We start from the raw sequence: 71,442 nt of genomic DNA on the forward strand, positions 1-71,442 counted from the left end.
TAGCAGGGAATGTCCTGGTGCCAACAGCTGTGCAGCACTGCTGGGAGCTGGTCCCCAAGCTCCCCGGCAAAGGACAAGTCAGAGGCTGTCAGCAGCATCCTTCTGACAGGGAGATGCACATCAAGCTGTGAATTTCAGGTAGATGTAAAGCCGGCAAGATTACAGTTTAGCACCTAGAAAAAAGGCGCATTGTGAAGCCTGGAGGCTGAGCACCCCGGGCTTGCAGCTGGACTTTTGATGAGCAGACCCTGCATCCATCAGGGAGATGTTTGCATTCACAAGGACAGGTGTGAGCCTGCAATGAGCACAGCTAATGTGGTGTGCGAACACACAACTTGGCAATCTCTCTGAGAACACCAGTGTGCTGAAGGCTGCCTGCAGAATAAAGCAGCTGAAATTTCACAGCTCTATTATCACGCTCTGAAAGGCAAGCAGGTCTCCACCCTCTGAATGAGGACTGCTGGCCAGCCCTGCGTGCTTTGATGGCCCAGAAAATCACACCTGTAAGCCCAGGTGCAGCAGGAGCAGCTGAGTGATGATGCCACCAGATGCTTGTGACCACCTTGAAGGAAAGACAATAGGACATTGCACTCCGTAAATTGCATCGGGAAAGACCTGCTTAGAGAAAATTCCCACCATTCCTGGAGGCAGCCTGGGGGTGAGCAAGGAAGAGCTTGTGCCCACACTGCAGGGGTTATGGCCTGCATGGGTCCCTGCACAGGGTCAGTATTAGATGAGGGCTTTTGCTATCTCCCCAGTGTAAAAACCCCTCTCTGTGTGCTCCTGAGGGCTGTGAAAGCTGCCCTCTGGCCATGCTCTGCACTCAGCATCCCGCGCGGCTTTCTCCTTGGAGAGTGTTCCGGTTAACAAGTCTTTAAGGAAGGAAACAGTTCATATCCCCTTGATCTTGAAAAGCTGTGATTAATGCTGCTAGCACCTTCCCCAGCCCTCCGGAGTAGGCTGAGAAAGCAGCTTGTGCTGGAAATGCTGCTGGCTGTAGCAGGACCAGGGGGATTTTCTGGTCAGCTGGCTGGTGGGAGCAAGGAGAGAAGTTCTTTGATGCTTCTACACCATCAGGAGATCCCTGGGGATGATGCTGCTGCAGCAGAACTCCAGGAACCTCCAAACTGGTAGTTCTCTCAGTGTCTTTGCACAGGGACACATCTTTTGAAAATGCCTAAGTATTTCAGGAGCCTGCATGTCTCTGACAGTCCTTGTGATACCCACAGTTGTGCAAACACCCCACAGTGCTGGTGACAGACCCAAGGACCCAAGCAAGCTCTAGAGCCCACCATTGCTCCTTCTCCTCACAAGGAAGGCAAGGCAGTAGGCACTACAGCTGCAGCAGCTCCATTAGGCTGTGAGATGCCAGGGACCCATCTATCTGTATTTTCTTTATCATTGTGACCTATATCCTCCAACTGTTTTCCAGCACGTTTCCAGCTCTGGCAATTAGTTGCCTGTGAAAGAAGCAATGCTCCTGCCCAGGATGACTTGCTTAGTAGAGAAAAATTGGTTCATGCTGGCATGAATCATGCTAGATTGCTTCATGCTGACAAATCTTTGCAAAGCCCTGCTGCAGAACACAGGATCATCATCTGTCCAGCTAAGGTGGGCTCCAGACAGCTCCCAGATGTGTTTTGTTCCTTGACACAAGAGGAGACCCACCACAGCCTGGGGGAGTGGGAGGCTGCTCACCAGCCCATGGGCTCATCCGGTATCTGAGCATCATAGCCCTGCAGCAATCCATCAGCTTGCACTTGCATGGCTCCTGGAGCAAATGCAGTATCCAGATTGCTCCAGAGCTGAGAGCTGCTTTGGGGACACAGCTGCCCAGGTAGAAAATAGGATCTGGGCAGCTCTTATGCCTTTGTGTACACAACTGCTGCCTTTACACACCTAATGTGGGGACAATCTGGGAAATTCTGATGATCTGGCTGTGAGCAAAAATGCAGCATTTTGTTTTCCACAAAAATTGGTAGTTTGCCAAGAAGACACATATCTGAGAAATACCTGCCCTCTCCTACACCTCCAACCTGAACCCTTTTTACCAGTGCTCTTGATCCAGCCCTGTGCTGTCCCTGCTTCCCTCCTCTTGCCTGCTTGCTATGAGGAAGAGGAGGAAGATTGGGGCTGGATTCTGTGTTTCCACTGCCTGCTTTCCCCTGGCTTTGTAGAAACATGAGCCCCTGAAAAACCCAGGAGACAGAACAGTGTAATTAAAGAAAAAAGGAGTTCCAGATGACACTGTCTCTGAAGAACAGTGCTTTCCCCTCCTTGGTGTTTTCTCATTGCATTGGTCTCTTGCTGGGGGCATGAATCACATTGGTTCTGGTGATGGATGAAATTAGCTCCAATGTGAAACAGGAAATAAAAAGCCATTCACGGACAAGACAGCCATGCAGGCATGGGGCTCAGGGCAATGATCCTCTCTGCCTTTTTCTGCTCTTGCGCTTTCTGCAAGCAGCTTCTTTTTAATTAGATGGGATGCAGCTCCATGTCAACTATAAATGATATTATCAAACTAATAGAGTGTGATCATATCCTGGCTTTTATTGGTCTGGGAGCTGCTGCTGGCTGCCATGGGAACTGCGTATTTCACGTAGCTCCTCAGCTCTGGTTTGTAGGCATCAAAAGAAGTGAAGGGAAGAGGTTAGGAATGTCCAGATGTCCTTGTTTCACAAAGAGCTGATGAGCTGTTCTCCCCAGAGACTCACCGACTGGGACTTTTAATCCCCTCTTTCTTGGCCAAGGCTGTGCTTCAGCTTTGCCCTTCTTCTCCCCACTGTTCGCCAGCCCCCTTGCTGCAGCTGGGCTGGGCAGAGCCAAGAATGACAGAGAAGGGAAGCAGAGGGAAAAGGAAGGACTCTTCTGCTAAGCTGCACAGCCTGCATGTGGGTGCTGAATGGAACAGTGTTTGCCCCGTGGTGGGGCTGTTCACAGAAACAAACCCCCTTTTGTCCCCAGCCCTGCAGGAAGCTGCCCTGCTGCAATGTGCCTCTGCGGCACGTGGAAAACAGGCTTCCTGAAAGTTATCTGAGGGCAGTTAGAGAAGTAGGACAGAGGAGGCATTCCCTGGGTCCCACAGCCACCACATTCCCAAAATGCTGGGTGGTGATGTGGGCAGTGGTGGGAAAGGAGAACAGGGTCAGCAGCCTGCACACCCCCTCAGACTGCATGCTCAGTGAGTAGCACTGAGGGTGCAGTGTAGGATGTATTCACAACTGCAATCAAATGCAAAGGAAGAAGAGAAGGAACGAGAGAAAACTGACTCAGTCCTGACTATGTTAAGTGTTTCAAGCTTGGCAGGCGGTTGCAGGCTCCAGGTACATCCATACTGCCCTAGGCTGGAGCACATCTCAGCTGGCTCCAGCTCAGAAAGCTGGCTGTTATACTGAGCCCAGGTGAGCTGACATTAGCCATGTCCCTGGCTCACACCCTCTGTGACACAGGGAGAAATAATCAGCCTCCCCTGTGCCTTGTCAGATGCTTTTCAGACCATCAGCATCTCTGAAGGTCAGAATGTGGCATGGTGGGTTTGCATGTGCATTTGCTGGGCTGAGCAAGGGGGCAACCGCAGAGACATGGGCTGCTGCAGGGGTCTTATGGGACCTAGGAGAAAGGAAGGCTTCTCTGCTAAGTGTATTACTTGAGCCCAGCCTCAAAGCAGGGGTTGTGATGATGCACTGCTGTCGGTGATACAGGGGACAGGGGGCAGCCTTGTCTGCATCCCATTGGATTCTCTGCTGGGTCCTGCCTGCATCCCTGCTCCTGCTGCCCCATAATGCTGCAGCTCCGACTGCTGGCGTGGCCTCACTTGCTTGGCTAGTCACTCTCTTCTTCTGAGATTCGGGTTCCCCTAAAGGAAAAACACCTTAAGCAGGAAAGATTTGTTATATCTGTTCAGCTGAAAGGCTTCTTCCCTGCTGCCTGACCCTGCTTCGTGATGTCCCTTAGAAAAGATCTGTCCATGCTCTGTGAGTGAAGGCATTGAGCACGCAATCCCAGGCCCCCGTTCACATCTCAAACACCCCAGCTACATTGATTTTTTTTTTTTTTTGCATAGGACTAATTTTTAATCAGAGTGATGTAGGACATGATCAGAAGCAATTAAAGGCTGGCAGACTAATTAATGTCAATCAGCATGGCTTATAGGTATTGGCCTTGTCAATCAAACTTGATACTGTGTGTTGGTGAGATTGCATTCGGTTCTCAATGCTGATGCTCCACAGAGAGATTTTCTTTCCTGAGATGCTTATTAAAATAGTAGAAGTCCTCCAGGAACCAGTTAAAGGACATATTTAAAAGTCCTTCAGGCACTGACAATTGCAGGTAGATGCTTTGCTAAATCCTACTTGGTGCTGCAGCAGATAAATGCCAAGCTTGCTACACTGCTTCTAAGAACTGCTCCAGGGTGCAACTCACCCTCCTGGGGTCATTGTGCTGGTGGCAACATGCTCTGTAAAGGCTAAGGCTGATGAAGATATATATAGCAAGCTGCTCAGCCTAGTAAATGAGTGATTAAATGGCACCATAGCAAGGCTTAAGCCTTGCTATAATCCTTGCTTAAGGATTTCTTCCAGGGACAGACTGGAAATCTGATATGGGCCATTGGGTGGTTTGCAGTGGGATATTTGGGAAAACGAAATAAGCAGAAACCTATTGTAAGCTTGATCCTGAAGAAAGCAAATGCGCAGGGTGCTTTGGAAAGGTTGGGCTTGTAAGAAAGGAGACCTTCTGCAGCCAGGACATTCCTGGCAGCACCACTGTTCCCTCCACAAGGCCCCAGATATTAGCTCACTGCAGGCATAGGCAACCTTTCCAGCATTGTGAACCCATGGAAGAAAAATAGAGCCAGATATTAAAGCATATTTCTTCCCTTGTAAGTCTGTGTGCCCTGAACCTTAAGGGTTACTCATGTTGAAACAAAAATCAAAGAGCCTTTATAGTGCTCGTGTTAGGATGTCACAGACACAGATGCTATGAGCACTTTTAAATCCTGAATCCTGCAGCACTCATGTTCTTTGCACATAATAGTATGGATGTAATTTTGTACTTTTAACAAAAATGAATAAAACAAGAACTCCATCAGGCAGAGTCCCTGGAAAGTGCCTGGCAGAGGTGTGAGGCAGCCAACAGAGGATCTTGCAGGGCACAGCCAGTCATGGGAAGGGATGCTCAGAAGTCTCAAGAGCCTTCTGAGAAGAAGCCTCAAGAAGCAGTAGAAGGGGCTGCAGAGTACCACTGGACTGGTGGCACTGCACTCCTAGCAGAAAACATCTGCCCCACTGGCAACATTGTGCTTGGGAGATGTAAGACTCGTGGCCCTCCACACTTAGTGACAGCTCCTTCCTACGCAGAGCTGTAGAGAGCTGAAATCTCCATCCTTCTGCCTTTTATAGGCCTCCCTGGGTCTGAGAAAGACTGGCTTATTATTCAGCAACCTTGTCAAATATTACAGTCCAGCCATCAGGTCTCTAAGTGGTCACCATTAAATTTATCTATGTGATTTCTGGGGCTCATATTATTAAACTTTGGAGCTGTATAATTTTATCCTTTCTGAATGGCTTACAGTCCTTTGCTACAGCTGTCACCTAAGTCTGAGTTACCATAGAATCATAGAATAGTTAGGGTTGGAAAGGACCTTAAGATCATGGCAGGCTGTGTTCAACTCTGGATTACCAGTGAGCTGGGAAGTTGAGCCACAGGCTCCATAGCTCTAGCATGCAGAGAGCCACTCTGACATGCTGAGAACAGGAAAAAGGTAGCCATTATAGAGGAGCAGAGGGATTTTTTATGACACAATTATTTCCATAGTACAAAATCTTATATTGACATTATGGTGGAAGATTCTTTGCCCAGTTATCACTGAAGACATACATTTTACCTAAGCAAATGCTTAATTGCTTCTCACTGGACACTGGTAATGGGACATTAGGTATCAATAAAAGACAACTCTTAAAATACAGGCTTACTACTCTTCCCAGCACAGTGTAGTGGTTATGGCTGCAGAACAGATTTGCTTCACTGCAGTTTTAGTTTTCCATTTGTTTCCCATTTGTGCAAAGTAGCTGACACCTCTGCCATAGACACATCCTTGCTTCCCAGACCCAGGCTTTGCCCTGCAGCTTTCCTGATGCAAAATACTCCATCCTTGAGGGGGTCACTGTGGACAGAGCCACACATTTTAATTCCTAACTGATGTGGGAAGGGCATGGCCCTTAGTCAGAAGATGAAGCTGCATGATGCTCTGCAAGAGCACAGAGATGCCAGTTGCTCTGAGGACATGGATCCTGAAGGGAAGTATTAATATTCTGGGGCCACCACATCTCCCTGCCATCTGTTGCACTAAAGCAAAGGACACCAAAATAAACTTCAGAATCTCCTATGAGGGAGAAAACTGGATGCTATTTCTACGGCAAGCTGTTCAAGGCTTGCTCACATCATCTTTCCACTTACAAATGTAGCATTTTTCAGAGATGTCCTGCTGCGGGGAGATGGGTTTGGTAACTGTGAGACTTGTAGGAGTGTGATTGTACATGCTGAAGGTGCATGGTGTGCTCCAGCACAGCAAGCCCAGCTTATTGCTGTGGATAAGGACAAAGAAGAAAGCATACAGTTTCCAAAGCAGCCAGTCAGGATGAGGCAGGGAGCTGCAAGCTGGCAGTCCTTGTGGAATGATTTAGTTCTGAGCAGGCAGCACCATTTAAAACCTTTGGACATTTCCTGAAATGTCTGATAGAAAAGAGGTTTCCTCCAAAACACGTGCAAAATGCTCAAGGCCCTTGTGCTGCCCTATCTCCTGCTGAAAGCCCTTCCCACCAAGGATCCATCTCCTCCAAGTGCTGATCTTCTCTTCGCAGGGGGAGATCAGCAGGAAAATTTTACAAGGATTTATTCTTTATTTGGCATTTGGGATTCTCCCAGTATAACATGCTTACTGCCAATGGCCCATTCCCCTGTCTCCTAGTAGGTGCAGGTAAAGATTTATGCTATTCCAGGTGCCAGCCTCACCATAGAGATTAATGAGAGATAATTTCTTACAAAGAGGTTTATTGAGTTCTCCGAGTTCATTCCCCAGCTGTGAAGTAAAACATCTGAAAACAGTTTTTGAATACTAAGTTCTCCCTGGCGCTAGTGCAAAAAAGGGAAACAGTGCCTTTTTCTGCTTAAGGTATTTATTCTGCTGGGCAGAACAGGCTTCATGTGCAAATCCCTGGGAGCTGACATACTGGTTATTAGATGCCTTTTGGCGTGGCCCACTCAGGGTATGAGAGGATGTGCCTCACATTCTCAAGGCACCACACTCTGCTTCTCAGCATGCTCATTCCCAAGAGCTCCTGTAAGTGATGGGTACTTATTTCATGGCAGATTGGAGAACTGAAGGAGCCCTGGAGACAAAGGCAAGAGTGATCATCAGCGATGGCAGTGTGAAGGCACTAGGAAATGGGTCTGTGGCTGTGGCACCCTGCAGACCTTATGTCTGCTCACCTTATGACCTGAAATGTTATTTTGGTGACAGTAATATCTCTTCTGCCACGTTATACTTTAAGGGTGAAAAAGGAAGGTCCTTCCTGGGACCTCAATCTGTGCCGGTCTCCTCATTACATGTGTTTTGTTGACTTGCTTCTTTGGACACCCTCCTTCCCTCTGCTCTACCCAAAAGCCAAGCAGGAGCCCAGCCGCTGCACCTGCACACTGAGCTGGTGCAGAGGGCAGAGCCTGCACCAGCATCGCCCAGCAGAGCAATACTTGGCTGTGCAGTTAGAGATGCTGCTGGTTTACTGCAGCTGGTTTTCTTCCTTGGTGCATGGTGCCTTTGAACAGAAGTCACCACGGCTTGGGTTGGAGGAAATGATTTGCAATCAGTAAACTGTGTTTTAAAATAATCCTCCCATTAGCAATTGAGTAGGTGGCTGCACAGAGGCCTGTGGGGTGTATCTTTGTATGCAAATACTGGCCATGAGGCATTAATTACACTCCTTTCCCATCTCAAGCATATTCCTACACCTGCTAATGGATCATTCTACTAATTTTTATCTCTGGTCCACTTAGCGTACCATGCCCATAAGGCACCTGCATATTCACACAAATGATGAGGTACATTAGCTGGGAAGGGTCACCGAGGAAACTTACAGCTGTAAGGGCAAATTTCAGAAGATGATTTACCCTGTCCCTCAACATGCTACAGCACGTCTCCAGTGAGCCACAGTCAGCCTGTGGGCTTTTCCTCGGGGATACACCACTGGGAAGGACCTGGGCATCTTCTTCACTCTTTATTTATTTACACTTCAACGCCCCTTCCTTGGAGGTGACTTTTCTGTTATCTGCAGCATTTTTCCTTTAAAATTTGCCTCCTGACAGCATCCCAGCAACAGGACCACCACTTCTTCACATCCCAATGAAGAACTTGCAGAGATACGTTTGCAAATGCTTTTTTTTTGTGCAGGTGAAATGCTGTAGCATCAGGGAGTTCACATAAAACCAAACTATGGTACTCACTCTTCCCTATGACTGGTCTTTGTCTTCAAACTACTGTAATAGAGGGCAATCAATATACCTTGCCAGTGTCTTTTTAATGCTGACCATTATGGTCGTAATACTTCTTCAGGCAGCTGTGTCAATACACTTGAGACACCGAACATGTCAAAACCACATAAAATCTTTATTAAGGTGAAATTAAATGAGCAAGCCTGACTCAGTAACTCAAATAGATATTATCCTTCAAGGACGCCAGACCTAAAACGCAAATGCAGTTTACAAATCCAGGGCATACAAAGTTAGGATTCAATTACTGAGAAACTCAGACTTTTGCCACAGATCCTGGGCAGGAGGAATTAGGAGAACAGGAGTTGCTGTTAGGGTGCTCTGGACACCTGCTCTTTGTTTTTTATTGCAGTATTGACCTGAGCTAAAAAAGTGCATTGAATCTGGGACAGGCAGGAGGAAGTTATTGGCATAAGCATTCAGTCTCCCTCTGCTCAAGAAACCAACCTGGATCGAACAAAGGAAAACATAAAATAAATTACTTATTTGCATATGGTGTGAGTTGACAGTGCATGGGGCTGCCCTGGGTGGCACCAGATGCGTGGCACTGCAGAGGGAATGCATATGGGTTTTGCCAATGAGGGAATGGAAAACCTTTTCACCCTGCCCAGTTAAATACAACCTGACAGCTTTGATCCCTCCTGCCATACAGTGCGGTGCCTGCTACAGTGAGGCTGTGCATGCAAGCACATGGAGAGCTTGAGGAGGAAACCAGAGTGGTGCAAGTTTGGAGGCTGCTACTTCACTACCTGTGGGACAGCATCTCCTTGCACCCTTCCATAGGTTCCCTTCAGTTCAAGCAGCTTCTGCCCCCCTCACCTTCCTGTGGATTACTGTAGGAGGTGATGGTCTCAGGAACCTCCAAAGCAGCAGCACGTGTTTGGTTGGAGCTGGGGTTCACTGCTGCCCAGACACCTGTGAGCAGCCAGGCCCCAGGGCTGTGAGGGAGCCTGTGTTCTGGGAAGTACCAGCATGAGAGTGGAATCAAACCTCAGGAAAAAAAAGCAGATGCTGGGCTGGAGAGCAGCCTGTCCCCAGGCACCCTGCTCTTGGTGTGTGGTTTGCAAAGTCTCACACTACAGAGAGCCGACCTGACCACAGGTTCATCCTTGTGCTGCATCGTCCTGCTGGGTGTCCTTCTTCTTCCAAATCCTCCCAAGCACTTTCAGATCCTGCAAAGACATCAGTGCTGTGCTCACGTGGAGAATCTGGCTGCAAGACTGCAAGGTACTCCCACCTTGGTGCCTGCCCCCAGCCTTGCACAGGGGCTGCAGCATCGCGTATTTTCACCTGCCAAAAGGAGACCATCAGAGGACAAGTAGGACTTGTGAGAGCTGCCATGGACCTGGGAAAGAAGAGCTACAGCTCACACCCCTCTCACCTTGCCAGTGCCCTTGTCTGTGGAGAACACCAGCACACAGGTCAAAGTGGCAGAAAGGTGTTTGTGCTGCTGAGAGCTGTATACAAGCTCCCAGGTGGGTAAAATAGCTGGTGATTCAGCCCAAGGCAGCAAGAAGGGTGCAGGTACTGTTGGGACACAAAAGCTGGGTCCGGGCTCTTCTCGCAGTTGGTGTCAGGCATGCAGCAGCACAAGTCTGTTGCTGCCTCTTCATCCAAATGTTTGGCAGGGGAACAGGACCCAGATGGATTCTTCTGTGCTTGATGCTTTGCAACAGCCTGGTATGGCTTGCTTTGCTCCACCTACTTGTGAGCTCCCGTTTTTCAGTTCTGCAATGGGAAGTGGATGTGTTCAGACCACGCCATCTCTGAGGCTAGGAAGTGATTGCAGATCATCCATGGCTGTACAGGACTGGAACAATTTGCTGTCTTTCAGGACCAGCCTAGCAGGAAGGCTCAGAGAGGCTGGGGTTTTGCATCTCCATAGGGTGCCACCACTCCAGTGTCTCTACAAGTTACAGAGTTGACCTGGCTACTTCAGGGGCTGTCTCTTGGCTTGGAAGAAACATTCACCTCAGCACTTCCCAGCAGATCAGTAACTGAAAGGACAGCATCAGTTTGGCCCCTGAAGCACTGCCAGCTTCTCCCCTCCAAGGGCATGGGCTTCCTTGTGCCTGTGGCCTGTTTTCCAATGTTAGTGAGGGATGACATCCATGTGGTTCTTCCAGTGGAGGGCTGGGAAATTTTGTCCTTTCTTCTGCATTATTGTTGTGCTGCTTTCACTTCAGCAGGTGGGAGTCTATAGCTTGCCAGGAGGATTTTGTGTTTCACAAAGGAGCTCTTTTACAAGCACACCTTCTCAACAGAAAGCTGAAAAATTGCTCAGTTCCAGCCTATTTAGTTTTAATTGTTTCCTTTTGTTCTCATTGCCCCTGGCAAAATATCACCTTCCCCTAACAAACTGCCAGGCTGAGAGCCAGTCACCCTGCGCAGCCACCACCACCATGCTGTTCCTTCTCAAGTCCCATGGCTCCCAAAGGTCTTGTCTCTGCTGGGCAGGGGTAGATTTTGGGGAGGAGGCAGCAGTGCTTGCATTGCCCTCAGCAAGCACTGGGCAAGGAACAGGTGAAGTGCTCCCATTGCTGTGCTGTCTTCATGTCTCCAAGGTCTTTGCTGGCTGCTTGGCTCAACAGACACCACCACACTGCCCTTCCCAGCTAGCATTCCTCTATCCTGCTTCCCAGCCTTCCTCCAGCCATTTCTATGGAGGGGACAGCCCGTAACACTTGTTTCTGAGATGGCTTTGAAAAGAAAGAGTTGTATTGCTGGGTAAGAAACATGATGCAGAGCCCCTGGGGAATGTTGAACAGCAGAAGACAAAAAAAGCCTCTCCTCCCTCCCTTTGCCACAGAGCGGTCTTCAAGCACCAGTGAGCTCATGTGCCTTTATGTGAACGATGCAGTGCACCGCATTCCAGGTGGGCATCACCTCCATCACCTCTGCTCCCACTCCTGCTCCTAACACAGGGGCTCAGGGCAGCCATTCCCCAAGGACACCCCCCTCCACAAAGACAATACCATGTCATCAGTGAAAAGCAGGGTCTTGCAGCCTCAGGAAAAGGTTGTGGTGATTCCTAAGCCTGCTTGGAGATTACAGCAAGGATAAAGCACTATTCCCATCCAGGGAGCACAGCCAAACATTCCTCCAAGCAACCTTAGCAACAGATCAGGCTCAAAGGATATGAACATTCCACCATAAGGCATGGCTGCAGAGCTAGCTATCAGGCTGAGACAGAACAAAAATCCACACAGCAACCTGTCAGAGTAACCCCTGGGTAATTCATTTTATCCTCAGGATAAATTACCGCTGCAGGTGCAGCCTGATGCTGAGCACTGCCTGAGCCGCATGTCCCAGCCCTGGGCACAGCACCGTGCTGCCAGTAGCTGCAGGGTTTCCTACACTCAGTTCTGGGGAAGAGCTGTAAAATAAAGCCTCATAAATTAATTACCTGAAAGAGTGGCAGAATGTTATTAAATACTTGGGAGTTAATTGCAGTGATGTTAATCGCATGTATTTTAATGGCTCCAGTAGAGATGTAATATGTAATTCCATAGGTATTCCAGAATAATTTAGCAATTTAATTAATTTCTGCTAATACCTTTTAAATCACCTGCCCTTTTCCTCTTGTTTTCTCTGAGGGAAAGGATGAAGAAACTTTTCCAGCTGGCTAAATTTATTGCAAATTCACTTTTGTTGGCAAAGATACCATTTGATTTCTCAGCAGATTTATTCCCAGTAGAGAACCCCACAAAGTCATCCTTGGGTAACAGGGTGGCAAAGCAGGGCTGTAATTGCCTGGTCGTTCAATGTTTTGGACAGATGATGATGGGCTGAAAAGATGAAGACTAAAATAATTTGTCAATTTAGGTCAAATTCAGTGAGTAGAGCCAGAAGAAAATGTGGAAGAGAAATGTAAACAGCATCAGGCATTTTGTTCTGGCTCCTCAAAATTAAATGTTTGGTTTAGAAAAAGCAAAAATATCCCATTTCAGCATGTTTGAGATGCAGCTTTTCTGCTTGCCTCCTTGCACCTCCTCCCAGGTGCAGGCAGCTGAGAGGTGCCCAACCCCTGGGGCAGCTTTTCAGCTGGAAAAGCCTTTTTTTTGCTTGCTGAACCCAGTACTGGATGAGTGCAGGGCACAGCACCTCTCGGGATGGCACTTGGGCTCCAGGGGAGGTGGATGCAGGAGGAGAGAAGGGATTTGAGTTATATGGGAGCTGCCCTCCGAGCTGCCCCCTCCCTCCCCACACTGGAAGAAAAGAGACCACCAAAAGCCATTGCTCTCATGGGGCTTTTATTGTCCGGCTGGCCCTCACCTCCCACCACCTGCCCACAGCCAGCCAAGCCCATCACCACCACACACACCAGAGGAGACCCATGCCCATCCCCAAGTCCAACCACCTGCCCCGGGCAGCACATCCTTCCCAGCTCTTGTTTGAGGTTTGTTTTCTTTTCTTCTTTTTTTTTTTTTTTTGGAAATATTTTATTTTAAAAATATAGTAGCTGTGGAAAGCAGCCCTCTTTATAAACGCTCGATGCCAGAGTGAAATGCATCATCGCCAGCCTCACTACAAAACCCTCCTGGGTGCCCACCTGCAGCAGTGCCGGTGGGGCCAGGGCAGCGGCGCTGGATGCTGCAGGAGGGGAGGCTTGCAACGGCAGGGAGAGACCTTTCTAAAAATAGAAATATTGTGCTGAGTTGTTTGGAGTGAATGAAATCCATAAAATGCCAGCATTAGATTAGATTCAGCTTGTCAAATATTGCTCCCAGCAGGGTTGGCGTGGTGCACTGCTTGAGGCGCAGACCCCCTTGTCCTGTGGTGAGGGACCCATGCTGGCTCCCAGCCCTGCTCCCTGCCACAGGGCTTGCTGCTCTTGGCCATCACCAACCCACAAGGACATTGGTCCCTGGGGCAGCCCAGAAGCCCCTGGGAGCTGCTATAAATATGAAATTGTAAACACAACCATTGGAGATAAGAGACATCTACAATCACAGGGTTTACTGGTTCAAACGTCCCACCTTCCCCCCCCAACCCATACACCTATGCCCCTGTCCCCACTCAATAAAAAGGTCTTCAGTAACAAAATCTTTGTTACAGGCTTGGAGTAAAGGTGAGGTGCTCAAGGAGTAAAAAGGGACTTTGCAACCTTAGTAGTCTTTACTCAGGAGTGATGGTGGTGGGAAGGACAGACAGAAAGGGTTAGCTGGTTCAGGTCCTTTGCAAGTTCATTTGGTTTGTCTGGAGGACTCCTAGGGTTATACCTGAGATGAAGACGTCTAGGGGACACTCCATAGCTCAATTACAACGTGGTTGGTGTTGGTGTTTTGTTCCTAGAAGAGCCCTCGCTGGCGGGATTTGTCCATCTTGCTCGCCCATGCAGCGAGAAAGCAGCATCCCTCCTCTGCTTGGCACAGGGCTATCTGAACCAATGCTCGGCTGGGGGTGACCCCTCATGTGTCAAGGATCTCCCTCGTGGGTGATGGCTCGTGAGGGATGCCCTGTGTGCTGTGGATGCTCTGGCTGTGGGAGAGGGAGTTCTGCTGGAGCTTCCAGAGGGAACTCCTTCACCTGCCGCTTGTACTCGAGGAAGGTGCATGCCTTGGTGGCAATTGCGATGATGTTCTTGCCAATAAAGATGGTGGAGACCCTGCTGTCCTGGAACAAGACCATGTTGATAGCCCGGATGAAGATGGTGACGATGTTAATGGTGACCAGGCTGAGGACGGGATAGAGCATCATTTTCTGTGGGGCAATGTGCTCCCCTTGCATGCTGATCTCACTGAGGGACACACAAGGCAGGATCAGGAGGAGTATGTAGCAGTAGAAGAACATGAGCCCCTCTGCCCAGATGGGCAGGCCGGTCCTGTGCGGTTCCCACAGGTTGGCCTGGATGTCCAAGATATCTAGCAGGTCAAGGGCCACCCAGAAGAGGCGCCCTCGCAAGTCCTCTTTCTTCCGAAAGGTCCGTATGTACTCCATGCTGTCCAAGGCCACCAACACCAGGTAGAGCCCGGGCACACAGATAGAGAGGAGCAGGGTCAGGGCTTTCCTGGCCACTGTCTCCAGGTTCTTCTTGTCTGCTTTGTAATTCTGAAAGATGAAATACAGCTTGATCTCCAGCACGAAGATGTAGAGGAACCACAGGATCATGGCATAGCCCCGCTTGGCTGTCTTCACCTCTGCCCCCACCCACACCGCCACGTAGCGCAGCACGATGAGGAAGCAGATGTCCCCCACCAGCACGATGATGCAGACACCAATCTTGCGGGGCCCTTGGTTCTGCTCCACCAGGTACGCATCCATGAAGGCCATACTGGTCATGATGACAATGGTGGTCAAACAGACATGGCGCTTGTCGGGCGGTGGCAGCACCATGATGAGATGAGCAGCCCTCCCTCCACGCCAGCACTAGGGAAGCAGTCCTGTTGGCAGGGCAAGGGGGGACATCCACAGTGAGCCAGGGACCAAGGGCTGCTCTGTCTGCCAGCCCCAGGAAGAGATCCCTGGAGGAGCAGCAGCTCAGCTCCCACTCTCCTGGGGTTCTGGGCTGCCCCTGCAGACCCTCTCCCAGCTCTTCACCCTTTGCTGGCTGTGCCCTGCAAGCACCTCGGCTCTGCCACCGGCCCTGGCTTGCTGAGCAACCCAGGCACCCTCCTCCAGCAGCAGCCAGGGCTCATGGGCATGCAGGGCCTCCTGGGCAGAAATCCCTCATCTGTGGTGGGTCCCCCATTGTTGTCAGGCTCTCCAGCAATCCCACAGCACTAATACACCTCCAGGTTTCGAGCCCCAGATCCTGGTACAGATCCCTGGAAATGCACCCTCCAGGCAGGAGGCAGACCTGGCTGGCAGGGAAGGAAAGGGAGCTCTCTTCTTCCCAGCAAGACCTCACACTCCTCCCTGGTCTGAGGGTGCTCTGCTGTGTCCTCACAGAGCACTACCTTCACATCTATCTCTGCGGGGCTGTGCCATGCGTCTGCTGCTCCCAGCTGTACATGCATCCCTCCATCCCTGGAAAAGATAGCAGAGAATAAGCATTAAGGGTCTCTCCATGTGCCAGACATGGATGGCGAGGACAACAGCTCCCCGTCAGCTCACATCACATGGCAGCATGAGCTGTGTTACCACAAGGTAATATGTCCCACTGCCAGGACACCCACTACCATGCTCTGTGTATGGCTGAATATAGAACAGGATTTTACTGAGGACGAACACAGCCTAGGGTGTCCTGCCTGGAAACATGGTGTGATGCCCTTACACAGGCACTCTCCATACAAAACTGCTCAGCAAGTTCAAGCTCTGGGTGCTACTACAGAGAAAGCAGAGGCACAACCCTGGTGGAGACAGGCAGATCCATGAGTGTGCCATGATACTGTGAAGTCCCACTGGGGGCCGTGGCACCCCCAGTTCCACGTGTCCCAGCCCAGCTGTGCCGTGACTGCAGTGGGGAGAGGGACCCACATGCTCTGCAGAGGTCCCATCCTGGACATGGCTCTGCTAAACGATGGCCATAGGGTTTCACTGGTAACTGAGGAGGGGAATACTCAGCTTCCAGCAAGGAATAAAGGCGAGCTCTCCAGAGAGGACTCTGAATTTCCTCACTGCTTGAGCAGCCACCTGGCTGGGTGTGAATTAGTGCTCGGGGTGGCAGGCTGCAGCAGTGGAAGGGGTAAAGCATCTTGCAGGGTGTGGGATACCTTCCTCCTTGAGTAGGGCTGAGGTTAGGGCTGGCATGTGGTGCTTGGGCTGTCCCCATCATGGCAGGGGAAGGGGCAGAAAAGCTGTCCCCAGAATGACACAAGGTCCCAGAAGCTTTCTGGCCAGGCACAGCTGCTCACGGCCACAGCTCCTTCTCACCATCTTGTGCTTGTGTAACCGATTTGCAAATCTTTCCTGTGCAGGGACCCATTCCCAGGACGGGAATAGGTGATAGTGCACTCAGGAGTACTATCAAACTGCTTACAGAATGGAGGAGACAGGTAATGATCACAGCCAGATATGCCCATCACATGCCATGTCACAGCTAGCCCTATGTGCATAGCAGCTTTCTGAGAGGAAAGTGCTTGACCCCACAGATCCTCACTATAGATCACCCCATCTTGCCCTGTGGATCCCAGCCACTGTGGTTGCCTCTGACCATTGGAAGGGGACCACGACCCAGGGATAGCTCCAGGAGCTGTCAGAGGAAATCGATGCTCTTGCCAGAGCCTGTCCAGGACTCGGTGGCACTGCTTCTGCTCCCACTGGCTGGCTTAACAAGGACACATGGAAACTTGGGCTCTCACATCTTTTAGGGAGAGGCAGAGGTGGAGGCTGAAGGGAAGAAGCCAAGCCTAAGGAATTGTAAGCCATTAAAAGCCTGCCCTACTTTGTACAGGGAAGTGTATTACAGCTGCTTATGTTTATGGGACTTCATTTAAATAAAAGCTGGATTCTCTTCTGTGTCATGGAGAGAAGAATAAAGAAGAAAAAGTGGGAAGCCAGGTGACTCAGAGACAGCCCTGAGGATGTGTGCCTGAGTAGGTGGACACCAGGGATGAATGTACCTTTGTCCTGGCTCCTGAAGGATGTGGCAGGCGAGGATGTAGTGTTCAGCAAATGTTAGCATGGGACTTAAAGTCCCCAAGCTGGGACCATTCTGTGTCCATTGCGAAACTCATGCACAGCAGGGAAAACTGGCATGTTAAAATAATTTTTCAAGCAGGAATTGTCCAGAAAGAAACAAAAAAGATGGGAGGGATTCGTGAATCCTTCTAAACAGTGCTTCCCAGGCAAGGCACTCACTGCAGCTCTGCTCTTACCAGCATCTCTGCAATGTCTTGTAGCTGCCATTTAGAGCTTTGGTTTGTTCTTTCTTGAGGTTTTGGATAAAAATATACAGTCACTGCTGTAACTGCTTTTAAACTCATGCCAAGTTTTACAGGGGATTTATAGCCAAGAATGGATAATTCCAGATAAATTAGGTCTTTCAGAAGGGAATAGAACTTTTTTCCTTTCCCCCATAAGTATTTATGCCTTCAAAAGACAGTGGTTATTTAAAGGGCAATGGGTGCATCGCAGCACGTTAAGGTTAGGAAGCAGCTTGCTTGTAAATCCTGCCCCTTTGCTCCTGTGTGCTACATATGTGGTCTGGGAAGCTGGGGGAAGGACAGGCTTCCAACCCAAGCTCCTCATGGCTACATGAAGGCACACAGAGAAACCCTACCCTACCTCTCCATAAACATCCAGGGCAGTGGGCAGCACTAATTCATGGTGTTTACAACAGCAGCAAACAAGTCTTTCATGGCTGGTGCTGAGCAGACTGTTTTCAGCAAAAAAAAAAAAAAGAGTGGATTCTTCCCTTCCCTCACATCCTAATGATTCGTAGCAGCTTGGGATGGGTTTGGTACACATGTTCACTTGTTATCATGACCTTTCAGAGCGGAGTAAGGGGATCGTGGGGCTGAGCTGAATCACAAGGCTCGAGTGCTGCTTTCTCTTGGGTTAAATCTGTATTACCCAGGGCAAGCACCTCTCTTGCCTTTTGCAAATAGTTTCAAGCTTTTGCTGCAGTGCAAGCTCTCCTTTCCAGCTGTGCAGTAGCTGGTATTTTTCTCACTTCTTGCAGCCTTGATGCTATATGGAAACATGGAGGTCTCTACCGATCTGTGGAGCAGAGCTCACCTGTTTGCATGATGCGTGACCATCCTACCAGCGAGGGGTCACATAAAACTCTCTTCAGAGGACTATTAAACAAAGCAGGTAGTTTTTAAGCAACCATTACTCCGGAAAATCCCAATTCATAATTTTTAAATGACTGCATTTGACAGTACATTCAGAAACCGCTTGAGAAATGTGCTGGATAAACAAGAAAATGAGCATGTCAGTCACAAGAGCATATCTGAGGCAAATATTTGTTTAGACAAGTATTCACAAAATTCTTCCTGCAGGAATTCTTGTAAATAAAAGGCAGCTCACCTGAACGTAATGAGCTTGGAGTGTTACAGATGCCAGCGAGCCAGACTGGCAGCTTCCTAAGGGAAGGAATCTAGCACCCTTTGCATCCCACTCGGTGTCAGGGCTCCCACAAGCAGGTATTGCAGCGATGCTTCACTCTTGGCAACTACAGGCCTCCTTACCAGGACAAGATTCAATCCATAATTCCATATTCTCCTGTACCACTATCCTATGCAAACATCTCTGTTGCCTGCACTAGAGTGAGCAAACACACTCGGTAACACCCACAGCAGCTTGTGATCAGCTGGCAAGATGCAGCCCAAGAGGAGTATCCAGCCACACCAGTGAAGACTGACAGCATAGCACAGGGATAGGCAGCAGCAGCATGTCTCCTCTCCATCTGGGGACTTTCTTGGGGACACCCCATTTGCCAGTGCAGACTGCCCCTTCCCAGCATTCCTGCAGGGCAGGAGGGGATGCAGTGGGAATGGGGGCAACCCACTGATTTCCTGGAGAGACCTGGAGGTTCTGCAGGTGGGTCTAAACCTAACTGAAGTGCAGGGTTTGCACTCTTCATCTCTACCCTGCTTCCTCTGGCACCAAGAGAAAATGAGCAGCCAGAAGAGGTGCAGCCAGCCCCTGCCCTTAATACCCTGGTCTCTTTGCTCTGACTGGGGAGTTATTTCTTGGTCTTGTACCTGTTTTTCCAGCCCTCATGGCTGCTATAAAGCACCTGCACCTACCTGAGGATGTGTGCTCACAGCCTTGCTTCACCATCAGCCCTGGCGCTTTGGAAGAAAATCAAACTGTGCTTCCCACTGCAATGCTGGTGGCACACTGTGGTGTGACTAATGACCCCTAGCTATGCCGTTACCAGTGTCTGCAACACGCTGGCACGCACGACCAGTGCCCTCTACATCCTCTCCCATCTCTGCTCCCTGCCTGTGCCTGGCATCACCTGGCATGGCACAGGCAATGCACATGAGAGCCATGCAGGTGCAGGGAGCTGTCAGCACAAACCCCATTTCCCAGGTCTGGGGAGCAAGTAGCCACAGACAAGCCTGGAGGGCTTGGGAGCCACTGTCAAAACACAGCTCATTAATGCCAGCCAGCGCATCCTGAACCCTGGCACTACCTGGCAAATTAGTTTAAATTATTTAAGTGATTTGAATTCTGTCTATAAATAAAAGAGGGAGGGAGTGAGACAAAAGTATACACAACACACTTCCCAGTTAGTTAGGATGCCACACTGCTTTAAGCTTCATTTGCACTTTAATTGCTGTGATCTATTCCAGCTTTCCCCAGTGTAAATCCAAAGTTCCCCTTCACTTAGTCCTTCAGCCCTCTGAAGAGCTGCTGCTCCATAAAGCCCTTTCCCTGACTGGCAGTGCCCGCCCCACCATGCCATGTGTCACAGCACCATCCCCAGTGTGGGGCAGATGGAAGTGATGGCATGGCCACCTTTTGCAGGGACTAAAATGCAGAGTGGCATGGGTGATGGCATCATTCACCAGCAGCCAGCCATGCTTCAGAGAGCAACTAAGGAACAGCCAAGTGATGGGCTCTGGCAGAGTCGGGGCTGAGAAGTGGCTGTTAATTGCTTACGCCTCTTGTGACCCACTCAATTATTATGAGTGCACTGCTTAAGGATGGCGTTTATAGGGAGAGCAGATCCTCCTCTGGCCAATAAACTGTAAATCATGTCATCCCTGTGCCACTGCATTTTCCCACCTCACCTTGCTGAAAATCAGGGCTGGTGGATGTCTCATTCAGCCTCATTGACCTGCAGACTGGGATTTAATCTCCACCCCCTGCCCCAGGCAGACACTAGGGACTGAGAGCTGGGGATGCTTGTACCCTAAGGAGTAGGGAAGATCGCTTCTGGGCAGCAGCTGCACCCTGCCTTCTCTGAGGCAGTACTGGTATCTCAAGTGCATCCTCTGAAGGAAATGAGATTGAGGAAGATTTTTCCGGACCTTGCCCACTAATTGTGTCTGAAGGAGGAAACAGCCCACTTGCTAATGATTACAGATAATTTACCCTGTAGGCACATGGAGAAACAGGGAAAGAGCTGCAGACTGTTCCCAGAACCTGTCCAACATAAACAATATATCAGGGCTATGAGACACAACCAGCTCCTGCTTATACCAGTGAATGCGTCCACTGTGCATCCTGCAAACCACCACAGCTCCCTCAAGGGGCTCATTTCACCCCCTTTCCCCAAAAGAAACCTGAGCAGAAAGTATCAGACCTGTTGCCTGAGTGGGAAAAAAATAAACCCACCCTCTTTAATCATATAATTTTTGTGATGGAGTGGAGAACTGCTGCTCACCCAAATCAGAGCCCTGCGCAGTAAGGATGGCCTTTTGTGTTCACAGCCCTGTCCCCCATGGCCGTCCTGGCCAGGGATCTCCTGTCAATACAGGCAGCTGGATCTGCTAGGAGCAAATCCCTGTTCACAATTCTGAGTTTGATGGTATTTGACAGACGTGCCAAAAAAAAAAACCAACGCAAAAAAAGGCTTTTCAGATATTTCAGGTGTTTAAAGAAGGTAAATTCATTAATTTTGACTGGTACATAGAATGTTAAGTTATAATACTGTGTTTTGACACTTCTGAAACTGTTTACTATTTCCCCAGCAAAACATGCTGTTTCTGTAGAGGAATTGCTTGACGTTTCTAAGTCGGGTGGATTTGCAAGATTTCATTCTGATCTGTACTAAACCCCTGATTTAATAGTGTCAAAATCCCCCATGATTTGTTGGTTTGGGCATGCAAAACGGGGTGTGTTTAGCAAACTTCTGGTTGCATGTGTGTTTGCCATAGTGAGAGATGTACTTGGAGCTCAGTGACTCTGGTGTGCAGGGCCCGGTCACGGAGGTGTCCCCATCCTCGTCTCCCTGCTGGCTCCCTGCACACTATCCTCACTTTTCCACAGAGCTTTCCCCACTGGTGCTGGGGCTTTTCCTCACCCTTTTACTTCAGAAGACCTCCTGGGCCTGCCTCACCTATAGGGACCTGCTTCTCCTCTGCCAAAGTTCACCTGCACTTCCCCATGCCCCTGTCCTCCCAGGCTCCCGTCTGATCCCAGTGCTCCTGCAATCCCTGCTCCCAGCTCTGACTCTCCAGGGGAGATATGACTTGCCTCTGCCAGGAGAATTTGTCCCAGCTATACCTTTTTCTGTTTTCAAGGCAGTTTGTCTGCTTTTTTGAGACTGATGGATTTTAAGTGTTTCCTCCAGCATGATCCAAGCCCACCCTAATGTGTCATCAGTAGATATAACCACCACCCTTGCTGGTCCCCTAGCCAGGTCAACTGGGACAGTGTGTGTGAATCACTGCCAGGTCCCCAGATAACCTCACACTGCCATTATTAGGAGGGAAAGAAAATACAGAGCCAGCTCACAGTCCTCACATGGCTGCTTTCCTCCTTCCCCATAGATGGAGAATGGAAAAGCTCCTTTTTCTTGCTCATCCTTGTCCTAACTCTGCTGGGTGCTGGCAGGGAGGCACAAATTTTCCTGAAAGCACTGCTCCCCAGCATCCCAGAGTGCCCTCAGCACTGCTCTGGAAGCCTCAGGTACCCTTTGCCTCATCTAGGCATGACGGAAAGGGACTCAGCTAATTAAAAGGAAATGAAAGCTGGTGTGTGAAGCTATAAATAGGAGAGTGCTGGGAGCTTCCTGGTGCTGAAAGCATACTTGTAGGGGAAAGGGCTGCTAAGAGCCCTGGGTAGAACTCTAGAAATCTCCTAGGGAAGCTGCATCTGAGTTCTGCAGGTATTCCCTACCTGTGTGAGAAAGTGTTAGGCAGGGATTATTCTGCAGTAAGTAGATGGCTGAATGGATGAGGGGCTAATTTGCAGGTTCTCTTCTAGAGACCCAGGCAGAGAGGAATCTGCTAGTTTCTGTGATCTGGGGCCGGGCTGGATGTCAGACTAAATAAAGGCAGTAGGTGAAAGACCCATGTCTTGCCTCCTCCCTCACCCATATGATGAAAGGAAAGGTTGTGGGCATCAAGTGGCTGATGCATATCAAGTTCAAAAGGGAAGATGTGGGAAGACATAGCGATCTGACTCTTAAGCTGCAATGCTGGAGACCCCTGCTATTTGATGCTGAAGGTATTAAGCACTTTCTGCATACAGTGACTTTTGTGAGGTGCTGCACTGGCTCCCAGAGCAAATTCTGTGCTGGAGCAGAAGAACAGCAAGAATGCCTGTATCTTCTGCTGCCAAGAGAAAACTTTCCCCTATCCCTCCTACATAATTTCCCCAAGTGAGCAGAGGGCGTGGGCACTTGAGGAGAGGATGCTTCAGCATCATGTAGAGAGGGAAGCACCTCTGGAGGCCGATTAGCTCACCTACCAGCCCTGAGAGAGCTCCTCCACAAATCACAGGGACATCTCTGTTCTCTTTGGAAGCTGCCTCAGGCTTGTCCCTACTGGCAGGCTGTGGTGGCATGTTGCAGCAATTGGAGAGAAATAATTATGCCTCTGTTATTCCTTCTCGGCCCTGAGCATAGGTTTAGTGAAGGTGGGGTGAGCTGGGCAAGCTGCTGCTACTGCTGCTGTCGGTCTGGCCTTTGATTAAGAGCAATTGTTCTGCTCTTAATTAACACAAGGCAGCTGCTGGCTACTCTGGTAGAATAGAGGGGTAGAGCCCAGGGACTGTGATAAAAGAGATTGTGCCTGCTGGCTCCTGCTGAGCCTGGCAAGACTACCCTCTCCCCAGCCATTTAGGCTCTGTGCAATGCCACCTCCAAACCTCACCAGGGAACCACAGCCCAGAGGGGAACTCTTCCCCTCAGGTAATGCCAGGATTTAGCTGCTGTATGAGCTAGAAGCAGAGATGGGGAGGAGGGGGGTAAACCAGTTAATCTGTGGGGTAATTTTCCTGCTCTCTGCTCTCCCATTAAGATGGTAATGTTGGCAATGCCTGGCTGCTCCCACAGGGTTTATGCCCCTATCTTTTTCTCAGAGACCTTCCTGAGACAGACCTCTCCTGTGCCAATAGCTCTTGTCCTCTGGTGACACGTGGCATGCTGCTGCCCACCCAGGTCTAAGGCAGCCATCTGCCCTGCATGGTGCAACAAGCCTCCCTGTGAACAGGAGTGCAGCCGCTCAGCCTGTTGCTTTTGCATCTGAGCCAGCTTCCCATGAAAAGAGAAGGCATGTCAGCTATTTTTGCTCCCCAGTGACTTGGGAGCAGGCAGCAGGGATGGGTGTACCCAGTAAAAGCTTCACCATGGGGTGTTTTTTTTAGAGTTCAAGTGTCACAGAGCACGTCTCAAACCTTGGTAACACAGGGACAGCAAGCAGGAAACAACTTGTGGATAACTTGCAAAACCAAGGGACCTTTGCATTGCCAGGCACTTGGTGAGTTTCTTTTGACAAGGCAGGCCCAGTGTTGATTATGGATGACAACAGCTCACTGGCTGTCATCATGAAATGTTAGCACTCCCAGTGGTGCATCTTCTGGCAGACAGACACCTATTAACCTGTCTGGTCTTATATCATGGTTGAGTCATGGCAGAGCGTTGGTGGTGCCACAGAGCTGGAGATGGGCCTCAGTGGACCCTGCTCTGCATTTGCTCTACATCATTTAAGTCTGTGCCACTGCCAGATCTGAAGAATGGTGTGCCAGGGGGGTCACAGTGCTTGGTAGGCTCAGAGGACAGCAGGCAGATGTGTTTGGCCCCACATGTAGGCACCAAGCTCAGGGTCACTTTCCCCATCCTGTGTGTGCTTCAGCCTCCAGGGTCAGGGCAATGCTGGTATCTGCTGCTCTGGCATTGCCTGGGAGATAAGCATTGCACCCATCTCAACACACTGCAAGAAAAATAATGCTAGCCCAGAGGTTGCCAGGGAGACATTTCTCTTCCTCTGATTTCCAGACTTCCTTCTACCAGCCATCTAATAAATCTAATAATATCTGTCTTGCCAGTGTCTAATTCAATTCCAGCCTCGAGAGACTGGACTTCTTACATCACTCACAGACCTAAACAGCTACATCCCTGGTGCACAAGCCAGGCCAAGGGGCTGCTGCAGGCTACTCCAGAAGAGAGCAATTACCTGGGATCAGAACTCACTCTCCCAATCATTTATGTTTGCAGGTTTTTCTTGGGTCTCACCTAACTGAATTATTTAGATGCTTGAACACCATGGCCAGAGGCAGCTGATGACTTTTAGACTGAAGTCAGGGCATTAAATGAGGTGTATCATATTTCGTCTTGAGGACAACTCTCCACAGCACCTCCTGTTTACACCCTCATGCAGCAGTTGGCAGTCTGCAGTGTGTTCAACCTAATGCCATCTCCAGTGAGCAGCTGGGCTTTGATTCCTGCTCTAAAGGTGAAGCACTTCCAAGGTCATGTGAAGAATTGTGGCCAAGCCTACTTCCCCAGATTTGCTCCATCACTTGAAAGCACAGGGGCTGGTGGTGGTTCTGCTGCATGGAGCACCTTCTGGTTTCTGGCCCCAGCAGGGTCACATTTCAGCAGAACTTGAAGGCTCACAGAGCCAGAGCTGCAAATGTCCTAATCTGAGCTTCCAGGAGCATGTCTAATGAAGCTTTCTGTTCTTACTGTCTTTACAAGGAGGATCACCCGTGCTGTGTCAAACACTGCTAATGAACAACTACATAGCTCCCAGTGGGAGGGATTTGTGTTTCCACAGTGCTGTCCTCCCAGAGGTCCTCTACCTGCCTCCCAGACACTGACACAATAGTGCTCCAAGCCACTTGGGAGCCAGACCAAAAGGTTTTGGGAACTGCTGCAGCCCTTGCATGGGCACCAGCTGGTACACACCCAGGAAAGGGTTGGGGTGGCTAACGTAAGCATGTGCTGGGGGATTTGAAGTAGCAACCTGTATATCTTGATTGAGATCTCCAGTACCCTCTCCTTTACATTTGTCCTTCGTTGTCAGCCAGTCAGGAGGATGCTTGCATGCAACTTGTGAAGCTCAGACCACCAGTGGCCCAGCCAAAACATCTGTGTGGTGTCCCTGCAGGGGTCTGAGCTGCTGTTTGGGCAGCATCCCATTGTGTGGGAGTTATATGCTGCTTGTTTCGCATGGGACCTGTTTGGATTGAGCTGTTCATTTGCATGAGCTACTGCTTTTCCAGGCTTGCTTTGCTACAAAATCTTTCCCTTCTCCAAAAAAAAACCTTTCAGAAAAATAAGAAAAGGAAAAAATCCCAGTCATCAGTCCTGCTTGAGTACTGGGCTTGGTAGGACCCACATGTCATGCTGGCCTGTGGAATGGTGTGAACCAAGAGGGTGAGCAGGTAAAGTGCAGGAGCCCTGTCCTCAGCACTGGGGAAGATCCCGGGCTCTTCTCTGCCAGATCCCAGGAGACGAGGGTGCCTGTGCGGAGGCTGCATGGAAACTGAGAGATGCTGTGGCTTTCCCATCCAACAGCATGAGCAGGCGTCCTCTATCTACCCCAGGAGGATGTGACAATTTGCTGTGCTGGAGCTCATTGCCAAGGAGATAAAATATTTATGGCTGCTCTCTCTTGCTTCCCATTTCAAGCCATGGTGACTTATTTGTTGCAAATTTACACACATGTTTAAAGACATCTTTACATTTCTTCCAAGTACAAAAGGTTTATTTCTCCATGTAGCATTTTGCCAGTCAGAATCAGACACCCCATTTACTGTGTGCCTGCATTTGTTCCCAGCTTCAGTGCTCATTTTCCTCTTGGTAATGATTATCATTATACTAAGAAAAATGGGTCATTTAGAGCAGTTTCTCCCCAAATGAAAGGCTGTGGGATACAGGATATCATTAAAATTCTAAACCTGACTTCCAACCTCAAAAGCAGGCTCTAGCTATTTGGGTATCTCTGTGGAGGGAGGAAGGGAGGGAAGGAGAGAGGGTGCACGATGAATGCGCTTTAGCCACAGAATGACTGGCTGAGTCCACGTGGCCTTGTGCCGCCGACATCTGCACTGGCAATAAACACCCTGGGCTGAGGCCGTGGCCTGTGCTGTTGACACATGGACTCCCTGCCCGCCGGTAGAGGGCAGAGGCTGCCTCCCATCCTCTCTAAGACTGCCTTCCCGGCCAGAGCATCCACAGGGCTTCTGTTGCATCTGCTTTCCAGCCCCATTCTGCATGGGACAGTGCAACCAGAGCAGGCAGCGGGAGCTAATTCCTACCATAAAAAAAGAGCAATTTAGCTCCTGCCAGGAGTGATGTGGCTGTGTCAGGTCCCCTGCAGAGGTAGAGGCTGTCAGGCTTAAAAGCCTGTGCTTGGACAAAAGAACAGGCTGAAGTACACAGACAGAGCATCCCTGGAGGCAGCGCCTGCCTTGCTCTAGCACATTGCTAAGTGCTGAAGTAACCCACCTCTGAAAGTGCTAGTGCTGTTCCAGGGGCTAGCCACTGGCCCCTCTAACATCCGGGTCCTCACGACTGCAGGTGCCTGGAGATGGAGGAGATGCTTGCCCAGGATCTCTTCCCACCTTTTCAGCCCTGGATCCGGGCTCCCAGCACCACAGTCCCTGCCAGGCTCCAGACTGACTCCTTGCCTGCTCATTTCTGTTGGTAGGAAAGCATGCCCTGCCCAAGCTTGGTGACAGCTTTGTCCATCACAGCAGGTCTCCCACCTGCCTGGTGTTCTCTGCCCCCTGATCTCCAGCATGCTGCTACCCCAGAGTCTCATTTCTATCTCCTTGTATCTCCAGAAGGGGCTTCGTAAGAAATGTTTTGTTTGGAAAGGCTGTGCAACTTCTGTGCAAGTCTGAAATTGTTGTGTACTGAGCTGCAAGGCAAAGCTAATCCGTTTTACAGCTTAGCCAGCTGTTGAAAGATGCTATTTAGGAGCAAAGAGCTGCTAACTGTTTTCTCCCCACTGTGAAATGGTAGGGACAAGGGATATTCAGAGAACGAGAGATGGAGACTGACCCAAAATGGCTAATTTAAAAACATCTTTTAAGAAGGGAGACTTGCCCCAAATTGTCAACTTTTGAAGTGGTTTCTTTCTAACTGTGCTCAGAATGGGCTAATTTTTCATTCCTTTTTTTCACATTTTAAATCAAAACGTGTATAGAAAGCTCTCTTGCTGCTGCTCACAGCCAAGCAAACATACCATGGTTAACATCACGTCTTGCATGTGGGATGCAGGAACAACTGCATCAGCCCATTGCGGTGACTACATTCCCCTGCTCCACATCACAATATTGACCTCTCATGGTCACAGCCATGGAGTTATTAGTGTGCATCACTTCCAGGCCCCGGTGTGCAGCTCTCCCCATGCTATGCAGTCCCCAGGCACCCCAAAACTGTGGCAGCTGCAGAGATGGATGTCCCTCTGGGAAGACAAGACAGGAGGGAGGGAGGCAGGGGAGCACGGGTGGGATGCAGGGCATCCCTAGAGCAGGTCAGCTTTCCTCCTTGGGCCCATGTTTCCATTAGGGGTGTTTGAATGACAAGTTAATTTTGGGCTAGTGGACAGGCTGAAAATTTAATATAAACTATTTCTGTCTGATCACCATTTAGTTATTTTCATTTGGGCTTTAGAGTGAAATAAAGAACTGCAAAGAATGGTTAGGAGTCAACCTGAATGCTTTGTTCAGCCTCAGAAGGACATCCTTTCTCTCTGGGATTATTTTACTCTCCTCCTCCTCCCCTCCTCTCTGCCGCTAACTTTAGATTGACTTTAAAGTAGCAAACTGTTCAGACTTTTCAGGAAGAATAAAGAAGATGAACATCATGTTGTGTGGTTTGGTGCAAAACATAGTTCCAGTGGAAAAGGATTCAAACCTCATTCCCAAGTAACTTCAGACAAAGGAAAGAGCAATAAAACCTCTCTCTATCCATTAATGGCCACAGAACCATCAGCTCCTAGTGGGAGGGAAGCTCATCCCTGGCAAGGTGGCAATAAAGTGTGGAACAGATCAGACATTTTCCATTTTTCTCAGTGAAAATGTGAAAGGCAGTAAATGTCTTTCTGGCAGGTATTTCTCACTGAATTTTCTACTGTAAGAGGCACAGGAAAATTGGCATTTGTAGAGCAACAGGTATCCCTCCTGTGCAAAAGCAGAAACTATGAAGCCCTGCTAAGAAAGCAGAGGGACTGGGGGAGACTGGGGGAGACTGCAGCCTGGGTTGCTGCTGAGCTGGCAGAAATCCCACTGGGCTGCAGAGGCAGAGTGGGTGCTCTTCCAGTCAGCTTTTATTTTAATTTGCATCGTGAAAACTGCTCCTGGAGGCCCTGCTGGCCTCCCTAAGCACTACAGGAACACTTGGCACTGATTTTCTCTCTCCCACCTTTGCTCAGCCTGATCCTTTGCCACCCTCCAGTTGGGCACATCACCACCTTACCATGGGGTTCCCGTGGCCACAGCTCCTTCTTTCTGCCTGATTTGTCTCATTAGGCAGCCATTTCTCATTAGGATTCCTGGCAGCCCATCTCCCAGCATGGGGGGACCCAGGGGACCCTCTGCCATGGCAGCTCCAAGGGTGGTTGTCTGCTCTGCAGCTCCATATATTACAACAACGCTTTCCTGCGTTTACATATTTGCATGAAACAAGCCATCGCCTGCTCTCTGTAGTTAATTACCTTGTGAACAGGTAGCTAACATACATCACATCTGTGAAGCCCATGCTTTGTAGCTGCCACCAGCTCCTGTACGCAGAGATGTCCCTACATCCAATGCAGCCACTGCTCTCTGGGTACAAGCAGCCCACAGCAGCTGGGTATGAGCATGAAGGCCAAATACTGGACAGAAAATCACAAATTTCTGTTGTCTGAGGGATGCAGCAGGAATGTACAATTGAGAGGGATGTTCTCATTTTGTCTGGTGCCTGACTGGCCCCTGTCATCTGTGGGGAGACAGTTTTGAATAGGGTGCAAAGGAGCAGGGCAGCAGGCACCAGGCAAAGCTTTAGCTGACCACAAAAGCATCTGCCACTCATTCCCACCCGGAAAACAAGAGGCACTAAGGACCTGGCTCTGTACAGGTGGGGAAGGGCTTTCAAACATAGAAGCCAATGCAGCTGAGTCCTTCTAGGGGAAGCAGCAGTAGCTGTTCACTGTCTACATGCATGGAGCATCTCTAGCACTCTGGGGGATGATCTCTGTAATTTCTGCTATTTCAGACTTCAGTGAACCAAGTGAGTGCAAAATGCAAATGCTGCTGCAAGCAGCCAGGCGTGGGCTGTGTTTGCTTCTACTGTGCACTGGGAGGGTGCACTGGTTGGGGGCTCATGGTTCTCCCTTTTTTAGTGCTGGGAGAGCCACCTTTCCCATCAGGGCCAGGGCTTGGGTGCTCTGCTAAGGGAACCTGTGCTTTGGGATGCTGCTGCCCAGCTCTCCAACAAAGCAGCACCCACCACCAGCATATTGCTGTAGGATATGAGGATGGTGGGACCCTCCTTTCACCCTGTACTGTTCTACAGAGCTCTGACCCCCTCCTGATGAGAGCATGGCTCAAGACATTCATCACTTAGCTCAGCTTTCTGCTCACTCAACTGTAGGCTCCTGCCAAAGGAGGATCTGGCCTCCTGAGCTGTGCTTGGCTGGCACTGCAGCACTCACTCATTCTTCCTTCCCTGGGGATAATCATTAGCTCTGCCCACCCTGCTGCTACCCTGGTGAATGCTGGCACAGGGAGGGAATGCTGCTCAGAAGACCTCTTGGCCAGGGAGGATGTATCACTGCTTCTTTGAGATGCTCTTTGGGCTTTTTCCCCCAGTTTTGCTTCAGCTCAATTTTTGTGTATTTCCTCCCACCTTGAAAGCCCCACAGCCCTTCCCTGACCTTCTTTCCAAGCCTCTCTTCCCAGTCCCCTTTGTGTGTCACAGACATTACCCTGCTCCTGTGTGATGTGCTGGGGCTAGTAGATGGCCATCTTGCCTGTACTGATAGGTGTTTCTAATTACGTAGCTAAACCTGATGTGATGCTGCTGGAGCAGAGTGAGCTGGCCCCAGCAGGACATGCTCTCCACCTCCTGTACTTCTCTGACCCCCAGTAATAAGTGCAGCTCCAGCTTGTGTGATTTGGGGTGCACCCCCCACAGGTCCCAGCCCTGCTTCCTGGCTAGGGTAGTGGGTCCTCTGACTGTTCAAACCTGCCCTGGTCCTAGGACAGAGCTGGATGAGGAGCACACTGGTTTTGAGTGCTCTTACATGAATACTGAGTCATCTGTGGCTTTTTGGGTGAATCTTTTTGATCCTTTCCCATTGAAAGCCTATTTCTTTGTGCTGTACTCCAAATTAGCTGAAGTGTACTTGCAGGAGAGACTGTGGAGAGCTGTCATTTCTTTCCTCTGAGCTGAAATACAAGTGGCTTTCTGAGTGATGTTTGTGTGAGCTACATCCTACAAGATACCTTATGAGCCTTTGGCCCTGAGCAATGGGAGAACTGAGAGAGCACAGCTACATTCAGGCTTGCATTAACTTGACCTCAGGTCAGCTTTAAACTGATAGGGTACACCCAGTGCGAATCCTGAATTAGTCCAGTTTTATAATAAAATAACTTAAACAGCTTTCCACTGAGTGAATTACATGTGCATAAATATAACCTTTCTGTAAATTTAAACAAGGCACAACTTGAAACACAACTAACCCCTTGTCACTGTACACATCTGTCATTGTGCACATCTGCCACTTTCAGATTGCCATTAATGCTGGGATCCCCTTCTCTGCTGAGCAAGGAGTCATCCTTATAGTTCACACATGCTTTGGTCTACCACAGTCGACTGAGCATCTTCATTGAGAAAACAATGCAGATAAGGAGGAAGGAAAGAATGAACCTCTTATAATAAACACAGGGCACATCTGTGCCTTTTCTGCTAGCTGATAGACATGCTACACTGAACACTGGCTCCTAAGAAGTCATCACTTATGCCTTTGTCTTGCTAGACAGCATCTGCTGCTGGTGAGATTATAGATGGACTGCTAGAAGTGATAGTAGATGCTAAGGTCCCATTACAGGTGTCACTTTTTCTCTCAATGCATGGGGAGTTTGTATCTGCAATTTCTGTTTGGTGATGGTGAGCTCCCAGAGATGAGGAGGCTCTTCAGTGTCAAGTGATACACATGTCATGGGCTGGAGATAATCCACAGTGACAGTTTTGGGATTCTGCAGCAAGCAACAGTATTACTCATTTTGGACAGTGCTCACAAGGGAAAGCCTCCATAAAAGTCTCTATTTTTTGGTGCAAATGCTACATTATCAAGAAGATATAGAAAACATTAATGAAGTCTAAGCTGAGAAAGGCTACTCCACCTTCCCTTTCTTACTGCACTGAAAGTAGTAGAAAATTCATGCAGTTGGGGGGGGGAACACACAACAATCTATGCTAGGTTCATGTTCAGAACTCTGAACCTGAGGCTTGTCTCCCATCCCAAATTTAACCAGGCATCAGCTCATTGCCTCAGAGAACTCAGCAGCCAATGGCGTTTTGCTGGCAGGTGATGCCTTTGGCTCTATATACCCCTGCATGCCCATAGGAAGGAAAATGGGATGGGTAATTTTATCCCATCTCACCAGAAGCAAAGCATCACACAAGCCTGTTCTTCCTCTCCTCTAAGTTTAGCCCAACAGTGTATTAAATAGCTGCTACTGGATTCCCGCCAGCCCCTACTTAGCTAAACTGCCTGACTCTGCAAAACAGCAGAAAATTCTCCATTCTGTGTCATTTCTGATCCTTGGGAATGACCCACATCCATCAGGAAACTTGACCCCCCGGGCCTGCAGAAAGCCAGTGTAATTTGCAGAAATGGGTGAAGCAATGAAGGCTTTCTTGTGACATTGGGCATGTTTTCCATGGACATACTGCTGCATGGATCCAGGTTGCTGGAGTCTCAGCTCAGAGCTCCCTCTGTCCCACTGCTGTAAGCCCATGAACAGTAATGAATAAATCTGTCCCTGCTCACTTACAAATAGTTTATAAAAGGTTCATAAATGATTTCTAGATGTTTTAATGAATAGTTAATCAATTATTGCAGGGTCCATCAGGTCAGCAGATTGCTAATAGCCATCAATTACAATGTCTGCTGATGAGCTTATAAGCATCAGTAGGACTCCACTGATGTCTGCATTGGGCTTGTAGTATCTATAAAGGGTTAATAAATAATTAATATATGATGCAATTGCTTCTAACTAAAAGCTGTAGAAGGATATAAAAAAATCCATTCTTGGAAAGCTATGGGCAGCACTGTGAGCAAACATCTGTACCTGGGTTTAAATCCCTGCCTCCAAGGAGCAAAACTGGCAGAGAGATGCCAGCCCAGCCCTCAGGCAACCTAGCCACCTGAAGAGCTACAAATTTCCTCCTTTCAAGGCAATCTGGTTGATTCAAGAGAAACTGTGCCTGGCATGGACTGGGACAAAGCAGACCCTCCTGATTCCCTGTTTGAGTGGAATGCACTCCCTGGCAGTGGAAGGCAGAAATGCCTGCACCAGGGATCTTGTCCACCTCCTCCCCATCCACTGCAGAAGCACCTTCTGTGCACTGGCTGCCCAAGCGAAGGCACTAGAAGGCAGGAAACATAGATGCTAGGGAAACCCAGAAAAATTACCAGTTCCATGGGGCTCTGGCCTGCGCCTCTGGGCATGAAAGTGCTTTTCCCTTTTGGCCAAAGGATTACTTGGGATGAGCTGTTACTCCCCTGGCCTCAGCATCCCCCTCTGCCAAGTGGAGAGGATGACACAGTGAAATGCAGTTCCAAGGAGCTGTGCACTACAGCACCACAAGGCAGTAATGTATATGGTGTTTGGCCTCCTTAACAGAAGTGCTTTATTATCATTAAACGCTGAGTGTTTCTGGATGATAAAAGCAATTAAGTGTAAAAAAGGTAATGATCCAGTCCATATTGCGTCCAAAAGATATGAAAATCCCTTATAAAATTACCACCCAGGCACAGAATTGGACCTAAATATCTTCATAATGTTAAGACAGAGAACTTTGCTTACAGTCGAAACATTCATAAGGCATTCAATTAACCACCGGAGGGTTCCTTGGTATTCCCTAATTCTCCAGAAACATAGAGGCAATTACGGGAGATTCTAACTTTTTAAGTTAAAGACAGGAGAATTTGGATAAAACCTGTTCCCAGGTTCACCCCAGAAAGGTACATGAGGAGCAAATTTCATGCAGGTAAGGCTTAATTTACCACACAATTTAGTTCAGGGCCAGAGCAAGACTCTTCCCGCATGTTTGCTGGAAGATCTTTCTGCATGAGGAGAGACCGGTATGTGATGTACTGCTCTGTGAGCAGGTCCTGAGGATGCTCCTGAGAGGGGCTGGGGCATGGTGCCATCCCTTGTCCCCTCCTCCTCTCTGCAGACTCCATCACCCTTGCAATGTCCCTAAGCCCTTCCATAGGGATCCCATCCCCATAGCAGCATCACTCTGGGTATTTCCATCATGGAGATTCCTGTCTCCTTTGCTCCTGGCCTGTGGGTGCTAGCAGCAGCCCTGCATGAGTGGCACTGGGTGTCCATGCCTGCAGCCTGTGCTGCCCCGCTGCTACTCAGTCCCTGCACGCTCCACCATGCATCATCGCTTGCCATGCCTAGGGACTAATTTAGGTTGGAAATAAGGTGTATATTTGTAACGGGTAGTTAATGGTGAGGGTAATTAATCACAGCGGCAGATTAGTGAGGGACATGATGGATTTCCTGATCCTGACATCTTTAAATCACAATCAGTTTCTCCTTCCAGAACTGCTCGGGCAGAGCCAGAAGCAATGGGCTCAGTGATGCATTGCCAGTCGAAACCTTCCCACAAACCAATGCCGCAGTGGGAGCCCTCATCCACATCCACCCTGCCGTGGGGTACTGGGCTCTCCCACCCCAGGAGAAGGCAGCAGAGGGGAGGAGAACCTCCCCCCCCCATCAGCGGCTTTGATCACTTCCTGCTGATTTATATTTTGAAAGCCTTTCAATGGATCAAAATGTCAGATCTGTAGTGCTGCCAGGAAGCACCATTTTCTTCCAATAAGCAGACAGCAGCAGGGCATTTCATCTCCTGTACCTGCTCTGCTCCTCCAGCAGAGGCAGGACTGCACCTTCCCAGGGTGGCAGCACTTCTCTGTTCCTTTCAGGGTGGCATGGGCAGACCTCTCCCCTTCACCGGGAGAGCAGCACTGTGCTGACAGCCCCTTCCCTGCAGCTTCTTGGGAACTGCATAGCCTTACACATCTGCACGGGCATTTGTTTGCCACTTTAGAGCTGCTCCACACTATGATGTGGCCTCACACAAGCATCGGCAGCCAGCCCCAAGCATCTGAACCTCCCACAACAGATTTCTCATGAGCGGCTTCGTGATCATGGCAATACTTTAAAAAGGAAGTCAAAGCCATGCCTTTCACTTTGCTTTCTGGCTCCTGAGCCTGCAAGACTGGCTTGGCTCACATGCAGAGCCTTGTTCTCCAGCTAGCAGTGATAGATGCTTCATGCTGGCTTCCAGTGCAAGCCAAAAACCTCCTGCAGCCACAAAAGAGCCTGCTTCCTAGGTGGCAAGGATTGCAAGGCTCTTAATGCAATCATAGGGGCCACCAGCCCCACACCCCAGCCTCCCCAATGCTCCACAGGGCCTGAAGGACCCAGGCAGGCAGAAGCATCATGGGGATCAGTTGTTTGAGCCCCAGCATAGTTCTGGTCTGTGGGTGCCACCAGGACTCCGATCCTCCCTTGAGCTGGCTGGTACAGACCTCTGCATGAATCACCGCGTGGGCAGGGAAGAACCAGATGAGCTTCTCCTGACCCCATCCCGCTGCTGCACACCCAAACCCTTCCCATAAAAGCCAGTCCTGTGGCTGTGCATAGGAAAAAGTGGGGTGGGGAAGGAGCACCACTGAAAGGTGAAGTGAAAGTTAATACAGCCGCATAAGCAAACTCAAGACACTCAGCACAGGAGGAAGCATGAAAGCGTAATGCTGAAAAGTACTTTATTTGCTGAAAAGCAAAGCTCTCTGCTACTTTTTCCAGAGCACTTGAAAACCTGAGCACATCCTGACTCCCTCAAGGCATTCCCTGGAAACCTCTGGCATTCCCTGCTCTCTGTGGGTACCAGACAAAGGGCATGCAAACTGTTTAATCTCACACTACAGCACATTTTGACGCTGCTGTTTTGCCAGAGCTGAGATCACTATAGCAGGGGCCAGCTGCAGCAGGAGAGGGAGGCAGGGCCACAGGCAGCATCCTCTGCCAGCATCCCCAAGCCCATCAACATTTCATTTTACCCAGGGCAGTGTGTTAATCCCAGCAATGCTGGAAGTCAACATTAAAGCCATGCTTTGGCATTTCCCAGCTGCTGCTGCCCAAATAAATAATGTTTACTGCATGTTAACATGGCAGGGCTGGATGCCCATGATGCTTTTGCTGTGCCCAGGCAAGGAAGGGGATTGTTACAGTGCAGAGAGATTCCCTGCTCAATAGCAAGGGCTGGCTCTCGGGACACTTACATTCAGCTAAAAAATGGGAGGGGGAAGAGTGTGTTTACAAATACATGTATTTATATATCTATATGCATACATCAATGTGTATGTCATTATGCTAAGTCATGGTGAGATAAAGTGGGTCGGCTACAGTGCTGACATTCTAAAATTAGGGCTTATGTAAAATAAATATTTGCTTCATGTAGGGTCGTTGGTATCAAGATTCATTTTCATCCTGACTTGTGCTACTACTTGATATGACTGGGCAAAGCCCAGGGTGTGTGCATATCGTTGCCATCCATAACATATACATGGATTCATGACCCAGCTAGCAAGCTGAATTGCCTTGCAATCTTTTTTCTGCTGCAGAAAGCTTAATAAGCATATAAGTCTTAGCAAAAAGAGAACCTATGTATTTGCTCTGCAAGAAGGGCTCTTGAATGGAGTTGCAGAAGCCAAACCTTTGCATCAACTGCCTAACATTCATTACCTCATGAAAGGGCTCATTTCTACAGGCAAGACCCATCATGTCCATGGAACCAACAGCAGGGCAGTGAATGTTAGTGGAGCTAACATATAAGCTACAGGATGGCAGTATAACATAGAAGCTCCAGGAGAGCTCATTACTTCCTTTTCCACAGAAAAAAAAATCCCAGTGAGGTTACTTACTTCAGCTCTTTAACCAAATGCCTTTTGCAAAGGTACTTTACTGTTATTAAGAAGGCATAAATTGAATGCTTGCAAACATATACCTGTGATACCACATGCTCCTGCAGGAATAGAGATATGGTTACCATCAACAGGCAGAAACAGTGATTTTAATAATAACTTTTATGTCCCCTGGGGCTTTCCTGACATGGTGAGGAATGTGTCCCCACTGCAGCTCAGGTGCAGGGTTGAGAGCAGTGACCCGAGCCCATAGGTGACTGTTGTGGGGTTACAGCATTTATTTCAGGGAAACAAAAGGTCCATCATCAACAGAAGCCAGGGAACTAAGGCTGCTCACAGGGAGCAAGGAGAGGAGACACGAACAGGAAGGGAAGAGGCACCTGCTTATCCTCACATGAGGGGAAAATGGGCACAGTTGGGTTTCTGCTACAGAGCATCAAGGATGACAGAAAAGGCACTGCATGCACCAGGGATGCTGCTGAAAACCAGCCCTCTTCAAAAGACCTCCACCAGCCCTTAAAGAAAAAAACTCCTGACAAAAGATGGGAACCAGCTAGCTCAGGAGAAGGAAAGTTTGGGTTTATAGAAAGGTTTTCTCACAGTGAGAGAGAGGTAACTATGAAGGACTGGCTTAAGAGTCTTGGATTTCTAGGGTCAGGAAAGAAACAGTTTGATGTAAACAAGAAGATGGAGATATATCCACAGAAGGAAGAGCCTGACCAGGTGCATGGAGGAATTAGGATCATTGGCACGAGCTGAGAAACCAGGTAGTTTTGGAATAAAAGGATCACATTGAGGGTTTGCTATACATCTCCCTGGGAGTCATTTTGGAGCAATGCTGCTGGAGACAGCAATAGTGCTGGAGACAGCAATACTGCTGGGACTGATACCGTGTTTTAAGAGTCTGCTTTCCAGGCAGAGACTGAGGTGCAGATGCTCAAATCGGTTCTGCTTGGATGTGGCTGGAGCAGACTTCCTACCTGCCAGTCACAGAATTGACATGAAGAGATGCTGCTTTTGTTTGCTTTTTAAGTTGAAAGCACATAATAAAAAAGCCAGCTGTAGAAAATAAGCTTGGAGTGAGCAGTCAGCACTGACTTCAGTATAGTTAGAAAAACAGGCTGGTGGATGAGGGCTTCATCCTGAAGAGGAGAAACTGGATTAAGTGATCTCCAGCCTCCTCCACGTGGATTCTTTTGGGACCTTTGGCCTTAGTTTCAACACGTCCTGTTGGCAGCTCCAGCCAGCCCAGGAATGCACCTGGCTGAGGTTGCAAGGCAGGACCAGCAATGCCAAATGCAGCATGGCTATAGGCATCAGAGAGGGAGTAAAGCTGTTTTAGCCAAAGGACAGTGCTGTCACAAGAAGAGATGAGGATAAACTGGCAATGAATACTCAGGCTGGAAGAAGGCAAGATGGAACTTTGGGCCGTCCCCAGTGTGGAGGACACAGAGAACAGGAACTGGGTTTTATTTCCAGATTTTCCAGGGATATGGCAGGACTCAGCACTTGGGACGCCCTGAAGGACACTGTATCCCTTGCCTCCCAGCTCCAGTGGGATGTGTAATCCCCACTTTATTTCATACACGTGGCTTTTTTAAGACATATGTGGCATTTCCTTACAACTGTCAGCAGTGACCTTCATAGCTGCCATGGTGATGAGCATCACAAAGCAGCCTATAAATAACATGAATGTACCACATGCTGGCCTTTTTATGGGTCCCACTCTTTCTGATTTACTTATATGCAAGATATTTTACAGGACAACCCAATTAAGTTTGACAGCTGGCTGACAATGAATCCCAGCCCAGTGATGGCTTGCAGACAATTTATATTAAACCAGGTAACATGATGCAGAAGACCAGTAGAAGCTACTAGTGGGATTTCACATTTTTACTTGCTGATACCACTGCAGGGTCCACCATGATCTTTACAGTAACATCCACTAAAGTCCTTGCATGCCACAGGAGACAGAGCTCACCTCATCCAGTGCTGAGTACCAGCCCAACACCAGGCTACAAGTTTTAGGAGGGACCCTTAACTCCCCCAGCTGCATGCATTGAGCAAACCCTCAGTCACAGGGTCCCACTGAGCTTCTGGGATGTTACAAGAACACTGAATGCCTGGTTGCATACATTTTGGCTATGACTCAATCTCAGCAGGTCACTCTGCTGTGAATGTAATGCAAAAGTGCTCTCAGCCACCCTGAACCATGAATTTTGTAGGAGGCCACTGTGGAACCAAAAGGCATTGGGGTGCCTTGGTGGCATTAGCACCCACAGCTGATCTGAACTCAGTCATTGCCTGCAGCCAGGCTGATCACCCCAGCTTCCACCACATCTTCCAAGACAGACACTCTTCACACAGCATCTACCATAAGTAATGTCTCATTCAACGGTTTTCATCTGATACCTCTGTCATTCCAGCAATAATTCCTATATTCCAGAGGAGGGAGGCAGAAATAAAACAGCAGACCCAGGGCTTCCATTGCTTGTGTCTCATGGCCCCTGGTAAGTCCCATTCCAGGAAAGTCTCTCTCACTCTCTGGACCTGCTTCCATTTTTTCTCCCAACCAAATAAACAGCCATGATGGACAACCCTCATCCCAGAGCTGCTTGAGCCAGCTGTCCTTCCCAGCTGGACGGCATTTTTCTTACTCTCTCTCTGCACACTCCACTACCAATGAGCCAGGGGAGAGCATCCCCAGCAGAGACAGCTGAAAAATGAGGTTATTTACTGTGGAAATAATTAAAAGTTGCTTTCTATGTTGCCCTCTGGGCAAGGCAGTGCCTGGATCCTGCTCCACCTCTTTTGGGAGGCAGGGGAAAGAAAGCCCCCATATCTTCTGGGGGGAAATACAGACTCCACATAAATGCAGGAGCATTTTTTCAGCTCTTTTCGGCTGGAGCCCAGTACTGGATTTCAGGCACAAACATCCATTTTCAAATTTTTGATCCTGAATGATTTAACAGCATTGAGGAAGTCAAGTGCCTCATAAAATCACATTCAGTCACTTGAAAACCCAATTTTCCAGCAATTTTTTGGACAAGGAAAGTTCTTATTGGCTGAGGATTGATGTTGAGCTGACACATGAACCTGGGTGCTGGAAGGTTAATGAAGAGCAATGAGTTCCAGTAACGTGACCTAAACTAGCCAAGCCCTACCATTATTTGACTTCAGGTTTATATATTCCCCACAAATTCACATTAAGGCTGCCAGTTCTCTCCTCTCCTTCAGCATTTTCTCCTTTGATGTCTGCTGCATTTTCCAGTACTCTTGCTTCCCTCTTCCCTGCATGATTTTCTCTTGCCTTTGCCAAGGAAATCATGTGCAGGGCAACTCTGCAAAGTTCTGTCACAACTATAAATTTCCCGTACTCCCCCTGCTAGACTTGGGTGTGAAGAGGAAGTTCAAAGCAATGATCCTCTGTTCCCGTGAATTTAGGCAAGATCCATGTAGGACTGTGAGGCTTCACTGCCAGCTACACAGGAGGACAGAATTAATTAAGAAGTGATGAAGTTCCACCATGACCTCCATCCTGAGCCAGGGAGGCACAAGCACTGCCCAAAGTCTAAGGGTACATGAAACTATGAGGCAAAAAAAAAAAAGTGTGCTGGCTATTAGGTTGTACGAGCTGCGCAGGTGCAGAAAACACGGGAAGAACAGAAAAGCTAAAAAATCAAAGAAACCAAAGAAAACATGAGATTGATTTCTATCAATGAAATTAGAACTGATCAAACCAGTGACTGTATTACTGCAACTGCGGAAGTGATGGAAGGAGTGGAAAGTATGAATTTCCCTTCCAGGGGAGCCCTACCTGTCTCACTGCTGTGCCACACACCGAAAATCAGCAGCCACGCTCACTGAAATTTAAAGGTACATCAAGGGAATTCAAACAAGAACAAACCAGAAGCTGGATATTTTGCAAAGGGATTGAAAGAAAGCTCTAAAATGGGAGCAAATTGCTGCACAGGTAAATTAATTATGTGGAAGCTGCCCAGGAAAAGGATGTGTAGCAGCAATCAAAGCTTCATGAGCACCACTGGTGTGTGGTACCAGCACATTGGGAAGCTGAAGTGCAGGCACGCAGCCTGTGCGGGGCAAAGGGAGGTGCTGACACACAGAACCACTATGCAGCAGGTTCTGGAAACGAAGAAAGCCAGTAAAGGTGTTGCCAGCCTGGATCTTGCTTGCAGAGGTAAACTGCAGAAGGAACTTAAAATCCAGCTCTGGAATAGAAACACAAGGTTACATTCAGCAGCAGGGAGCAGTTGCTTGGAAGCAGAATTTGCCCAGCCTTAGCACAAGGAAATCTCTTGCATGCTGCCAGGAATCTCCTACACTTTTTAAATGCAGGCAAGCCCACAGGGGTTAATCCAGGCTGTCCTAACTTTAATAACACAGGAACTCAGGATCTTTAATAATAAAGCTCCTACCAGACTACACTTTAACCTTGCAATGTAAATGATGTGCAAGGGCAGGGGGTGGCTATAGACAAACCAACCTAAGTTGCCCAGCTCTGCTGCTGCTGCAGAAATGAACCCACAGGGACCTGAGAAAAGCCATCCCAGGACAGGGGCAGCCAGCAGCCTGAGCTATCTGCTAATTGCTAAGGACAGCCAGGGACCTGAGATTTGCCATCTTGCTCAGTCTGGTGCATGGGAAGGGCAAGGGCATGTTCACAATCTGCACGGTTTGCAAACACCACGTGGGGAAAAAGCTCAGCTGAAATGCTTGAAGTGGGAAAAAGGAGCCACATTCAAGGATTAATAATAGCGGCTTTCTTCTGAACTGGAGTTATGAGCAAGACCCCAGAGATGCGCTCGCCTAAGCAGGTAACGCTATGAACCGTTTCATGTGGTAAGCCCAAAAGCAACTACCCAGAGGCTGCAACATGCTGGGTAGTACAGCAGCTTTCTGCTACCCACCTGAGCGAGGCCAAAGTGCCTTCAGGTGCACACAGTACTGGTGCCCAGCTATTTCAATAGGCAAGGTTTAAATGCCAGGAGTACAGCATGGCCTGCAAATGCACATGTTCCCATCTACTTGTGCAACAGCCATTGCAGTGGTAGGAAATGGAGAGACTTCTCTCATTCTGGGGCCACAGTGTTACTCTGACCCTCCTCCTGGCCCTGAGACCATGGGAGGTTTGGAGAGAGCATGTTTCAAAGATGCTTGTCTGTTTGCTCCCTCCAGCCTCACAACCTGAGGGAGGACCTCTTGGCCCCAGAGGAGCTAAGGACTTATCCCCTCCATGGGTGCAGGGGCCTGGATCTGCTTCCAGACACTTTCTCTGAGAGAAGGGAAAGATGTGATGGCCTTATGGGAAGGGATGGAGATTTTCTCATGTATCCCAAGCATCAAACTCACATGCAAAGGAAGATCTCTGTAGATGTTTTGCACAGCTGAGCTCTCACACAGGTTTATCTGCAGAGCTGTCACAGTCCAAGCCTCTGCTTTGTAGCCAGATTTTCATACTCTTGCTGATTTCCCAAGGGTCTTCATTTGGGCTCATCATCCCCACAGGGATCAACAGGACTACAGCTGCCATCCTAGCATCTGCAGCCAGCTTTGATGAGCAGCAGTGTGGTCTGCTGGATAAAGCAGGGGATGGGAGCCAGGAGCACTAAAAGCCAGCCCAGCTCCTGCCAGGAGCCTCCACCAAGGGCTCAATTGAGCTGATCAGTGTCTTCAGAGACATCCAAGGCATGTCCCAGCCAGGCATTAACATCAGTGACCTCGTGTCTGCCTGATGCTCAGAAGAAGCATCGAGAAGCCCTGTGGCTCCAGCCAGGCAGTGGTCCACTCCCTTTATATCACAAGCTAGCCCTTTCCTTGGTGGATGGCTCTGACTTGTGAAGATGAATGCTGAAAATATCCACTGCCAGGATCAAGTGAGAGGAGCAGAGCTAAAATAGCTGGCACAGTCCTAAATCATGGCAGTGGGGAGATGTCTGGAGACATCTCTTCTGCCTCAGCTCTACACTTCAGACTTGATGATCTTAAAGTTTTTTCCAAATGAGTTGATTCTATAATTCTATTATTTGGGTAACACTGGGGAGAAGCCCTTTTGTGGATTAAGTGTGGTGTGTGTGGCTGGCTGCAGAGCCAAGCACTGCTCACCACCAGAGCCTTTCCAATCTCAGTGAGTGTTTCTGTCCCTTGCCAACCTCTTCTTTCTAAAAACCCTGTGGAATTACAGGTCCAACAACAGGCTGTAACAGCTGTTACAGAGACCAGAAGCTGCCTAAGACAGTGCAGAAAATACACCCATAACCGTGGGTCACAACCTTGTATAGTATAGGCTGCGCTCCCTTTTGTGGGGATCCTGTGATGTACAACTGATGCACACTTTGTGTTTTGACACCACCACCCAAATATCTGTAGTAATGCCAGGTATAATCTACCTTCCTTTACTCTTAGCTCTGTGGTCGTTGTACTTGGATGTGCAATGCAGGCATTGCTCAGCACAGGGATTCAAGCCTGATTAGCACAGCAAGAGCTCTACTAATATAACCACACAACAACACCATCCCAGCCTCTCTGATCTGGAGAACCTAAACCTGCAGGGAAACACATTTGTCCCCCCAGTCACTGCACAAAGCCATGTGCTCAGCACGATCACCTTCGCCTTTGGCATCAACAGCTTAGGCCTGACCCACCAGCACGTTTTCCTGCTACGTGCTCCTTCAGCTGTAATAAAGCTCCAGGGGAAAAATTAAGGCTGCAGTTTGTCAGGTGTCTTTGTATGCAGTGATGAATTCTGCATCTAGTTATTAACCTCTCGCAAAAGCTCAGTGTTATCATATATGTAAGTAATATTAGGTTAAACAGCTGTTGATAACTTATCTCCCATTATCAGCAACTTCATTTGAGGCCAATATTTACCCACATCCAAGAAGCACCGCTGTATTCCCAATGGCATTCTTTATAGAGTCAAATGAGAGCAGCTTTTAATAGATCTTAGGTACTTAGGAAGGCCATATTACCCAAGTGCCTCCTAATCTTCAATGTATGGTACAAGAAAACTCCCAGGAGGGACAAAGCCTGGACATGGTGCACAATCTGGGGAGGAAACCTAACCTGGAGGAGAAAATCTAACTTTGGGGAGGAAACCTAACTTGGGGAGCATCTCCTGCAGACACAAAGGTGCTGACCCCAAATTTCCCATCTGCTGCCTCCTGCACCAACCAATCATGCTGCTGCTCCTTCCCATCCTTGCTCCCTCTGAAGACAGGTCAGCCATGGGCTAGCAGGTCCCAACCTTTAGTATGACCATTTCCCTCCCCTTTTTTATCCTCTAATGACAGTGCTTCAATTCAGGGCTCAGAAGAGACATCCCCTGACCATCATTTAGACCTAGCACAGGTAGGTTCCTCTTAGCTGAGGTTAAATGTTTGTGCTCTTGCTGTGGACACTGTCAAGAGCATCAGTGGCTTGCTTCATGGTATTTTTCCAGGGAGTCCATCCTCTTGTTTTTTACTTTTGCCAGTGCTATAACAGCATTGCAAAGCCTTAGGCAGAGACTGAGACCCCACTGTGCTGGATGTGGTAGAAGCAGAGATCAGAGAAAAGAATTTGCATCAAAAAAGAGATCACTGCAGTCCAACTTCTCCCATCAGTGTTTATGGGGCATGATCTCGTGCATCAGGCCTGGGATGGGGACTGTGGGTTCTGGGTTCAGACCCCAGGCATTTCTCATCTGCACAGGCACCTGAAGCCCCACACCACACTACCACACAGACATACCCGGCATCACAGTGTGTGCCACAGTGGTGTCCATGTACACAGCAGAGCTCCTGCTTTCCCTGCCCGAAGTTAGGACACGAGAAGGCAGAGTTTCCCAGTGAGTTACACAGTCCAGGCTCTGCTCACAGCCTCTCCTCTCCTCCACATCACCACTGGTTCACACTGCAATGAGGAATTACACCTCAGCAATCGCTGGGCTGTTTTATTACACCATTACAATTGGTGGAGTCAGTTGAACTGAACCCATGATCTGCAAGCAAATGGCAGCCCTAGGAATGGCCAAGGGGTGGTGAGGGACTGTAGTTAAATGCTTAGTCTAAGCTGCAAGTGGCAGGTACATTGTAAGTGTGTCCCCTGACTCAGTACCCAACCGTGGTGAGTTTATAGCCTTCGATATTGTTACATTAATCATAAGGAATCTCCCAGTTCCTTGGAAATACAGCGACAAGCTCTCCAGGGCTGGTTTCAGTAGTTTTATTCCTAGGTAATAGCCTTCTCCCTCATTTATAGCTACGTCTAGACACAAAGTGAAGAAGGTGCTATAAACACTTGATGTAAAAACCCTGCCTACCACCTAATTCCTACATTTCACATCCCAACCATGCACTGAGCGCATGGGTATGAAGTCTGTGCTACACATCTTCCCAAGCCACCAGCCCTACATGACTGCAGCTTGCTGTCCTCAGCACCAGTGCATGGCATGTCCCCAGGGGCAGCTCAGAGGATATTCAGGAGCAGGAGGCTATATGCTCAAGTACTACAATCTGCCTGAAGAAAAATGGCCAGATGGGAAGGAAAGAGGTGAGGTGTGCTTCAGATCTCACAACATGCAATGGGAGCAACTCTGCTCCTGATGGGACTTCTCAGCACCACCCTTCCAGGCACCCTCTGGCCACACAGGGCAGCTTGAGGAGGAAGCAATCAAACTCACCTGTAAACAAGAGGAAAGGCAGGAGCTGTTTAAGCATTTTCTGGAAGATGTTAATTCATTATTGATCAAGCCAAACAAAATTAACATAATGGAATGAAATCCTAAATGTTCAAGGACTCTCTGCATATCAAAAAAGCATTTACTAGATTTAAGTATTGTGTTTAATGCACCCATAGCTCCAGTGACACCACCCAAGTTATACCTCATACAGAGGGAGCTTTTCTACCTATTTCAAGTCTCTCCAGGGCACTTGAAATAGCTAAGGCCTCTGAGGCAAACAGAGGGGTGTGAGAGTGGTCAGGGAGGATACATGCCTGGGGATGACCCAGCATCAACAAGACTGGACATGTCACAGGGGAGAAGAATTAAATCATGACCCTGTGCAAGATGATGGCAATGCTGTCCAGGACCAAGCAGACAAGGGGGAGAGCTGGGGAAAGGGCTGATTATCACTATCACACCTCAGCCATGCCAGGCAAGCTTAGGACCGAACATCCTCACAGAAGTGTTAAACAAGTGCAGCATCTGTGGTCTTGCAGAATAGCTTGGCTGAACCAGCTCATAACACCGGTGAAAAACACAGGAGCAAGCGGTCAGGGACTAATGGCAAGCTAGCTGGTGACCTGCCTGAGGTGACTCCACTGCCAGCAAAGCTGGTGACTTCATCTTATGACATTAGTTGTTGTCAATTATTTTGCAGTTCTTGTGTGCATTCATGCACTGCACAGCACTTTGGAGCCTTCAAGATGAAAGGTACTTTCACCAGCATTTCAGTGGCTTGTTTCCTATTATAGGTTTGGTTTTGACACTCCCCCACCCTCTTGTCTAACTTTCTCTACAAAGCATTTCGCACTTTTTCATCTTTCCTCTGTGGTCCCTAGCCAGGGGAAGAAAGAAAACCAAAACAAAACCAAAACAACACTCCAACCCCCCTATTTATATCGTCATTGGAAAGCTTAGGATTAATCAGACACACTGGTCTGGGGATAGGAGACTTCCACAAAGGTGATTCTTTAACAAAGACATCTGCATACTTCTCTGTGAACTGCTGTCTTCAAAATGGCTTGGTGCTTAAGGAAAAAAAGCCTTCGGGTTTTTGTTTTTAAGGAGCCTAGTGGATGTTTTAATTAAGTTGAATAGGAATTCTCAGAGTTACTTGAAGTGAAAATGTGAGCCTATAAGAGCTGCCTTTGAAGCTTGAGTTATGTTTTAAACACTTGATGAGTCCTGCAGAGCTGTTAATCCTTTTAGCATAACTAATAGCTATTGCTAGATTGCTCATGAAATCCTGATTTGTTTCTGTCTCTGCTGAGCTAGAGGCTCCCTCCAAAATGGCAGCAGTCCACCCTGGCACTGGAGGGAAGAGAACACTCAGGGAACCCCAGGGCTTGGTTGTTAGATGGGAGCCATGGGAGTCTCCCATGATGCTGGACCACTTGGAGCATCTATTTTCAGGAGCAAATGGATGCTCCTGGTGGCATCCCGGAGTTGTGCTCAGGTCAGAGGCATGTGTGAGCCACTCAGATCCCTCCCTCAGGAATGGTCCCCAGCCCTGCAATCAATAGTGAGGCACACCTCAGTCCGTAGCCAATCCTCTGGCATGTCCAGAGTTGCTACCTTAAAATAAGAGCTTTGCTTCTCAAATATTTTGAGTTCATCTCTTTCCAGATCTGGAGAACTACACGTCACATTGTAAAACTGCTCCACAGCTCTGGATTTGCTTAAGGGACAGGTAGGGAGGAACTGACTTTGGGGAAATGCAAATGCCTTCCACAAAGGATGCTGCAGGGAGAGATGAAAGCCAACTCCATTTGCATTAGTTCTGTAACTCTGGATGTTTTCCCTCTTCCGTTTAGACTGTAGTTCGCACACACACACATGCACACACACATTTTCTGCCATAGAGTTATTCCATTGCCAGCTGCTCCTCCCAGGAGTCTTGAATAAATCCCCGTTTACACATGGAGCTACTTGTCAGAGCACCAGAAGGAACCTGTGAAGGCAGAAGGAGCATCCAGGTAGCTGTGATTCAGCAGAGCCGTGCTGTGGCTCTTAGGGCCAGCACAGCCTTGCTCTGTACCCCTGTGCACAGGAGGGGGACCCCTGAGCCTGCAGCAACCTATCGGGTTGTTAAAGCAGAAAGACAGGCACACGAAAACACTCTCTCTCTTGATGTGGGTGCTAAATAACCGAATAAGCAGGGCTGTCTCCCAGGTTGGTACGTGTACACAGCACTCCTAGGGGCTATCCCCGCCTTTTCACAGCAAGGCAGCAGAAGAGCTAGGGCTCAGATCCTCCACTGTTTGAAGAGCCCCTCAGAGCACCTGCAGCACACAACAGTGTGCCCAGAGCCAGATGGGGACATGGGAACGCAGGATGAGGGACTCAGCTCCAGACGAGAGCTCCAACAGCAACGCTGTGCCAAGCCACGTTCGCTTCCTCTGCTCACCACTCTGAAACCCTCCTCCAGCACTTTCACAGTGCTCTCTGTTTATTCCCCTTGCTATTTTTTAAAAGGAGCAGGGGGATACCTCTCTGGCAGAAACCCTGCCAGGTGCAGGAGAGTTTAAGAACAGTTAACGCTCAGGCAGCCCCTGAAGCCACAGAGGTAAATGGGACAGGGCTGGAGATCCTCGTGTTGCTAGTGTCTCAACCAGAGATGTTTTTCTGTAAGTGGCTTAAGCAGGCAGACAAACCTCTGCTTTCATTCCGATGGAAAAAGCTTTGTGTTGGGAAATAATAAAAAAGAAAAAAAAATTCAGCCAGGTCTACTGTTGGTTGCAGCAAAACCTGTAGAGAGCCCTAAAATTGCAGGATCTGCCCTTATTTCATCTTATGTTGGTGACACTCAGGGGAAAGGGATTTCTGGCAGACTATCTTGCATGCAGTCACCAGTCTCCCACTCACATCCATTTCTGCAGATGAACCCAGGGCACCTTTTGCACCCAACCGGCACCCAGGAGAGAAAAGAAGTTCCACCTGAGATGTGCAGCCAGGGGTGGACATCCTGCAGCCTGAATGCAGCCCAGCACAGTGTCAGTACTGGCAGATTAAGGAGCTACCCTGGACATGTTTGGCCAACAAGCTGAGGAGATGGGGAGGGGATGGTATCAGCACTGGGCATGACAGTAGGCCCAGGAGAAGGCAGCTCACAACTAAAGAGGCATGCAGATTCCTGACATAACCACCATGGTGCACCTAAAGCCTTATGTCAGATGTCCCACTGCCCAATAATAAGTATGACAGTGGCACATCTGGAGTGAGGACTTGGGATCTGACCCTGCTCCAGCTCAGGAACATCAGATCAGGCTCCCCAGGTGATGCTGGGCTGAGCACGATTCCCACACACACAAGAATCAATACCCCACACCCATGGAAAGTCACAGTTCAGCTGCACAGCCTGGCTGTCCAACGATGGTGACACTGCCACCGTGCAACAAAACAGTGGAAAAGGCTGCAAAACTCGGATCTTCCAGGTGCAGAAAAGCCTCCCCCTCCCCCCCCCATCCAAGTAAAAGCCACCTGAGAGCTCCAGCGAGGCAGGACCCCCAGCAGTACTCCTGTGCACATCTAGTCTGTGAGTGAGCAGCACCTTTGCTAGGGTGTAGGAGAGGGAAAGGTCCCACTCAGAACATGGTCAGCATCCCCAGGGTAGAGCCGAGCCCCTCACCGTGCCCCGGGGAGTGCAGTGACCCATCCCCAGGCTGCGCCTCCTCTCCGGCGCTGTCTGTCTGAGGTCGGGTGCAAAGAGGTAGGATTTCCAATTCAGAGACCGGGAGCATCCCCTGCCCGCAAAGCGAGCATCCCAGCATTCAGCCCTGCTGCGAGGAGGGCTGGAGAGAGTTCGCATTCCCAGAGGAAAGAGATCAAGCACTGTTCTCGCATCCTCCGGCTGAGGCCTAGCTGGAGAGCATCACTGAGACCGGGACGACACCAGCATCCCGAGGGTCGGGAGGCTCGGGTATGTGCTTCAGGGACACCCCGTCCCACAGGTCCCGGCCAGGGGCTCCCGGGCTAAGAGCAGGTTTCCCGTAGCCAAGTTTGGTCCAAAAGCAAGAGAGGTTTCTCCCGCATCATTCCAAGCTGTCGGCTCTGCTTCCCCCTGCGACCCGGCGGCCGACCCTCCTGGGGAGAGCGTTGGCCGCAGCCCCCCGGCACCCTGACACTGCGGTGCGTGGCGCTGCCCGAGCGGGACCCCGGCCCCTGCCGCTGCCCCGCCAGGGGTGGGTCGGGGGCAATAGGGCACAGCGGGGAGAGCAGGGGAGGGCGAGCGGCCGGCGGCGGGGCGCAGCCCGGGGCAGCCCCATCCCTGCAGCATCCGATGGCGGAGTGGCGGTGGGGGGAAGGGAGCAGGGAAACGGTGCCCGGTAGGACCGCAACGGGGGAAACTTGCGCCGCGTCCGGAGCCCGGTGAGGCGCTAAGGCAACGAGGGGGTGTTCGGAGCCGCGCCGGGGGTTGGGTATCGGCGGAGACCCCCGGTGCTGCCGGCCGTGCCTTACCTGCGGGAGCCGCTCCGGAGGCTGCAGTCCGCGCCGTAAATCCGTGTGCCGGGTGCGGCGCCGGGCGGGCGGGCGGGTGCCCCCCCCTCGGGGGGGCCGTGGAGCCCCGCCCGCCCGCCGCTCAGCCCTGCAGCGCCCACCGCCCCCGCCGCGCTGCCCGCCGCCCCCTCCCCGCCGCCCGCCGCCGCTCGCAGCTCCGCCGCCAGCCCCGCGGCCCCGCGCCGCCGTCCGCGGGAGGCGCACTGGGGGCGGGCGGCGGGGCGGTGCGGGGTGGAGGGAAGGGGGGGCCGTGCCCACCGCCGTGCGCCCCGCGCCGCTGAGGGGGGCTGGGACCCCCCCAAGGCCGCCACTGTGTCCGCAGGACTCGTGCGGAGCCGTGTCCCCCGGGACCCCAGTTCCCGACAGCTGGGGTTTCCTTCACCGCCATCCTGCGGCCGGGGACCCCCATCCCTGTTCCTAGCACCCGAGAGCAGCCCGTCCTCAGGGATCCCATCCCCGTGCAGCTGGCGGCTGGGTTTGGTCCCAGACCTCGGGACGCTTGTTCGCATCCCTGCGACCTAAAAGCGAAATCAGAGTCCAGAATACCTGCCTCCATCCCACCGTCTCCATCCCCATCCCGGGAGGCTGCGATGAGTCCTAGAGCCCCGGAGTCCTCAGCCCCAACCCCCGGAGCTGATTTTAATGCCATAGGCCAGTATTCCCTGTCACCATCCTGGGGAGCTGTGATCAGAGCCCAGCACGCTGTCCTTCAGCCCTCCTCCTGACTGTGCCCCGGGGCTAGCCAAGCTGTTCTGCTGGAAAATGGGAAGGGGCTGCCCAGTCTTTTCCCACACCCCTTAGCCTGTCACCCCACAGCAGACGTCCCATGGGGAACCCAGGCCAGGCACATGCCCTGTCTCACTATCAATTTTTCAGTCCCCCTCTTGCCCATGCCTTCCTACCTCCCCCAGCCCTGCCCAGCCACGGGTACAGTGCTTCATCAGCAGCATTGCTGTGGCATCTCTGACCCCAACAGCACTGAAGGCATCCGGCCATAGGTAGGCTTTCTGTGTGGGTAACAGGAATGGGAACTGATGCCGCTAGAAATCTCTTAACTCCACAGACCTTGGATTTTGACAGCAGCAGCTGAAATGTGGTGTGTCCTGTCCTAGAGATCCAGCCTAAATTTGAGTTTCCTGGGGTGTAGAACCAGTGCTCTAAGAGAAGTAGCTCCTTTGTTAGCTGTCTTCATCACCAAGGGCATGCAGCACTGAAAAGCAAAGAGCAGAGGGACCCCAGCCTGCAGCCCTGCTCGCACCCCTCCTGCCTGCCAGCTCACCCCACTTTGCAAAGGAGGAACTGCTGCACCTTCACTCTTTGCAAAGGAAAGCACTGGCCCTTCGTGCCATGAATGGGGGACCCTTGTGAGATGCAGAAAGCAATGTTCCACTGCTTCTCAAGCAGCAGACCCCTGACACTGCTGAATGGCTCAGCTCTTTGGTGTGTCTACTGTTCCTCTGCACTGGATTATCAAACCCAGCTCCAGCAATTTCTCGAGGTAAAGGCTGGAGGCTGCTTTGCACCAGGTCACCATGATGGGCTGGGCACACACCCCAGGAGAGCAGAGGTGCCCTCACAACCAGTCATCTGTAGCCAAAGCTGCTCCAAAAGAAGAAACCCTCTCCAGTTATGGATGGGACTACTTGAGAAGGGGGCCCTCTCAGGCAGCTGTATGAAAGCAGATTAAGACAGCAAGTGTGCTTATATGAATATGAGCTTAATCCACTAACCAGGTCAATCAAAGCTGCAAGTGATGCTTTTCCCCTGGAGTACCTTGCTATTCCTGTGCCTATTCCTACATTGCTTCAGGAAAAGAAGCTTTGTCTGGCATATACAGCAGCTGCCCTCCTACATCCGGACCTTCTTTATCTACACAGGCCAGCCACAACCCTAATTTCCAACCATATTAATGAGCAATACTATAGATTGCTATGAGGGACCTGTGGCCATGCCAGGTGGAGCACCAATACGATTGGGATGTGAAGTCATGCAAAGCAGGGCAATTTAGACATCTCACTGTGCAGTCCTGGTCACTTATCACACTTATGCTGAATTATGCTTCACTTACACAACCTCTAAGGTTGCTACTCCAGTGAGGCAAAGCCAGTTCTTATGCTAATTTGACTATTTGTTAGTATAATAACTCTTACTTGCATTTACTGTGCAGCTTAATATTGTCAACACTCTTTAATTCTGGTGTGAGAGTGCTTTTACAGTGAATTATAACAGTAGAGGTTAATTTGCAGCAATGCAACATTCCAACAGGCTCATACCCTTGGAGTTTATAGCTGGAGAGATTTGTACGTCATTGTACCTGACCTCATGCACAACACAGGCTGCTTACCCCGCTACTTCTGCACCATATTTTGTACCTGACTCAGCCATATCTGCTAGTTTCTTCATCATGGAGCATGTCTGTGTTTCCCACTTGGGAGCCCTGCTGAACCTTCTGACACCATGCCTGCCCATGCCGCATGCCCACAGACCCACACTGGGTATCATACCCAGGTATGCTGGGTGGCAGGAGACATTACAGAACAGGCAGCATACAGAACATGAGCTCAGAGTTTAACTGTGAATCAAAGCTTTGGGCCATTTAAGCCAGCTCAGAACAAAGTTTAAGGTTTTTAAGGGTCCCTGTTTGGAAATATACATCCATTGGCTGTGTGTCATAAATATCCCCATTTATCCTGCTGGAGCTGGATGAATAATTGAATAGAGGTTTGTGGTTAATTGAGTTGCTGATCAGTGGAAAGAAATCATGAATAATTTATTTGACCAATCTTACCCAACCATCCATAAAGCTGGTCGGTTACTGAAAATAATTAGTTGCAAACACTCAATTTTTCAGCTGATGGCTTTGTCCACTTGCAAATACACCTCACACTTGTTGCCTTCCAGTGTGGATCCCCAAAGATTTCTCCTCAGCTTGAAAGGCAGAGGCTGCTCTTCAAGACATCCTGAACACTCACCATGGTTCTTCTGCTCTATCCACTACTTCGTGCGCCACTGGCATCAGCTCTTTTCTTCATCATCCTCACATTGCAAAGCTTTCTCTTCCTCCCTGTGTCCTTGCAAGTACAGGCCCTCTGAGCTGCACTGATCTTTCAAAGTAGGATTCAGTTAACATCCTTCATTCAGGATCAAGGCACCTAGCAGCTTTGCCAAAGTGGAAAATGCAGGTGCATATGTGTGAGTGACACAATCTGTTCCTGGCTCTTTCCAAGTTTTGCTATATTGGTTTAGCCCCATAGAAGGTACCTGTGCAGCCAACCTTCAGGGCACAGATGCTGCCTCTCGACTGCACTGCTGGGCCAATAAAAGGATGGCACAGAGGGCTGGGCCAAGCATGCTGGAGGAGGAATATCCCACACCAGCTTCTGGCTGCACTAGGGAGGAATCAGGCTCTAACCCCATTTTTAAGCTTAAACCTTTAAGCAGGGCTCATAACCATGTCAATTTTCCTGCATCTACGTGAGTCCTGGTCCTCCCTTTGTCCACACTGCTCACAGCACCTGGTAAATTAAGCAGGCAAGACCTGTACCACTTCTGGGTTCCAAAAATAAAAGTAGGGAAAAAGATACTTTGAGGTTTCTCTAAAATTGCTGTTTATTTGACAGTCCTTGCATGTTAAGATTTTTGAGAAAACAAAAAATCTCCAGAGGCTGCTTGATGTTATTTGCCTTCAAGCAGAAATCCTATCAGATTCTCCCATGGTTCCCAGATCTGGCAGGGGCAGCTCCCCTCCCTCTTCCTTTCCCACCCCCAAGCCACACACAGACACCCTCACTATTGAATTAACATCATCTTTTCCCTGCAACATCCTCTCTAAGTGACTTCCTGTGCTCACAAGCCATTGCAAATTTGTTCTTTCCATGGCTGGGTATACTGAGAAGCAGAATTCAGGAGCTGCCTGTAATGTGTGCGCTCCTGCGCCAGGCTGATCTCATTTGGAAATGAGAACCTCCTCTTCCAGTTCAACCTGGGACAATTCAGAAATCTCTGCAGAAGTCCTACTATGATTAAAGGAAACAGGACGCTTGTCTGAACACATGAGCTTGCTGATCTTGCTCAGGTGCAGAGAGCTCCCTCTCTGAGGGAACCCTGCGAGTCTGTGCCAGAAGGAGTGATTTTGTGGAGAGCTCAGGGGATGCCCAGCCTTGAGCAGGGTCCCCTCTGCCCCTGAACATGAGCTGGCACTGCTGCTGTAGCCTTGGAGGGCTTCTGCTGCTGCAGTCTGCGCCTGCCCACTCTGCAGGAAGTTCACAGCCTGGGACTGGGGGGCTAATTTCATTATGCAATGTCTGTAGCCAGAGTCAACAGTTTAATTATGTCTTTCCTTTTCTTGCTGGCTTTCAGCAAAAACACGTCTGCTCTGCCCTGTGCGATACTCAGCCATGCCTGCAAGAAAGTGGGCTTGTTACATAGGAGAGACGTGGGGGATGGAGGCTGCTATCTAAGGGTTTGCAGTTGAAGTCCCTACTCTGGGTGCTTCCCTCAGGCTGATGGTCCCTGATGCCAGGCTGGCAGCTGGCCTAGAAAGAGGGGATGATACAGTCCTCTGGGTCTGGGACCCCAGCTACCCTCATGCCTCAGAGCATCCCCCACACTGGGAAGCTCTTTTGCTCTGTGCAGCCCATTAGGGTCAGGATGCACCTTGGGATGTCAGCCCTTCCAGCCCCCTCATATCTGGTGCTGGGGGACCAGCCAATACCCCTTCTCCTTTCTTCTGTTTCACTCTGAGATGTCCTCCCCTGGGACTCTGAACACTACCAGGGATGGCTAACCCTGGCTGCTGTGGAGCCAGGGCTGCCAGGGCTGCTCTGCCACCTGAATTTACAGTGCTTTAATGTATTCTTCCCTTCCCCTTGCAGCAGATGCTCCATGTAAATCAGCGCCACAGATGAGCCTAGCTGCTCTGCACCAGCTGGGACTTTTGGCCTTGGAAGGCTTGTGGCTCCCAATAAATACACCAAGGCATTAACCCAGGCTGAGTAGGGGGGGCAGTAGCTGCTTGCCAGCCCACACCACGCACCCTAGAGGCTCCTGCAGCCTGTGTTAGCGTAGGGTGAGCCAGGATGGTCCTGAAAGCAATGCAGAGGAAATGTCCTGTGTGTAGGCATCCCTTCAGGGCTGGGGAAGTGCTGTGAGAGATGTCCTGGATACCCACCCTACCTTGATGCCTGTATTTTTGCAACCCACTTTGGAGAGAGTGTGTGTGGAAGCAATGACAGTGATGTGGGGGTATTTCACTTTCAGATTTGCTGTTGAGTTTGTTTAGGTGGAGGATGGGTTTAATGGTCAAAGCTTAACAGAAAGAAAGAGGAAAGTTTGCTCAAGACAACCTAATTGATCTTAATGAGACAGGAAGGGCTTTGTGCTGCAAACACCAGTATTTGTTTTGTGGGTTTAATGCAATTTCTGGCTGGGTTTGATTACTCTGGGGAAGTCCTCTGGCCTAATAAACAGAGCCATAGGGAATTAACACTGATAATTTCAGATTCTGTTCTAGGCCTGAAGCAGGGTGAAAACAGAACCAGGGAAAAGGTAATTGGGAAAGGATTCAATCAGCTCCCAGTTACCAGGTTGGTCTGCTTTGGTGGGTGGGCAGAGGCCAGAGCTGTGTGCCCAGGGAGAAGGCACACCGGGTGGTGTCCTCGAGTGGGGTGACACCGAGCACACTGTGTCAGTGTGTGACAGTGACTGATGCATCCAAAGAGATAGCAAATTGTCTGTGGAAAGCCTTGAGGATTTCCCCGCTTCCCCCCTCCTCAGTTGTAATAATGATGAAAGCAGTTCCTTTCAGGGGGGAAAAATCTTTTTCAAGTCCTTGGCATTTGGATTGTGACTTTCCATAACACAGTGTAATTCTCACTTTCCTCTAAACTGAAAAATGGGAACACGATGTGGGTTTGTGCTTGTTTTTTATTGGTGGGATAATGGAAGGGGGAAACATGACTTTGAATCTCATAGCTGCTGCTGAAAAAATGGTTCTCCAGAGAACAATGATTCCAATGAGAGGTTTCTTCATGCCTGTTAACAGCTGCCTGTTTCCATGGGCTCCCTGGTAGGTACCTGTGTCCACACCTGCCCCAGGCAGGGGCAGGGGTGACGAGGTGGCTCAGCACATTCCAGTGATGCACCTTGCTCCTGCAGCCATGGACTCAGCCATGGCAGAAAAAGCCCCCTGGCATGTTTTGGGAAAACAAGGGGAGCAACAGTGCCTAACTCCTGCTGGGCACCCTTGCTGAGCATCTGCCTGCTCATCCCCATGAGGACACCCAGTGTGGTGCCTCCTGCTGCTGTTGGTGCCAGGGGGACACCAACCATTTGAGTCAGTTGATGCCTCCTATGGCAAGGAAAGGAGCTGGAGAAAACATAGCAGTTTCTTAGCACTTTCCTTCTAGACATGCAAAATGCAGAGACAAATTGTCACAAGCGCTCCTTGTTTCTGTCAGTAGGAGGGAAAAGAAAATGATCACACATTTTTATTTTTTCCTTTTCTTTCTTCTTTTTTTCACCTTTGCAAACAAAACTCACTAAAAAGAGTCTCCCTCCCTGAAATTTCTTCCTCTTCCTCCAAATCTGTCTCTTGTGTTTGGCCAGTATACAGCTCTGTACAGCTGTACACTGTGAGGCAAAGCCCCACTCACTGCTCACTCACCCACCAGAGACATGTCAGCACTCCAAGAACAGGCAGAGTCGTGGTATCAGGGGCTGAGCAGCATTGAGGGGCTGAATCACAGGGAAACCATGCCTCTGCATGCCAGGTGAACATCATGGGAAGAGCAGAGAGGGAGATAAAGATTATTTATAGCTGCAAAAGCAATTACATGGAGCTGGTGTACAGGAGCCATCAGGCTGCCAGCTGTGGAGGAACAGACACCCCTGGGAGGCATTGAGATGGGGGTCTGGGAGCTCATGGTGGGCCAAGGCTGTTCCTGCCTGTGTGTCTGACTGGGTGTGTTCTATTGGAAAGCCAGGAATAGCTACTGTCCACGTTTACCTTTTCCATATCAGTATAACTCTGGGTTATAGTCCCCAGCTCCCCATTGCTCAGCTTCCTTCAGAGCCTGAAAAATCCCCTCTGCTGCTTTCTTTCCTCCTTGGACCAGGGATTTGTTCTGCCTTCACTTCTGCTTCCCAAACCATTCGTTATGTTTCACATTGTTTGCTGTCTATTTTCCAATTCTGGCTGTTGGTGGATTTTGCTTTTTATTGTTAATTCCTCTTCTTCCTCCTCTGCTGGGGAAAAGACTTCCCAGTTTATTTTTAACTGATGCTGGAGGGTGTTAAACAATATTTACTAGAGATTAATATTTTTTTAAATCGGGGGTCTGATGACTGATTTGTCCTGAAGTTCTTTCCAGAGACTGGTGATACGCTGAAACACTGTCTTGTACCCAAACCTGTCAGGGCTGAGATAAGGTCATGGTCTCGCTGTGTAATTTATGGTTGGAAACCAAAGGATGGTGTAGGGAATGCACAACCGGAGACTGTGCAGGTGAGACAATGGATTGCCATGGAAGCCCAGGCATTTGCAAAGTTGGGTTATGTTTAATTTCAAATGCTCAGAAGGTTCTTGTCTAATTTCTGCAAGGATTTCAGACTGGGACCTAATATGGATAGAGTTGAGGTACATCTAAGGTTCTTTACAAACAGTGTATGGGCACTTGCTGGGCTCTTCAGGAGAAACTGCAGTGGTGTGATGATATCTCTGCTCAGTGAGGAGGAAAGGTCCCAGGCAGGATGAAGGCCAGAAGAAAGCGGGTGGCACAGTCCATAAAGACTGCAGCACCATGCACATCACAGGCAGGGAATGGGCAGGCAGGCTCCAGGCAGCAGCACCACCCCAGCAGGACAAACCACCCAGAAATGGCTTTGGAGGCAACTGATGGCCTTTGAATACTTTTTAGAAAGAGATAAATGATTCAGGCCCAGGAGACATTTGGATAACAAGAACTTCAGTCTGATGAGATAGATCTGTCAGCTGAGCTTTATTAACCCAAAACCCCAGCTGAAGCTGTCAAGTCAAGCAAGGACCGGAGCTGCTGGCATTGCTCCTCACCCTGTGGGTCAGCCAGTTTGGCAGGGTGAAGGCACGGGAAAGCTCTGCACATCATCTCTCCTTTCCTTGGGGTTTTTTATTTTAGCCATTGGATTTTGGTTTGGTTTTTGTTTGTTTGTTTGTTTGTTTTAAGAAAAGAAGAGAAAAGGTTGGGAAATCTCATCAAAGGGTCTGTTAAAGGACTGCTCGAAAGCTTGATCTTCAGAAACTAGGCAAGGCTAGTTTTATAGTTCTGGGTTTGAACTTCGTTCTGCCCCCATTTATTTTACAATGCAGTGTTTAGTTAAACTATCGCTTACTCCTTTCTCCTGGGGCTTTTCTCTTGTTCCAGTGTATATGGTGCAAAATTGAAGTTTTTCAGGAGCCACAAATCTGGCCTTTTCCACCATCTGAGTACTTAACTTGCCGCCTGAGCAATGTTTTTCTAACAGAGCTTTTTGTCTGTAGCATCTAAAATCATTAGGCATCAGTTCCATTCCCATGGAATTCATCGGATAATTAGTTCTTTGTTATAACAGAGCAGCGTATAGCATCGTTACCTGGCATCCCCTAATGCAAGGCTTTGCATGTCACCGTGATACAGTTTTTCTATTAAAGCAGACTGGTTGGTAAAGGGCCCAAGAGGCTCTTTTGATTCACATGCTGCAGACCAGGCTTCTGTATTAAAAACCCATTTAAAGTTTCCCAGCAAAATCTGTGAATTAGAAAAGTTAAATTGTATTAATTCTTCTGAACGTCCCAAGAATAAGCAAGGCCAAGATGCTGCTCTCTGCTCCCATACACTGCTCAGTGCTAATGCACACTAATTTTCCTGGGGAGCTAGAGGTACCGCTTTTGAACTGTGCTCTTACAAATAGGTTACCGGAGCTTTGTGCAGGTAAAATGGATTTATTTTCTGCAGAGAGGATGGTGAATTTGCATCTCAATGAATATCTTTTCATTGAAGGAATTTTCCATGGTAGGAGTAATAAATTCTTCTCGTGGGTAAACTGCTGCAACCACCTTGCCTGTGGGGTGTGCATTCCCAACACTTGCCTCATTGGAAAGGTGCTGGCAGGGAACCCTTGCCTGGCCAAAGGGTGCTATTAATAAGCCAGGAGTGAAGACAAGCCATCCACACGCTGCAGACATTGTACTGGTAGTCAGGCTGGAGATGAGTGGTACGATGGGCAAAGCTGACTAACGTCTACCTGAGGCTGAAAATGCCACAGCAGCTGGAGCTGAGATGGAGCCACAGGGAGGAGGGATGTGAATTGTAGCTGCATGGGAAGACACAGCTTTGGAAAGGAGCAGATAATCACGGTGGTGATGAACTGCATGAATCATTTAGAAGGATGTAATCTTGCGCCATATGTTATGTGTCAGTACATAGAGAACGTGTCACATCCATTAGGATAATAATTGCACAGTTCATCTTCTTTTTTTTTGGAAAAAAATACCCAAAACACATTTTCTAATCTCATCAGTACTTGCAGGCCATAGATAGGCTGCCTGTAGCACTGCATTCCTGCAGCAGAGAGACTGGGTACCAAGGGCAGGTGCTTGGGGAAGCATCAGACTATGTCAAAGAAGAGAGAAAAACAGCTGGGTGGGAATGGAGGGGGAGTTTAGAAATACTGCTTCAGTAGTCCAAGGATGCTAAATAAAACATGAGCTTTTCCATGGGCATCTGTGAAGAGGTCAGGATGGATGCCAGGCCCTGGACATAGGGAAGTCATAGGCTTTTGTACACTCACATCTGCCACATTTCCTGCCAGAAATGCTCTAGACTCTGAATTCTGTTTTGCCTTTTCCGTGCTTACAAACTCTCCTGCTGCTAGAGATGCCCTCCTTGCTAGGGCTCTGCAGCCACGATCAGTGCCCTGCCCTTCTACAGCTCCCTGGCAGGCTGTGCTGGAGAGCCTTATGGAACTGGATGGGTGGCAGGGGCATGGAGTGAGTGGCTGCCATCCCTGAAGGACCCCATTCACTACAGATAGTGTGGGGACCAGCAGCCATGCAGGCAGCACATGCAGAAGGGGTGGCTGCATGTGCAGCAGAACCTTTCTCCCAAGGTGCGCAGGGTGCTGTGGCTCAAGACAGAAATTAGTTTTCATTAGCAGTTTTCCAGGCTTTTAGGCAGCCAAGCAGCCATGCCTGAAAGACTCTGGGGTGAGCTGTTATTACTGCACAAAGGTAGCTAAGCTCCCAAATCCTATTAGTGGAGAGGGAAGAGATGCTGTGAATGGCCTGAGGCAAGACAACATCCAGCTGTCAGCCAGGGAAGGGCAATGTCACCTTCCCTCACACCTCATCTTGTCCCACACCTCACCTTGTCCCACACTAGCAAGGTTGGTCGTTTTTCTCCCCCAAACCAGCTGATCCAGTGCAGACACATCCTTCCAAAGCTATCTGAGCTCTCTGGAAACCACCATCTCATGAGTAATACCCTTACTGCCCATATCCTGCCACTGTCCCCCAGGCTCCTCTTCCTGCTTCTCCCTCTGTGAGTGTCTTTATACACCAAGGAGCTAAAATCCAGCCTCCGGGCTCTGCCATCAAGCAAAGTTGTAGCTCTCCTGCCAACTTACATTGGCTTGGCAGGTGAAGGTTACTGTGCAAATTAAATATATTTAGCCTTCCAGGTTCTTGTAAGACACTTGATTCGAGCACTACCTGACACTGCTTTTAAAAAATAGCCCTGCCTAGCACCAGTAAATCCTAAGTCATGAGGTAGAAAAATTGGCCAGGCCAGACACTACCATCAGCAGGGAGTCATCACCCATGGTTGCCACTGCCGATCCAGGGAGGCCTCTGGGCTGTCCTACGCTGTGGACAGGGATCAGTGCCTTGTGACAGGAGGGGCTCAGGTGCAATCCTGCAGGGTCCTCACACACGTGAACCAGCACATGCTCAGAGGGTCAGGGCCACATTTTGCTTCAAGAGGACAGAGGAGAGCTCTCATGCACAGCCTGTCCTGTCTTGTGCTGCCCATCTCATGCTGCCCGTTCTGCTGCGGGAGCCTCCTGCCTGTCTTTATGCAAGTCCTGCCAACAGCACTCACTGAGCACTTCCAATTTCATGGCTCTAATTTATCCCTGCTGCTCCTCCTCCTCTCCAGCGGCATAAGCCCATAAGGCTTTTTGAAGTGCAGCAGCGCCAAGAGACCTTCAAAGAGATATATTCCCTGCAGTGAGTGGGCACTGGCACCTCTTCACAAACATTGTGGCATTGAGAGACGCTGAATCCCATCTGAAACAAGAAGCCCTGTGGGGCAGAGATGTGCACAGATGATACCAGCGAACCCTGGTGAGAAGGATGGGGAGCAGGCACCTGCAGCCCCAGAGATGCCCCACTGCCTCCCCAGTACTGGGGACAGAGAGTATCAACCCAAGCTGGGGGTGCCTCTGCTCAACTCACACGTCTTCCATTGATTTTTAGGTCCAAAGAGCTGAAAATAACAACACAAGAGAACAGTGAGCTGGCTTTTCATTCTAAGTAGTTTTTACCCTTTAGGTTTTAGGGAGCAGACACCAAACTCACACCACCCAGAACCCTTTTACTTTGCATTTCCCACCCTAACGGTGCAGTGAAGACCGGGAGCAGAGGAGGACAAAAGCACAGTAGCTCCAGAGAGCTTCCTGAGGCTTTCTGTGTGTTATATTCTGTCAAGTGATTTTCACCCCCCAGCAAGTTCGAGGGAGCGTGGTGCACAGCGAAGAATTACAATAAAATTGAATTATTCTGGCGTGAGAAATTTTTCTTCTTGTCATTTGTCAAGCTTTCTGCATCTTGTTCCAAAGCAAAGAAAAATCACCCAGTGATCCATCAGAGAGGGGAAAAACCATAAAACCTCTGCAGCGTGTGTGTTGGATGGCACAGCATGCAAGCAGCCCCTGGGGAGCTCCTGGACCCCCCCACAACCCATCTCCTTGGTGCTGTGCCCCTCTGTTCCTAGTCCCAGGTGTTACCTTACAAAATAATCTGCTGCAAAAGCTCTGGTGTGTAATGTCAGGCAGGACAGCCCCAGTGAGGCTGTTTCCAGGGGCAAGTTTCCTTTGCTCTTGTGGATGCTAGAAGTGGAGTGATGGTGCAGAGATTGTGGTCTCCTGAGCCCCAGTCCGCAGAGAAGACTCACCTGCAAAGATGAATTTCATATTGATTTCTATAGCTAGATGCCTGCTCTACTGCAATTCTCTATTAGCGAGCTGAGCAGCACATGGCAATGGGAAACTTGCAAGGAGGGCTTGGACTGCAGAAGGGTTTTCTGAAAATCCAGGGAAAACTCATTTTGGCACAGATCTGATAAAAATAGCTTGGATATTGTTAGCAGTATAGGGAAATGAAGCAAACCCCTGTTCTTGCCCCCTCCATCTAAAATAATAATTTTTAATTGATCAAACTTTGTGCAACTGGAATGAAAGGGAATTTAACATGCATTTTTTACTTTTTTTTTCCTCAAAAAATATCTTGGGGAAAAAAAATCCCACCCAAACAAACAACAAAAAAACCCACCAAGTCAAAGATTTGACAAAGAACACTGAGGTTTATTTCATTCAGAAAGCAGAAATCTAAATATTGACTCTAATTAGGCATTTGACTACTCAATGGCATTCCCAGACTTGTTCCATGAAACTGAAGTGGACGGTGTTCAAAAGAAAGACAATTCTGAATTCCATGCATCCCTCCTGCCTTTTATGTCTGTGTTGTTGGACCATGTCCTGCCTACACTCAGACCCTGAAAACCCGATTTCAGCCATAGGGAAGCCCAGATTCCACTGTGCATCTTCCCTCAGTGCCATAACATTCAAAAATGAAGGAGACGAGGCTGGGATGCACCCAGTGCCTTCTTGCTCCTGCTCAGGAAATTTGGGGAGTGTGAAGAGCCTGTGTTTGCTTTGGGGTATGGCAGGGGATACTCTGAGTCCCAGACCTTGGCCTCTGCTTAAGATGTCTGTATTCTTTTGCCCTGCTTCATTCTGCTCCTTTGCATGTCCTCGTCAGAGTAGCACCCTGCTAGCACAAATGGGGAGATGGGGAGATCTGTAGCTTCTTTTTTCTTCTGCAGTAACCAAATTCATATCGTCTTCCAGAAGATTATGATGAAATAGCATTTTCTGGCTGGAATGACTGTTCAGCCAACTCTATTCTGCTTTGCCACATCTGTTTTATCCGTGAACACTGCTTTTCAACAGACCAAGGACTTTCTATTCCTTTTTTTTTTGGCCTAGAAAAGGTCAAACTCATAGATTTTATTTGAACTCCATAGGAGAAGCTGTATTTGACTTGGCATATGTCATGAGGGGTGGAGGAAGCAGCAAGATGTGGCTCAGAGGCTGAATGGGTGAAGGACTGACAGACAGGATGATCCAGCCCACAGGGCAGCTCAGAGCAGAGCACCAAATGGGGACCAAGGTGACTCCAGTGGCACTTGGGTCCCCTCACCATCCCCTCCTGTCACACAGAGTGGTCACAATCCCTGGCCCCCTTTACTCATTAGATGCACTCATTAGTGCTGTTGGAACTGCAGCATTGATTGCAGCCATTGGCCCCAAAGGGGTGGTTGTAGGTGTGGGTAAGGGCTCACTTGTTCACTCAGTCCCATCAATCACAGTTCTCTGTGACTTCTGCAAACACTGGGGGTGGGCCACAAGAGTGATGTTTGCCCAGGGTCTGTGGGAGGTGAGGTGCTGCTCCCTGGCCAAGGAGAAACTGAGCCCTGCAGACTCCTCCTGTCCACAGCTTGCTGCCTTCGGGGGGCTCCTGTAGCACCCAAATTATTAACTAAGGACAGAAACGGCGGAATACCAGTGACACCAGAAACCTTAATCCTTGCCTTGCAGAGGGGTGACTTTGCATCTTAAGGGTGTCTTTCCTGCCCTTCAAGCTCCCTTTGCCACCCGCAGTATGGTTCATCTCTCTTTGATCTGAGGATGCCTGCAGAGTGCCAGCTGGCAGGAATTCCCTTTGACAGCCTAAATCTGTCAGCACCAAATGCTTTCAACTCTAGAAGGTACCACTGTGGATATTAAAGTAAAATAAAGTGGCTGTCCTTTCAAAGTTTTTTTCTTAAAAAGAAAAAAAAGCCACAAGCCTTTTTACTGTGTAAAAAGTAATTAAAAAGGGACTATAAAATCTGAACTTTTTCCTTTGTTCTGTATAATGCTGTTCTTCAAAATCGTTTCTCAGAAAGTTGCTTTGTCCCCATCAGCAATGGTACCCAGGGCCAGGCTCTGCCCTGGTTTATCTGTGTGCAGAGTTGAACAAGTCAACAAATCTCTGCTGTTTGCTCCTCTGACAGTTTTGAAGAGTCGGAAAAACCTGTCATGGTTATTTTGGGTCAGTGTCAGCACAACAGGGCACTTCCTCAGACTTTCTGGTGGCTTGGAAATACCAAATAAATTGATAATGTAATTTACTGTTATGCAAGAAACCCTTTCCTTGGATCTCAAATGAGAGTCGCTTTCAGATGTGACTGGTTTCTCATGGTCTTTACATTTTTCTTTGAAGGAACCAGTAACTCTGTTACTTCAATTAAAAGAGTATAAATTGCATAAGGGGTTTGTTTCGCCGCTGGACACTTCACTATTTCCTTCTCTTTTTTTAGGGGGAAGGAGGCAAACCCAACTTTCCAAATTCTCTTCCAAGATGTTTAGTGAAAGGTTTCCCCTTGGGTAATGATGCGTGAGAACCCCTGGCTTGGAATGATGCTGGGACCTTCGCTACTGCCTTCCCTGACTGCTCCTCCATCCCCTCTATCCCCTTCAGCTCCTCCATTCCCTGTATGGTGTCTCTCTGTCAGACCTGGGAAAACTGCTGTTTCTCAGAGGTCACCAGCATGCATACCATAGGATACCTCTTGCATAGCTCTTTGTCCACCAAACCTGCTCTCACATAAGCAAGAAACACACATTAATCTAATTACCAGTGTCCTGTAAGAGCAAATACTCAACTAGTGAAATCAAGGCAAGGAAAAAAAAAAGTTTCCTTAAAATAGAGCTGAGCAAGCTTTATACAACTGACATGCTTCCCAAAACCAATGTCATTCGCTGAGCTCATGGAGATGTCATGTCCCCAGCATGGCACTTCTGCCTGGACACATACCTCAGCCAGATGGAGACTGAGCACAAGGGACCTTGACACAACTTTGAGCCCCAAATCCAGTGATAGCCTATTTTCATAAGGAGAAGGTAATTCTCATCACCGCTCTCTGCAGACACCGCTGTCCCTGGCAGAGCCAGCTCTGAGGAGCACACAGACCTCTCACCCTGCATAAAGCAGCCTCAGGTCCTGCTTGCATGGGTGCTCGGCTCCCAGTTGTGACAAGTGTTCTTGCTCTGGTTCCTCCAGCCATGGTTTAGATGACTCTTCATCGGCACTCTCCTCTTCCTACCAATGTCCCTTATCACCCTTCATCCCCCAAGGTTCATTTCTCCCTCTCCATGGATACACACAGCTCCAGCATAGGACCCTGACTGATGTTAGTGGTCAGAAATGGTTGGTAAATGTTTATTGGGAAGTGTGTGGGAAGAAACCCCCAGTTACCCAATGAAAGCTTGCACTTTTTATCAGCACTCAGACTTTGCTTTACTGTTTGTGCTCACAGAGCAGGACCAAGCAGACCCAGAGGTCAGAGGTGATGTTTGAGAGGCACGAGCATTTCTAAGGCTGCCAGAGCCAGTCTGCACCAGCTCCAAGCAGCCACGGGCAGGGGCAGAAGAGCAGCTGAGTTCTGCTGCTCAGCTCCCATGCAGCACCCATCACCACCAGCAACTCCCCTGGTGTTATTGCTATTGGGCTTTGTTGGTTTGACTCATTAAGCTTGATAATTTTGCTGTGCATTTCAGGTCTCTCTGGAGCTCCAAATCACACCTCTCTGAGGCTTAAAAGAGCCATCGCTCTGACATGTTCCCTGCAGGACTAGCTCCCCTTACTCCTTATGGATCACAGGCAACAGATGCGAGGAACTGTCCATAGGGAGAGCAAGAGCAGATCCTTTGCTACAGAACTGGCCTTAACTACACATTAAATTTGGGTTAATTATGAATACATTCTCCAAGATAAAAGTTGAAGGAAGAGCTGAGCATCAAATACACAATGAATCTAATTAACATGAACACAGCTAATTAGATTTGAATCTGCTCACAATATTGCATGTGTGCTTGAAACTACTGGCTTTATGGGAGTAATTAAAAAAAGTTAAGTAGGGTTGGATTCACAAATTAAGCAGCCCAAATGATTTCCTTTTAAGCATTTGGTCTTTCCATATATTGTTGGTTTATTTGATTTCTTGAAGAAACTGTTAGTTGCAGATCATTTATCCCTCCAGAAGCTGATAGATTTCAGTTCCGAGAACTGCCACCAGTCATGCACAGGGAGATAGGGACTTGCAGGAGGCGCCATTTGGCACAACTCTTTCGGGAATAAAATGCCTCCTGCATGGGAAATCACTAGCAGAGCAGCCAGGGCAGGAGCGCAGTGGCTCATTAGACAGCCAGGGTGGGGAGGTCAGACCCAAACTTCTCCCACGTCCACCCAGGGGCTTCCCATGGTTGTGAATGATGGAGCTCCAGGCAGGTCCTGACTGTCCAGGCTGTCTTCCCTGCTGTGAGCTTGTCCTGCTCCTGGGGCTGGACCATGGCTGCTGAGCACACCTAGGTGGCACTAGGAGACAGTGGGTGGGTAGCTTCCCAGGGCCAGCCCAGGTGGTGGGAATCAGCCTGGGGCAGGGCTGCTGGGGGATAGTCAGCAGCTCTAGGCATACAGGAAGATTTCTGGGGTGTGAGTAGGGCTGAGGATGTGGCACAGGCTCTCAAGAAGAACTGGAAGTAGTTGTGTGGTCCTTGCTCCAGCTCTGGTATTCTGTAGGGGGAGAAAATGGTGTTCTGCTTCTTCCTATGACATCTAAAAATGGTAAGTGCCTCTGGGTTAAGCATCCTGCTGGGGTAGCCCCTCTCCCTTGGAGATATGTTGGGGTGAACCTAGAGGTTGGGAGTTTTCTGGAGAAGGGCTGTGTGGGACAGCCTGTAAATTCCCTAGTTATTCCCCAAACACAGTGCAGGTCCTGATATCACTTCCAGGCTGCTGTCTAGTGATGGAAGGGGCCTCCCTATGCAGTGGAAGTATATACATTAAATAAGATATATCACATATGTTAGAAGGGCTTAGACCCTAATGAAATTGGATGAGCCTGAGTCCTTAAAGCTGTCATGTTAGCAATTTATTTTATTTTTCTTTATCAGTTGTAAAGGAGGATGAAATTGTGCTCTTGGTCTGCATTTTGTGCTTCTAACTCCTGCTGCTTCTCACTGTCACATACAGACATGGTCTGGTTTAGGTTCCTGACAGCCTCCTTATAGCTGGATAATCCACCATGGCTGAAGCTGTTGGTCAAAACTTGCCCCTGTGTTCCTGTTCTCTGGTCAGTGGGATGGGGAATCCAGCCTGGACCAAAGCCTTGCATGCACTGCAGCATGCACAGCTCCTGGTGTGTGTTTCATGCCACATTCCTGCTGTCCTGGGAGCCTTCTGCCTGGTTTTGAGGTCCTGTTTTGTTGTTTTGTACCTGAGAGAAAAATGGCTTTTTTGTTCAAACTGTTCACAAAGCAGAGGAAATGAAGTACAGGGTGGGGGAGATGCAATGGAAGCTTGCCTGGGAATTTTGGATACTAGTGCATCCAGCAGAGGCAGTTGGCTTTACTTAATTAAAATGATCATTGTGCTGAAATACCTAATTAGATTCAGGCACCTGTAGCCAGACAACCACAGTATTATATATTAGCTACTGTGGCAGGGATGTTACTGCTGCACTCAATGGCTCTTGCCTGGCACTGTGTCAGGTGGCTGCCCTGGTTCATTGGGCTTCCTCATGCTGCGTCCCCTTTTCAGAGACAGCCTCCTGTCCTTGCCATGGATCCATCCTGGGGAGGTAGGAGAAAGTGTTACATCTTGTGGTCATGGTGCTGCTATGTGCTCCCACAGCTGAGATGTGTGTCACCTCTGCCTGCTCCATCGTGTTGTGCTCTGCCCCAGCAGCCTCTGCCCTTAGGTAAGCCACTTCTCAAGCTGAAATTTGTCACCCAGGTCTCATGTTGTGTCAGTTCCCTAGGGTATGTGCCTGCCACAGCTCTTGGTGCACCGGGTTCAGGTGACGTGCCCTGCAGGGCAATTTCCCAGCATTAAAAAATGAACTTGACCTTCTGCATGCACCTTTCTCTCAGTCAAAGTGCCTGAAGGTTTAGCTAATCAGAAACATCTTCTGTCACTGTCCTGGTAGCAAACACTCAATGGGCACTGAAATAGGTCAGAGCAACAGCCACAGATTTCAGAACAGTTGGGATTTTAAAACTCCCAGCTCCAAGATCAGAGGCTGGGAAAGCTGGATCTGTGGGATACATGTCCTGTAGGAAATACTCAGCTCATATAAACATCTCCAGGGCTGCAAGGAGCTGGAGCAGGCGGTAGTGTAAGTGCTGGGCCACAGTCATGTGTGCTGCATGTGTGGTCCTGGGGATGGAGGATGGTCTCAGCCCATGCTGAAACAGCTGTGGCATGTGGTTACCTGCAGACCCTTGGGTTTGTGTCACTGCCTGACAGTATCATGCAGTTTCCTTCCAGCTCTGGCAGTGGATCCCCCCAGGATCTGCCATTTGCAAATGCAGTGATGGCTGCTTGCGTAGTGCTGGCACGGCGCACAAACCATTACAGCACCCCGTGTCAGATCCCATACACCCTCCAGACCTTCCCTAAGCTGGGATAAGGGTCTCCAGGACATGGCTTGGGCAGCTGAGCCCAGCCAGCTCTGTCAGGCCACTTGTGTGGGAGCTTGCTGGGAACAGGACAAGAATGTGCCAAGTGCTGATGTGCAGCTTTATTGTATGATTGAACCAGTGATGATGGAAGATGGGAGTTGATGAAACCGAATATGGAGTTAGGTGAGGATTGCTTCTGTTCCCTTAATGGGGATGAATCACCACTGATGTTTTCCCATTCCTTGCTGTTGGGGTGAGATGGATAGGCCCCCCACAGCCATGCTCAGGGGGTGCTGTAGGGGCACAGTGCAGCAGGGTTCCTGGCCCAGAAGCTGCAAGAGGGACAGTCACACCTTCTTAAGAAGAAGGGACAATGCTCAGGAAGCACCAGCAGCCGGGTCACGATTTTGGGTGCTGGGAGGGAGAGTGAAACCCCTGAGGTGCCAGAGCAATTCATGAGTCACTGAGTCCTGAATTTCACTCCAGCCCACCCATCTGTCATGACTTGGCTGCAAGATAGAGCCATGAATGAGTAATCTTCCCACACAGAGCAGAGCAGGAACAGACGGGAATACGCCCTGTATTTTCAAAGTGGAGGTTTTGATTACCACAGAGCACAATAACTGACAAGCGCCTTGTGGTGTAATTATTGTTGTGAAAGTAAAACTACCACCACTTGCCATTGAATGTGCTGTGGAGTACTGATTTGGCAGCACCAAAAAGGCATGTTTACTTGCAGCGTGGCAACGAATGTGTCTGGGGAGGAGGAATATGGAGTCTAATAGGGAGAGGGAAAGGCCACACTGCATTGAAGCCTTTTCCTCTGCAGGGTGTGCAAGCTCCTCTGGGAACCCAGCCAGGATGTGGCAAGGCTCCAGCAAAAGATCCTGTAGATCATTGTAATGTGACTATGTCTTACAACTGCACAGTGTGTGCAAGAAAAGGATGTTGAGATCAGCTGAGCTTTGTCCTTTTAGAAATTGTGAGCTGATCTATTTCCCTGTTTGAAGACCTCTGACAGCTCAGTGATGCTCACAAGCTCCTGTGCCAGCAGCAGTGAATGTGGAGGCTGGAGGAGACAGGTATGTGGTTTGCTCCTCATGCTGAGCCTGCTCCCTCCAGTTAGGTGCAAAAATTGGAGTTATTGCCACAGCATTTCCCGGTCTTCTTGGATCCAAAAGCACATCAGTACTTATTTTGTTTCATTTACACTCAGCTTCCTGCAAGGAGCTTCTTACAGTTCTATCCCCAAAAATATGTTCAGAGGAAAAGGTCAGCTCTTCAGGGCCCAGCACTTTATAAAGCCCATAGTAAGGGGATATCATATTGTAGCTAGAGTAGAATTGGCTTCTCTGTTACTGAAACCCCCTCAGGTCGCTGCCTTCTTTGCCAGGCTCTGAGTAATTAGTTTCTCTCCATTTCAGTTGTTTCCAAGAGCACTTCCCACCACAGCTTGGAGCTGTGTGGTGCAGAAAGCCTTGCTGTTAGGAGGACTCCTAAGCCTAACAGTGGGATATAACTGGGTTTGGAAACTACATTGGAAGGGAAACTACCCTTCTTGTTCACAAAGACTTTTGTTAGTGGCAAAGTGATATTTTTTTGGGGGGGGGTGTTGTGGAGGAGGGGAACCCTCATCATTGCTTGGTGAACAGCTCAGTTGTTCAGCTTTTACTGCTTGGGTAGTTCCAGGCAACTCTGGACCCAGTCCCTGTCCAAAGCCCATTTCATTTCAGAGCAAATCGAACTCCGGTTGTTTTCTTCCAATTGTGTTTCTGGCTTGTGAGGAGCTGAGGCAATTCCAAACAACACTCTTTCTCTAGAATGCTAATGGATTCTGGGTTTTACAGAGCTATCGGAGATCTTCCTGGAAGACTCAACGTACTGGGCATTCTTGGGGGGATGCAAGATTTTTTCCTCTCCTAGCTTTGGTATCCTTTTCAGCAGTGAGGATGGCTCCCAGCTACCTCTGTGTATCTGCACACAGTGCTGAGACTCCCAAGGACACGTCTCCTTTCCCAGCGAAAGAAGCAGGCCCATCCTCCAGTGGGTCTTGCAAACTGGGCAGGGATATACAGGGAAGCTGATATGAACCTGTGTAGCTGGATGGGGTGGGGGGAAACTGAATGTCAGGCTGGGTAAAGCCTTGAGCTCTTATTCAGGGAAACATCCAAACATGCATGTGCTATCAGCCAAGTTACCTCCCTAAACTCATTTGCACAGATGCATTTCAACACTCTGCAGCACTCTGCAAAAAGGGAAAAATTGATTTTTCTCACTGGTTCAGTGACCAGAATGTTTGGGTTCTTTTAAAATCCTTATTTCACATTGAATGAAACACTTGATTCTACTCAAAAGAAAACACTTTGGTTTTGTTCTGTAGTACTTACCATTCTCATTTAAATTTAGCTTGATTTCTAAATGAAACATTTCTAACAGATCACTGGAGCCTCTCAGGATTGCTTCTATTTAACATTATGACTTAGAAACCATAATATTTTGGGGAAGGGAAAACACTTTGCCAAATTTACAATCATTTAAGTGAGTCAGAAAAGGCAAACAGCCTCTAAACAGATGACCATGCATCCAGAGCTTTGTCTGGGGTCCACTAATGCTGAAGTAGCCAGGCTGAGCTGGTGTCTTGGATATTCCTTCCAGGCACACAGAAGCCCTAGGTCTTTCTCTTTGTCCATGTCTGGCTGGATGCTGTTTTGGCATGATGTGCAGGCAGGGGACCAGCAATAACAGGCTTCCTGCTATGAGAAAGTAACTGGTTTTGGTTGGGAGGCACCTCTAGCCCCATTCAGGCTGGATTCCCTGTCTCAAGTCATGTGATGGGACTGGGGGGTGGAGGGGGGGAGGGAGGTCTTTAAATCCTCAGTCCTCTTCCCCATATCTCCCCCTGCCTCCTACACCCCTGAATTATTC

General features: G+C 49.2%; 1 protein-coding gene across 1 annotated transcript; it reads right to left on the reverse strand.

Annotated features, from left to right (window-relative positions):
• Positions 1-12,946: 12,946 nt before the first annotated feature.
• TMEM121 (transmembrane protein 121) lies at positions 12,947-49,752 on the reverse strand. Its single transcript, XM_034064379.1, has 3 exons — positions 49,681-49,752; positions 15,447-15,516; positions 12,947-14,930 (listed from the first exon to the last, which is right to left on the reverse strand). Exon 3 carries the CDS (start codon positions 14,881-14,883, stop codon positions 13,966-13,968), a length of 918 nt encoding a protein of 305 aa, XP_033920270.1. The 5' UTR covers positions 14,884-14,930; positions 15,447-15,516; positions 49,681-49,752; the 3' UTR covers positions 12,947-13,965.
• Positions 49,753-71,442: the final 21,690 nt, after the last annotated feature.

Source organism: Melopsittacus undulatus, chromosome 6 (assembly GCF_012275295.1).
Source record: "Melopsittacus undulatus isolate bMelUnd1 chromosome 6, bMelUnd1.mat.Z, whole genome shotgun sequence".
Lineage (NCBI taxonomy): Eukaryota > Metazoa > Chordata > Aves > Psittaciformes > Psittaculidae > Melopsittacus > Melopsittacus undulatus.

Bases quoted from the DNA above. Each gene is read 5' to 3' on its own strand.
- TMEM121 (XM_034064379.1), bottom strand. From the start codon at position 14,883: ATGGTGCTGCCACCGCCCGACAAGCGCCATGTCTGTTTGACCACCATT.